Source organism: Coregonus lavaretus (genome assembly GCF_964263955.1).
Source record: "Coregonus lavaretus genome assembly, chromosome: 23".
Classification (NCBI taxonomy): Eukaryota; Metazoa; Chordata; class Actinopteri; order Salmoniformes; family Salmonidae; genus Coregonus; species Coregonus lavaretus.
This window is the reverse complement of record NC_140010.1, coordinates 16,809,144-16,881,232: the sequence shown is the minus strand read 5'-3', so window position 1 is coordinate 16,881,232 and position 72,089 is coordinate 16,809,144. Positions and strand designations below refer to the sequence as shown.

Below are 72,089 nucleotides of genomic sequence, written 5' to 3'. Positions count from 1 at the left end.
GTTGCCCGGGCGGTGTGTTTGGGATCATTGTCATGCTGAAAGACCCAGCCACGTTTCAGCCACGTTTCATCTTCAATGCCCACAGATGATGCAATCTCTATCGCACTCCACACTGCCCTTTCCCACCTGGACAAGAGGAACACCTACGTGAGAATGCTATTCATTGACTACAGCTCAGCATTCAACACCATAGTGCCCTCTAAGCTCATCACTAAGCTAAGGATCCTGGGACTAAACACCTCCCTCTGCAACTGGATCCTGGACTTCCTGACGGGCCGCCCCCAGGTGGTAAGGGTAGGTAACAACACATCTGCCACACTGATCCTCAACACGGGGGCCCCTCAGGGGTGCGTGCTCAGTCCCCTCCTGTACTCTCTGTTCACCCATGACTGCATGGCCAGGCACGACTCCAACACCATCATTAAGTTTGCCGACGACACAACAGTGGTAGGCCTGATCACCGACAACGATGAGACAGCCTATAGGGAGGAGGTCAGAGATCTGGCCGTGTGGTGCCAGGACAACAACCTCTCCCTCAACGTGACCAAGACAAAAGGAGATGATTGTGGACTACAGGAAAAAAAAGAGGACTGAGCACGCCCCCATTCTCATCGACGGGGCTGTAGTGGAACAGGTTGAGAGCTTCAAGTTCCTTGGTGTCCACATCACCAACGAACTATCATGGTCCAAACACACCAAGACAGTCGTGAAGAGGGCACGACAAAGCCTATTCCCCCTCAGGAGACTAAAAAGATTTGGCATGGGTCCTCAGATCCTCAAAAAATTCTACAGCTGCACCATCGAGAGCATCCTGACTGGTTGCATCACCGCCTGGTATGGCAACTGCTTGGCCTCTGACCGCAAGGCACTACAGAGGGTAGTGCGTACGGCCCAGTACATCACTGGGGCAAAGCTCCCTGCCATCCAGGACCTCTATACCAGGCGGTGTCAGAGGAAGGCCCTCAAAATTGTCAAAGACTCCAGCCACCCTAGTCATAGACTGTTCTCTCTGCTACCGCACGGCAAGCGGTACCGGAGTGCCAAGTCTAGGTCCAAAAGACTTCTCAACAGCTTCTACCCCCAAGCCATAAGACTCCTGAACAGCTAATCATGGCTACCCGGACTATTTGCACTGCCCCCCCACCCCATCCTTTTTACGCTGCTGCTGCTCTGTTAAGTATTTATGCATAGTCACTTTAACTCTACCCACATGTACATATTACCTCAACTACCTCAACTAGCCGGTGCCCCCGCACATTGACTCTGCAACGGTACCCCCCTGTATATATAGCCTCCCTACTGTCACTTTATTTTACTGTATATATAGCCTCCCTACTGTCACTTTATTTTACTTCTGCTCTTTTTTTCTCAACACTTTTTTGTTGTTGTTGTTTTATTCTTACTTTTTTTGTTTAAAATAAATGCACTGTTGGTTAAGGGCTGTAAGTAAGCATTTCACTGCAATGTCTGCACCTGTTGTATTCGGCGCATGTGACCAATACAATTTGATTTGATTTTATTTGATTTGATGGAAGGAGGTTTTAACTCCAAATCTCACGATACATGGCCCCATTCATTCTTTCCTTTACACGGATCAGTCGTCCTGGTCCCTTTGCAGAAAAACAGCCCCAAAGCATGATGTTTCCACCCCATGCTTCACAGTAGGTATGGTGTTCTTTGGATGCAACTCAGCATTCTTTGTCCTCCAAACACGACGAGTTGAGTTTTTACCAAAAAGTTATATTTTGGTTTCATCTGACCATATGACATTCTCCCAATCCTCTTCTGGATCATCCAAATGCACTCTAGCAAACTTCAGACGGGCCTGGACATGTACTGGCTTAAGCAGGGGGACACGTCTGGCACTGCAGGATTTCACTCCCTGGCGGCATAGTGTGTTACTGATGGTAGGCTTTGTTACTTTGGTCCCAGCTCTCTGCAGGTCATTCACTAGGTCCCCCCGTGTGGTTCTGGGATTTTTGCTCACCATTCTTGTGATCATTTTGACCCCACGGGGTGAGATCTTGCGTGGAGCCCCAGATCGAGGGAGATTATCAGTGGTCTTGTATGTCTTCCATTTCCTAATAATTGCTCCCACAGTTGATTTCTTCAAACCAAGCTGCTAACCTATTGCAGATTCAGTCATCCCAGCCTGGTGCAGGTCTACAATTTTGTTTCTGGTGTCCTTTAACAGCTCTTTGGTCTTGGCCATAGTGGAGTTTGGAGTGTGACTGTTTGAGGTTGTGGACAGGTGTCTTTTATACTGATAACAAGTTCAAACAGGTGCCATTAATACAGGTAACGAGTGGAGGACAGAGGAGCCTCTTAAAGAAGAAGTTACAGGTCTGTGAGAGCCAGAAATCTTGTTTGTTTGTAGGTGACCAAATACTTATTTTCCACCATAATTTGCAAATAAATTCATAAAAAATCCTACAATGTGATTTTCTGGATATTTTTTTCTCAATTTGTCTGTCATAGTTGACGTGTACATATGATGAAAATTACAGGCCTCTCTCATCTTTTTAAGTGGGAGAACTTGCACAATTGGTGGCTGACTAAATACTTTTTTCCCCCACTGTATGTCACGATGTCCACCGAGGCTGCCCCTCCTCCAGGTTCGGGCAGGCTTCGGCGTTCGTCGTCACCGGAGTACTAGCTACTGCCGATCTCATTCTCATCACTCCACTTGTTATGTCTTGTCAATCACACACACCTGGTGCTCATTCCCCTAATTAGTATGTGTATAAGTGTTCCCTCTGTTCCCCTTGTCTTTGTGAGTGATTGTTTATTGTGAGAGCATGTTCGCTCGGTTGAGCTACTCTATATTGTATTTATACCAAGGTGGATGTTTTCCCTTGAGCTTGTTCCTTTTGACGCTTGGGGCGTTTGATATATGTGAACGCATTAAACTCTGGACTTCGGTATTTTACCTCCTGCGCCTGACTCCTTCATTTCACCTCGTCACAGAATCACTCACCTCATATGGAGCCAGCAGGAGAAGACCGCATGCCTGGAGTTGTAGCAAGGGTTCAGGAGCATTCATCGATGCTAGCCAGCTTGGGAGAAGCGATGGATCGGGTCCTTCAGGCAGTTCAACGCCTGGAGAATGGAGGACCTGATCTCTCGAGACCAGCTGGTCAACCGGATCCAGCTACCTACACCCCAGCCCCTGAACGGATCCAGATATCCCGGCCACCGGCGTTTGATGGGACGACGACGCTATATAAGGGATTTTTCTCCAGCTGGAGTTATACTTCTCCAGCATCAGACCGGCACCCCTGGAGCGGGAGAAGGTATCTGTCCTCGTTTCCTGCCTTTGTGGGAAATCCCTGGAGTGGGCCAACGCGGTGTGGAACGAGGGAGGTTCCGCGCTGGAGGACTACGGGGAATTTGCTCGCCTCTTTCAGGCAGTTTTTGATCAGAGGCGGGTGAACGACTGGTCCATTTAAGGCAGGGGACAAGGACCGCACAGGATTACGCACTGGAGTTCCGGACGCTGGCAACGGGGTCTGGGTGGAACGAGCGGGCCCTAATCTACCATTTCCGGTGCCACTTAAGAGAGGACGTCCGACGGGAGCTAGCCTGCCGGGATGCCATGCTATCATTCTCCCAACTGGTAGACATGGCCATCCGGCTGGACAATCTGCTGGCAGCCAGAGGACGTCCTTGTAGGGGTCTGCCCGTTCTCACTCCGGACGATTCTGACCCCGAGTAGATGGAGCTAAGAGGAGCCACCAGTCGAGAGAGCACAGGAAGACAGCGACAGTGCCACTCTGGTGGCACGAAGGGACAATCCACTTCACGTCGCCGTCAACATTCTTTTGGGTCTGGAGGCGGTAGGCAGGGTACTCACGCATCACCCCAGGTAACGAACACCCAAACGTGTTCAAAGCCCTTTGCGGCGCATTGTACTTTACCTATCTCCTTCCCCGATCACTTGGTAGGTTCCCAGAGTAAGGCGCTAGTCGATTCAGGCGCAGCTGGGAACTTCATGGACAGGGCATTTGCATGTCGTCACAGCATTTCACTGGTTCCCCTATCCATTCCACTCCCCAACAGAGCACTTGATAGTTTACCATTAGGGTCCGGGTTGGTTAAGGAGGTTACGGGTTCAGTCACCAGGATTACGCAGGAGACGCATGTTGAGCAGATCAACTTTATGATTATTGAGTCTCTTGCTTACCCTTTAGTCTTGGGTATCCTGTGGTTAGCCCTTCACAACCCCAAGTTCTCATGGCCGCAGAGGGTTCTTACAGGGTGGTCGCGTGAGTGCCAGGGTAGGTGTTTAGGTGTTTCCGTTGGTGCAACTACGGTGGAAAGTCCAGACGGTATCCCCACCATGCGCATTCCCCCCGAATACCATGATCTGGCACGTGCGTTTTCCAAGACGCAAGCAACTAAATTACCACCTCATCGGGAGGGGGATTGCGCGATAAACCTTCGGGTAGACGCTGTACCTTCCAGGAGTCATGTGTATCCCCTGTCGCAGGCTGAAACGGAGTCTATGGAAACATACGTCACCGAGTCCCTGCGCCAGGGATATATACGTCCCTCCACTTCACCTGCCTCCTCAAGCTTCTTCTTTGTGAAAAAGAAAGATGGCGGTTTACGCCCGTGCATTGATATCGACCACTGAATAAGGTGACGGTACGATTCAGTTATCCTCTTCCCCTCATTCCTTCAGTGATTGAATCAATGCATGGGGCCCGTTTTTTCACAAAATTAGACCTCAGGAGTGCCTACAACCTGGTGCGTATTCGGGAAGGGGATGAGTGGAAAACAGCATTCAGCACAACCTCGGGGCATTATGAATACCTGGTGATGCCCTACGGTTTGATGAATGCTCCATCCGTTTTCCAGTCCTTTGTGAACGAGGTGTTTCAGGACATGCTTGGTCGAGGTGTGGTGGTCTACATCGATGACATCTTGGTGTATTCCGCTACTTGCGCCGAGCATGTGTCCCTGGTTCGCAAGGTACTGGTCCGACTGCTGCAGATTGATCTTTATGCCAAGGCAGAAAAGTGTGAGTTTTTCCAGCAGTCAATCTCCTTCCTCGGATAAAGCATTACTACCACAGGTTTGGAGATGGAGGGAGACCGCATTTCAGCCGTGCGTAATTGGCCGACTCCAACCACGGTAAAGGAGGTGCAGCGCTTCCTTGGCTTTGCCAACTACTATTGAGGGTTTATTTGAGGCTTTGGCAAGGTCGCAGCTCCCATTACCTCCTTGTTGAAGGGTGGGCCGTCCTGGCTCCGCTGGTCTGCTGAGGCAGATTTGGCCTTCAATAGATTGCGGGATCTGTTCACCTCAGCCCCGGTACTGTCTCACCCCGATCCATCACTACCGTTCGTAGTGGAGGTGGATGCGTCCGAGGTAGGGATAGACGCTGTACTATCCCAACGTTTGGGCACGCCACCCAAGCTCCGCCCCTGTGCCTTCTTTTCTAAGAAGCTCAGCTCAGCAGAGCAGAACTACGGCGTTGGTAATCGGGAGCTGCTGGCTGTTGTCCGAGCTTTGACGGTATGGAGACATTGGCTCGAAGGGGCGAAACACCCTTTCCTCATCTGGGCAGACCACTGTAACCTGGAGTACATTCGGGCAGCGAGGAGGCTGAATCCTCGCCAGGCCAGGTGGGCCCTCTTCTTCACCCGGTTTGATTTCACACTCTCATACATTCCGGGTACAAAGAACGTGAAGGCTGACGCACTGTCTCGGCTGTATGATACAGAGGAGAGGCCCAGAGACAACACCCCCATACTCCCGGCCTCATGCATTGTGGCGCCTGTAGTATGGGCGATGGACGCGGATATAGCGCAGGCATTACGCACAGATCCATCTCCACCGCAGTGTCCAGCTGGGCTGCAGTAAGTGCCTGCGCTTATCCGTGATCGTTTGATCTACTGGGCACACACGCCACCCTCCTCTGGTCATCCAGGTATCGGTCGTACAATGCGCTGCTTGACCGAGAAGTACTTGTCCTACCTTGGCTAAGGACGTGAGGGTATTTGTGTCCTCCTGCACAGTGTGCGCCCAGAGTAAGGCACCTAGGCATCTCCCAGCGGGTAAGCTACAACCTTTACCAGTTCCACAACGGCCATGGTCTCACTTAAGTATTGATTTCCTCACTGATCTTCCTCCCTCACAAGGTAAAACCACTATCCTGGTCGTTGTGGATCGCTTTTTGAAGTCCTGCCGCCTCCTTCCTCTGCCCGGTCTCCCCACGGCCCTGCAGACTGCGGAGGCTCTGTTTACTCACGTCTTCCGGCACTACGGGGTACCAGAGGATATAGTGTCTGACCGGGGTCCCCAGTTCACGTCTAGAGTCTGGAAGGTGTTCATGGAACGTCTGGGGGTCTCGGTCAGCCTGATCTCTGGATTTCACCCCGAGAGTAATGGGCAGGTGGAAAGGGTGAATCAGGATGTGGGTAGGTTCCTGCGGACCTATTGTCAGGACCGGCCGGTGGAGTGGTCGGTGTTCCTGCCATGGGCAGAATATGCTCAGAACTCTCTCCGCCACTCCTCCACTAACCTAACACCCTTCCAATGTGTTTTAGGTTACCAACCGGTTCTGGCACCGTGGCACCAGAGCCAGACTGAGGCTCCTGCGGTGGATGAGTGGTTTCTGCGCGCGGAGGAGACTTGGGACGCTGCCCACGTTCGCCTCCAGCGCGCCGTGCGTCGTCAGAAGGCCAACGCTGACGGCCACCGCAGGGAGGCCCCGGTGTTCGTACCAGGGGATCGGGTCTGGCTCTCGACCCGGAATCTGCCCCTCCGCCTGCCCTGCCAGAAGCTGAGCCTGCGGTTTGTGGGGCCGTTTAAAGTCCTGAGGAGAATTCATGAGGTGACATACAGGTTGTTACTCCCTCCTGATTACCGTATTAACCCCTCATTTCATGTGTCTCTCCTCAGGCCGGTGGTAGCTGGTCCGCTCCAGGAGTCTGAGGTGCGGTAGGTGCCTCCACATGTCCATTGAGGGGGCCCCGGCGTACTCGGTCCGTTCCATTCTGGATTCGAGGCGTCGGGTGGGGGGCCTTCAGTATCTCGTGGAGTGGGAGGGGTACAGTCCGGAGGAACGGTGCTGGGTCCCAAGGCGGGACATCCTCGATCTCTCCCTGTTGAGGGATTTCCACCGTCGCCATCCGACTCGCCCTGCTCCGCGTCCTCCTGGCCGTCCCCGAGACCGGGGTCGGTGCACTGCTGGAGCCGCACGTCAAGAGGGGGGTACTGTCACGATGTCCACCGAGGCTGCCCCTCCTCCTTGTTCGGGCAGGCTTCGGCGTTCGTCATCACCGGAGTACTAGCTACTGCCGATCTCATTCTCATCACTCCACTTGTCATGTCTTGTCAATCACACACACCTGGTGCTCATTCCCCTAATTAGTATGTGTAGAAGTGTTCCCTCTGTTCCCTTTGTCTTTGTGAGTGATTGTTTATTGTGAGAGCATGTTAGCTCGGTTGAGCTACTCTACATTGTATTTATGCTAAGGTAGATGTTTTCCCTTGAGCTTGTTCCTTTTGACGCTTGGGGCGTTTGATATATGTGAACGCATTAAACTCTGGACTTCGGTATTTTACCTCTGTCACGATCGTCGACAGATGAAGCGGACCAAGGCGCAGGGTGATAAGCGTACATTCTTTATTTGTGTACACAACGAACAAAAACAATAAACCAAACGATACGTGAAGTCCTAGGTTATACACAAAACCCTACGGAACAAGATCCCACCAAAACTAACATGCCAAAAGGCTGCCTAAGTATGGTCCCCAATCAGAGACAACGAGCTACAGCTGTCTCTGATTGGGAACCACCCTGGCCAACATAGATATAAACGATCTAGAACGAAAAACATAGAAAACTAAACAATGAAAATCCACACCCTGGCTCAACATTTAAGAGTCCCCAGAGCCAGGGCGTGACAACCTCCTGCGCCTGACTCCTTCATTTCACCTTGTCACAATATAGAATAGCTTTAAAATGGTTAATTCTAATTCTGTACTTTAGTTCTAATTCTGCATTTACATTTTGTTCTCGTCATCTCACGTTTATTGAATCACTTGTCTGACAAAAAAAAGCCTCACTTCAATCGTACTGTATTGAATATTGGATTGCAATTAAAATATGTGAACTGTAACACTGTTCCGATGGCACTTAAAATGTTTGTTATATTGTATTAGTGTTATCACAGATACTGTAGATATCACTGTTTAGCAGTCACACACCATTAATTAATGACAGGATATTACACGTTTGGAGCATCTGAAATGTAAATTCATAATGGTTTGGCAACACATTTGACTGATGTTTTAATTTTTGATTTCATTTGATTTGAGATATTACGGAAATGTAATATTTTAGAATAAAGTTGCCTAGGCTCCTGGCTATTTTGATACCTGTCTGTCTTTTAGAGCTCTTTGTCGTGTCTGGCTGAATCATGTTGCTTTTCCTCTGCCTTTGTGAAATATTGTGCTCTCTCTTTGTTTGTACGGGCCATTCACTGTCACTGAGATGACAGATATAATTTGCACTAACGCCTGGACAATGGGCAATGGGACTTGCATGCAACTCTACTATAATCACTGATGATCACTTGTTGACAGCTAGCATGAACACAGATTTAGCCTAGGGTAAAATGGGCAAGAGTCTGGTCGTTGGTTTTTGCTTGGTATTCTATTCCCTTATTTATTCCCACCTGTACGGTGTGTGTGTGTGTGTGTATGAGAGAGAGCGAGAGAGAGAGAGAGAGAGAGAGAGAGAGAGAGAGAGAGAGAGAGAGAGAGAGATAGAGAGAGACCAGCCGCAGCCTCCCCTGCACAGTTGTGAGGCTGATTGATAGTTACTATAAATAGAAAGTACCTACATCAACTTCTGCTTGTCTGTTAGGATATTTCACAGCAACATTGAAATGTTGTTTTTTTACACAAAGTGGCACCTTGTCTTGTAGGTGATTCAAATCATATCTATCTTCACTAAGCTACCATGCTCTTTGAATGGGTCATATTTACGGGGTGTTTTTGCTGACCTGGATAGCTCTGACAGTCCTGTCAGTCTGCATATAGAGAAACATGAGTGTTACCCACACTTACGCACACGCACACACACACACCCTGTCTCCTGGTCCATTCACTTTTTCATTCAAATAGACACAAAGATATTTGCAGAACTGATACCAATGATGATGGCTCTGTTAACCTGCAGCCTCCTGGGTCAGACAGGGACCTCTACACATCTACAATCTCATCCATCTCTCATCCCTCCCTCAGTCCTCCCTCATCCCACTCTCCTGCATCCAGTCACTGCCAATATAACCACTCACACTCCAGCAGACTTGCTCAATTGAGGCTTTAAAACCGCTATATCACACTATATCAAACAAGGAGAATCTTATCCTCTATGTAATGGCTTATTTTTAGGATGTAAAAAACCATAAACCATTTTTCCCTCACCTCTACCTGACATTAGACATACTGTTTATAGAAGATAAAGAATATTTAAAAACAAATGGAAAGAAAGGGAAAGGAAAGGGGGATACCTTCAATTGAAATAAAGAGGTAAGAAGAGTAGGAGAAAGGTTCTGATGATAGTCATCATCATCAATGATAATCAACATTACAGTAGAAGATTCAATATGGCGGACATAAGGAGGATGTAATTTGCCCCTTAATTGTTGGTAAAGAAATGAAGCAGAGAGAAGCCATGAAGAAAAGGGAATTACTTCTTAATGAATGGGAAATGGGATGGGGTATTTTCGGACTAGATGAGTCTAGACAGGGTTGTGATGCATGTCTTTGTGTTTTGCTCCCTCGGTTTTCTGTGTGTGTGTGTGTGTGTGTGTGTGTGTGTGTGTGTGTGTGTGTGTGTGTGTGTGTGTGTGTGTGTGTGTGTGTGTGTGTGTGTGTGTGTGTGTGGGACACTAATTTGATAAGATTGCTGGGAGCAGGGTGGGCATGATATGAACTGGGCCTGTGCGACTCCCCTGGGTCGCCAATGATGAATCACCTTGCCTACACACGCACACACACAAAATACACTGGGTGTACAAAACATTAAGAGCACCTTCCTAATACTGAGTTGGGCACCCCAGCCTCAAATCATCGGGGCATGGACTCTCCAAGGTGTCAAAAGTGTTCCACAGGGATGCTGGCCCATGTTGACTCCAATGCTTCCCACAGTTGTGTGAAGTTGGCTGGATGTCCTTTGGGTGGTGGACCATTCTTGATACACACGGGAAACTGTTGAGTGTGAAAAACCCAGCAGCGTTTCAGTTCTTGACACAAACCAGATTATTTTGTGCCCAATAGAAATGAATGGTAAATAATGTATTGTGTCATTTTGGAGGCACTTTTATTGTAAATAAGAATATAATATGTTTCTAAACACTTCTACATTAATGTGGATGCTACCATGACTACAGATAATCCTGAATTAATCGTGAATAATGATGAGTAAGAAAGTTAGAGGCTTAAATATCATACCCTCCCAAAAAATGCTAACCTCCCCTGTTATTGTAATGGTGAGAGGTTAGCATGTCTTGGGGGTATGATATTTGTGCGTCTGTGTTTAGAAACATATTCTATTCTTATTTACAATAGAGTGACTCCAAAATGACAGAATACATTATTTACCATTAATTTCTATAGGGCACAGAATAATCTGAAACACAACCAAAACAAACAGCAAATGCTTCCAACAAGTTTGTAGTGTCACAAGCTTGATGTAATAATTGCATGCTAGGAATATGGGACCAAATACTAAACTTTTGACTATTTTAATACACATAAGTTAATTTATCCCAATACTTTTGGTCCCCTAAAATGGGGGACTGTGTACAAAAAGTGCTGTAATTTCTAAACTTATCACCCCATATCAATTTAAATATCATGGTCCTCTGTAGCTCAATTGGTAGAGCATGCTGGTAGAGCAGCATGGTGCTTGTAACGCCAGGGTAGTGGGTTCGATCCCCGGGACCACCCATACGTAAAAATGTATGCGCACATGACTGTAAGTCACTTTGGATAAAAGCGTCTGCTAAATGGCATATTATTAACATAAGATTAAAGCTGACAGTCTGCACTTCAACTTTATAGTCATTGTATCATTTCAAATCCTAAGTGCTGGAATACAGAGCCAAAACAACAAAACATTTTTCACTATCCCAAAACTTTTGGAGCTCACTGTATGTGGACACAATGCTTAAATCATTTGTTTTATTTGTATGCGCTCCAGAAAACAACATACAGTGTATCCGGAAGTATTCAGACCCCTTCCCTTTTTCCACATTTTGTTATGTTACAGCCTAATTCTAAAATTGATTAAATAAATACAAATCCTCATCAATCTACACATAACACCCCATAATGACAAAGCAAAAACAGGTTTGTAGAAATGTTTGCAAATGTATTAAAAATAAAAAACTGAAATACGTTATTTACATAGGTATTCAGACCCTTTGCTATGAGACTCGAAACTGAGCTCAGGTGCATCCTGTTATCATTGATCATCCTTGAGATGTTTCTACAACTTGATTGGAGTCCACCTGTGGTAAATTCAATTGATTGGACATGATTTGGAAAGACACACACCTGTCTATATACGGTCCCACAGCTGACAGTGCATGTCAGAGCAAAAACCAAGCCATGAGGTCGAAGGAATTGTCCGTAGAGCTCCGAGACAGGATTGTGTCGAGGCACAGATCTGGGGAAGGGTACCAAAAAATTTATGTAGCATTGAAGGTCCCCATTCTTAAATAGAAGAAGGTTGGAACCACCAAGACTCTTCCTAGAGCTGGCCGCCTGGCCAAACTGAGCAATCGGGGGAGAAGGGCCTTGGTCAAGGAGGTGACCAAGAACCCAATGGTCACTCTGACAGAGCTCCAGAGTTCCTCTGTGGAGATGGGATAATCTTCCAGAAGGACAACGATCACTGCAGCAATCCATGAATCAGGCCTTTATGGTAGAGGCCAGACGGAAGCCACTCCTCAGTAAAAGGCACATGACAGGCACCTAAAGGACTCTCAGACCATGAGAAACAAGATTCACTGGTCTGATGAAACCTAGATTAAACCCTTTGGCCTGAATGCCAAGCGTCACATCTGGAGGAAACCTGGCACCATCCCTACGGTGAAGTATGGTGGTGGCAGCATCATGCTGTGAGGGTGTTTTTCAGAGGCAGGTACTCTCCTCTCGTAAACCAGGCCTATAAGAACAGAAACAGGCACTGAAACAGATGGAGACTCAGCTGGATGGGAACTACTGTCTCACACAATATGAACTAACCTCAGCCATCAACAACCAATTAACAGTAAGGAGACAGGCAATCCCACCTGTGATGAGTGAACGTGCCTGTATTATTTTACTGTGGTCTCTCTTTTCCTGTATTTGTAGATTGTTTTCTATAAGACATTCTAACTGATGTCATGCCCTCTGTATGACCTTTCACCTTTGACCTTGTGAAAGGTCATACAGGCCCCCCGTGTAGCTCAGTTGGTAGAGCATGGCGCTTGCAATGCCAGGGTTGTGGGTTTGATTCCCACGGGGGGCCAGTATGAAAATGTATGCACTCACTAACTGTATGTCGCTCTGGATAAGAGCATCTGCGAAATGACTAAAATGTAAGTTGTAAGAGAGGTCTGTCCTGCTTAGACCTTCACAGCCAAATCCTCTCCCCATAGCCATGCCTCCAAATCATGCTCTCTCTGGTTTCATAAGGTTTCTCACTCACTCAATAGATCAATAGAAATGTAGAGTAGTTTGACAATACATATGGGAACAGACAAATAGCTAAATGGGGTCAATGTTTTGGAGAACCCAACTCTGTATTTCCTCTCACTCATGTGGCTAGTAGTTCACACCTAAATTCTATTTTTATTTTACAACATGATGATGGTTTGAATGAGCTACTGCATTACTGCTAGTGTTAGCTCCACCTTGAGCAGAGCAAAACATTGTCGCAGGAGAACCCAACTCTGTATTTCCTCTCACTCATGCATACTAAGTGAGAGACAGCCTGACTGACTGCAGACCCTCCTGACTATTCTGTCTGTCTGGTCAGAGGAGTTTGTTATTGAATCTACAGTCTGAGGAGGTTGAAGCAACACTGAACAAAAATATAAACGCAATGTAAAGTTTTGGCCCCATGTTTCATGAGCTGAAATACTGTAAAAGATCCCAGAAATGTTCCATATGCACAAAAAGCTTATTTCTTTAAATTTGTGCACAAATTTGTTTACATCCCTGTTAGTAAGTATTTATCCTTTGCCAAGATAATCCATCCACCTGACAGGTGTGGCATATCAAGAAGCTGATTAAACAGCATGATCATTACACAGGTGCACGTGCTGGGGACAATAAAAGGTCACTCTAAAATGTGCAGTTTTGTCACACAACACAATGCCACAGATGTCTCAAGTTTTGAGGGAGTGCGCAATTGGCATGCTGACTGCAGGAATGTCCACCAGAGCTGTTGCCAGAGAATTGAATGTTAATTTCTCTACTATAAGCCGCCTCCAATGTCGTTTTAGAGAATTTGGCAGTATGTCCAACCGAGTTGCTGAAGAGTATTTCTGTCTGTAATGAAGCCATTTTGTGGGGAAAAATTCATTCTGATTGGCTGGGCCTGGCTCCTCTCCAAGGACCACTCATGGCTGCACCCCTGCCCAGTCATGTGAAATCCATAGATTAGGGCCTAATTTATTTATTTTAATTGACTGATTTCCTTATATGAACTGTAACTCAGTAAGATCTTTGAAATTGTTGTGTTTATGTTTTTGTTCAGTATACATACTGGCATCTACTGTTAGCTTTGGGAACACACACTCCCCCAATGACTCATATCTTATTATGAAGAGACTGCAGTAATTATAACATTGTGTGAGACGAAAAAAAGGACAAACGTCATGAAAATGTATTCATAATGTTGTTGACAGTATTATATTTTGAAGCATTGCATATGAGATCTCAAGTTGAATAGAAGCAAAACACCTACAGTAGCTTGCAGTAGTTGTACAAAAGTACAAATACAATCATGATATCGAAGTGCATACTTAGTTCAGCATACAACATTTCCAGCAACAACGTTATTGTGAGTAATTAGGCAAAACAATCTATTTAAAGAGTAATAGACATGATACTGTTAACAAATTCTCATGTCATATAACAACAGTATAACTACTCTATGATAGATATCAATATGGTAAATATGGTTCAGGGACGGGAATACAATAATGCAGGTTCAAATGATAAAACAAAAGTCCAAACTCTCCAGTCTCTCTCTATCCACCTCCTCTTTCCCTTAGCAATACCCAGCTCAGTGAACTTGGCTGAATCTCTCTCTGTGACATTGCCATGTACTTGATGTATTTGGTCATGGTTGTATGTATTTGGTCATGGTTGTGTGTATTTGGTCATGATTGTGTGTATTTGTCCATGGTTGTGTAAACAGTTGGCCAGGCACATGGATTAGGTATTGTACTGGGTTGTAGTTTATACAATTCACAAGGAAAATGGTGTAAAAATTTCCTCCATAGAGAATAAGAAACACTTTCAGGTATATAATGACATTACTGTGTGATCCTATAGTATGCTATACAAAAATATATATATAATCTGATCTCACGAGCTACACCAGCATGTTATGATATATAAAACAATGATACCCACAAAACTCAGAGGAGTAAAAAGACATTTGCCCATCCTATAACAAGAAATACCTCCTTTAGAATCCCTTTCCTTATTTCAGCTGAATATTCACTTAGTCCCTTTTCTGCCTTTCAAGAACTGACAATAACACACATAACATCTCAGTTCCAGTTTAGTTAACCTAACAAGTATCAAGTATCCAGTCAGACTACTCAGAAATTGTACCTGTACAGCAGCAGCACGCCGCGACACACACACGAGACAAACACCCGACAAAGCAGGTATAAAAGGAGAAATGTGACAAATCGGTCTACCGGTCTCCCCAGTGTCTCCCTAAGGAATAGTGTCCCAAAGGACTTCAAGATATTTGGTTCTTAATTTCGCTGTTGTACAAATCAGTGACACATCTGATCATATCAGATATAAGACCAATAAGCCAATAACGCTGACTGATTTTAAACCTGAACTGTGTGGTGCAGTAGAAGTATGAATAAAACATTTTATCTGGCTCTATTTTGATGAAGTATCCCTGGTTGATGAAATATCTCATTTTTTACTTCAAAAATGTACTATTTGACTTGACAAAATGTATTTGTATGGTTTTTACATAAAAAAAATACACTGAAAATCCCAAAATAAACTTTTATTAAAACAAAAACATTTAAAACAAAAACATTGCATCTTATAATAGTGTTGGGATGTAACTTATGTGAAGCGTGTGGTCTCAATGTTAAACTCTGCCATGGGGATGCCCCTGGATGCCACCTGGGGGGAAAACATTGCTGCCGGGTACACTATATAGGAGGTGCCAACCTGGGGGCATTGGCATCAGCAGAGCCATAGCTAGGGACATGTACTGTTACACTGTATATGGTTCTGGGCACCATTTTCTTCTTGAGGTGTGTGCTAAATAGCATATCTTAAATCTTTATATGTTTTTTTGTTTTTTATTTTATCCCTTTTTCTCCCCAGTTGTTACAGTCTTGTCCCATTGCTGCAACTCCCCTATGGACTCGGGAGAGGCGAAGGTCGAGAGCCATGCGTCCTCTGAAACACGACCCTGCCAAGCCGCACTGCTTCTTGACACGCTGCTTGCTTAACCCGGAAACCAGCCGCACCAATGTGTCGGAGGAAACACCGTCCAACTGGCGACCGAAGTCAGCTTGCAGGCACCCGGCCCGCCAGAAGGAGTTACTAGAGCGTGATGGGACAAGGAAATCCCGGCCTGCCAAACCCTCCCCTAACCCGGACGATGCTGAGCTAATTGTGCGCTGCCTCATGAGTCTCCCGGTCACGGCAGGCTGTGACAGCCTGGGATTGAACCCGGGGCTGTAATGATGCCTCAAGCACTGCAGTGCCTTAGACCGGTGTGCCACTTGGGAGGCCCTTGCGTTCTGTCTTTTCAATCATCTTCAAACCAATGTGATGGACAAGTTTGTGCTTTTCTAATAACCAATTTATGTGTTCTATTCATGTGCTTTTCTAATAATCAATTTCTGTGTTCATGCAAGTGACTGATTGAACAGTACGCCCAGAACCTTGTTTTGAGAAAGGGATATCTCAGTTTCAAGGTCTCAGCTTAGAGAGAAGAATCCTCGTGAGGTATTGGTCTGTCACATGCATGACCCAGTATTGGTCGGTCACATGAAGGAAGCAAACGTTAATGATGAATTAATGATGAATGATGAATAAGCTAAATCATGCAAATATAACTTGTCTGTATATAAGAGAACTAACGGGACTGCCCCGGGTAGAGCTCCTGATCGAGATGTTTACTTGGTGCATTGAGTTGGTTGGGACCTCTTCAGCACGCTGCTAATAAACAATTATTCATTTAAGATTGACTTCGAGTGTCCCTGTGTAGAATTTCCACGACACCAGCTACATGCAGCCTGTTCCAGGACAATTGATGAAAGCTTCTGAATAAGTAACGAGTGATCCACAGTGTAGAAGGCTTTAGACAGGTCAATAAAAAGGTCGCACAGTGTTTCTTCTTATCCAAACATATAAGAACAGAATTTAAAACCAAAGAAGTAGCAGAGATAGTGCTATGACCTGGTCTGAAACCTGACTGGTGTATATTTAGAATACATTTCGTAGTTAAAAATAATCTAAGTTGAGTATTTACCAAGGATTCTAGAATATTTGCTAGGTAAGAGTGTTTGGAAATAGAGCGATAATTATTTAGGTCACACGGGTCACCACCTTGGTGATGGGGGAATATACACGCCGCCTTCCAGACCCTGGGGATTGTACCAGAAATGATTATAAGGTTAAAAAATGTATTAAAGATTCTGCAATCAGAGGAGCAGAAAGCTGCAACAAGAAAGGATCAAGTAAATCAGCCCCAGTGGATTTGTTTTACATTAATCTTGCGCAAGTGATCTAGCACATCACAAGCAGAAAGCTGTTGAAATGGAAACAAAGACTCACTAGAAGTTGACGGAACTTCCATCGAGCCAACTAGAGGCTGGTAGAGGGGCAGGCAGTCGACTGGCTGACCAGGGTGAATTAAATCAACATTTCTTTCAAATAAAACATCTGCCGAGATAAGGGATGCTTTAAATCAGCATTTTATCAACATTTTCTCAGTAATTATGCCAGTCTGACAGAACTTGCTTAGGCATTAACGGTTTTCCAAAATTTTGACAGATCACCAGCATAGTCTGAGATCCACAGCTAGATTTAGCTTCTTGATTGAGGAAGTGCATCTACATGTACAGTGGGGGAAAAAAGTATTTAGTCAGCCACCAATTGTGCAAGTTCTCACATTGTAGGATTTTTAATGAATTTATTTGCAAATTATGGTGGAAAATAAGTATTTGGTCAATAACAAAAGTTTCTCAATACTTTGTTATATACCCTTTGTTGGCAATGACACAGGTCAAACGTTTTCTGTAAGTCTTCACAAGGTTTTCACACACTGTTGCTGGTATTTTGGCCCATTCCTCCATGCAGATCTCCTCTAGAGCAGTGATGTTTTGGGGCTGTCGCTGGGCAACACATACTTTCAACTCCCTCCAAAGATTTTCTATGGGGTTGAGATCTGGAGACTGGTTAGGCCACTCCAGGACCTTGAAATGCTTCTTACGAAGCCACTCCTTCGTTGCCCGGGCGGTGTGTTTGGGATCATTGTCATGCTGAAAGACCCAGCCACGTTTCATCTTCAATGCCCTTGCTGATGGAAGGAGGTTTTCACTCAAAATCTCACGATACATGGCCCCATTCATTCTTTCCTTTACACGGATCAGTCGTCCTGGTCCCTTTGCAGAAAAACTGCCCCAAAGCATGATGTTTCCACCCCCATGCTTCACAGTAGGTATGGTGTTCTTTGGATGCAACTCAGCATTCTTTGTCCTCCAAACACTACGAGTTGAGTTTTTACCAAAAATTTATATTTTGGTTTCATCTGACCATATGACATTATCCCAATCCTCTTCTGGATCATCCAAATGCACTCTAGCAAACTTCAGACGGGCATGGACATGTACTGACTTAAGCAGGGGGACACGTCTGGCACTGCATGATTTGAGTCCCTGGCGGTGTAGTGTGTTACTGATGGTAGGCTTTGTTACTTTGGTCCCAGCTCTCTGCAGGTCATTCACTAGGTCCCCCCTTGTGGTTCTGGAATTTTTGCTCACCGTTCTTGTGATCATTTTGACCCCACGGGGTGAGATCTTGCGTGGAGCCCCAGATCGAGGGAGATTATCAGTGGTCTTGTATGTCTTCAATTTCCTAATAATTGCTCCCACAGTTGATTTCTTCAAACCATGCTGCTTACCTATTGCAGATTCTGTCTTCCCAGCCTGGTGCAGGTCTACAATTTTGTTTCTGGTGTCCTTTGACAGCTCTTTGGTCTTGGCCATAGTAGAGTTTGGAGTGTGACTGTTTGAGGTTGTGGACAGGTGTCTTTTATACTGATAACAAGTTCAAACAGGTGCCATTAATACAGGTAACGAGTGGAGGACAGCGGAACCTCTTAAAGAAGAAGTTACAGGTCTGTGAGAGCCAGAAATCTTGCTTGTTTGTAGGTGACCAAATACTTATTTTCCACCATAATTTGCAAATAAATTCATAAAAAATCCTACAATGTGATTTTCTGTATTTTTTTTTCTCAATTTGTCTGTCATAGTTGACGTGTACCTATGATGAAAATTACAGGCCTCTCTCATCTTTTTAAGTGGGAGAACTTGCACAATTGGTGGCTGACTAAATACATTTTTCCCCACTGTATTTCTCAATTGCTTGAAAACCTGCCAATCAGCTACAGAGTCCATTTTTCTAGCCTAGGCCCAGGGCTGATTTCTCATCATAACATGATCTGAAAGTTCTATAGAGAACCAAAGTTTGTTATATTTTTTACTCAAAGGCATTTAAAGGGAGCGTGGTTGTCTGCCAGAGAGATAAAAATAGATAGAACAATTCTAGAGCTACTAGAGCTAATTCAGGGTCAGGCATGCAGCTGATAGAGGAAAAGTCAGAATAATACATATCATGATGAAAAGCATGTGGTGATAAAAAAAAAAAGATAAATGTGTATTTGGGCTCATGGTCACATCTATAACCAAAAGCAAAATTCTGGGGGATAGTGATATTTAGAGAACATAATGCCACAAGAGTTAATTTCACATATAGCCACCCATCCCCCCTTTTAACTGCCATAAATGTTATTAATGTCATTATTAATGTTATTCATGTCATTATTAATAGGTTTTACATAATATCATTATTATTTGTACAACTTGTATTTTGAATATTGATTTTGCTTGTATTTATGTGATAGGAACTATCTGTACATTCTATGTTGTGTTGGGACGCTTTTAGTGGTGACAAGTTCCAGACATCGCGGTAAAGTAGCGGCGGTAAAGTTTAGTACTCTGAAAGATAAGTTAAATTAACGACGTGTTTATTTACAAGTATTCTTGTTTCTAAGTGGACCCATTTCCCTCTCAGTTGTGTGCAGCCAGCGAGGTATGTTCATTATGTTAATTATTTGTCGCGCATATTTACGTGCAAGGTTTCTGTAACGTGAACGCCAACTTGTTTTTTGTGCATGTGTTGAAATGTATTTAAACAGTTCGACGGTGGATTGATGACGGTGGAGAATTTAGTAGAAGAATAAATCCATCAGTAACCAGAACAGCGGCGTTGTGTATTTCCTGGAGGGAGTGATAGTCGAACTCGAAGTCTGCGTGATCGTTTCCTGACCTGCTCTGCAAGACCGCTCGTCAAGACGGACTCACAGATAAGCCACTGTTCAGTGTTAAAGGACTCACACAAGTTCCTCCGTTTAGTTTTTCATGAAGACGTCCGTAAGTCAGACACTTAAGTTTGTGTTCTGAAAAGGTGACACAAGGATTGGAAAATATAAAGGACTTCAAAGGGCTGTGTGTAGCCAAGTAACATAATAGTGTGTAACAAGATATTAAGAGACATTAATGTAAGTGATTTAGCGATATTGATAATTCTTTATTTCATTGAATATAAGTCATTGATTTACTTAAGAAGAGGATTTATGTTTGTGCATTTAAGAAAGCTGTTATTTTGAGTGATTCTGCAACATTTCAAAATCTTTATAATGCCTGCCTTTATTCTGAAGGGTTAATTTCAAAGACAATAACTTAACTTGGCATATTCTATTCCCTTGAGTATTTCTTTTTGTAAAATGTTTGTTGTAAACTCTACTGTTTATTTAAGACAACTGTCTTGTGTACAGGTTACTTTCAAATAAGTTAATATGTCACATAGAAGTAAAGAGAGTCAGCGTAAAGGATCACTCGTAGAGCCAGTAGAAGAGACAGAGCAGACAGATGAGTCTAGCGTTGTACAAGAAGCAGTACAGTCTGAAGAGCCTCGACAGAATGGAAGAGCCCGTACATTAACGGAAAAGGGAAAAGAATTTCAGAAAGAAAAAACAAAATAACTACTAATTCGCTTTGACAGCATTTATGAACGCTGGAAAGTTTTAACTAAGGTGGCTAAGAAATCAGTTACAAAACAAGATCCAAGCAACATCCTACACGAACACAGCAGCACTATTCAAAGAGAGTTATCTGAACTGAATAATGTTTATGAAGAATATCGCAGGATTGACAGCCCAGCTCACGAGATGCGCCGCAAGCTGGATAAATGTATATCAGTCACCAAGATTGTTGTACACAACGCGCAATCTCAAATTCAAGGAACAAAGGAGGAACTGATTTGGCCGGATGCAAGCTCCGTATTCGCATCTACGATTTCCAGTGTGTCATCTCCAGACTTTAAGTCTTCTAAGGCCACTTCCATTCGCTCTAATGTATCCTCAGTTAAACGACAAGAAGCCGCTGCTGAGTATGCAGCCACAAAAGGCTGTGTTGAAGATTATGGCTGAGCAAGAGTGCCACCAAGAGAAACTCCAAAGACTTGAAGTTGAGGACAAGAAGATAGTTGCAGAGCAAGAAGTAGCTGCAGTAACTCGTCGTCTTCAAGGCGAAAGAGAAGAGACTGAACGTAAGATAGGAAAGGAGAGACAAGAAGCTTTGCTCTTAAAGAAACAGCAAGAAGAGAATGCTGCAAGGAAAAGATCTGTAGAAGACTTAAAAAGAGAGCTTGGACGTTTAGAGGAGATAAAAAGACTGAACGCGGCCAGAGCAAGGCTTCAAGTCTATGACGAAAATGAGTTGTATCCAGACCAAAGGCTTACTCCACATAAGTCTGAGCTGCCTACATTTGAGCAACCAATTGATCAGGTGAATCCTGTGTATCAGCACCCACAACCACTAAGGGATGTGGCTCCAAGAAGTGTGCTTCAAAACGACACAAGAGAGCTTGTGAAAGTCCTGGCTGAGGCTATATCAGCAAATAGGCTTCCCATTCCAGAGCCTACAATTTTTAGTGGGGATCCACTCAAGTTTAACCATTGGAAGTCTTCCTTTCAGACACTGATTGAGAGAAAAAATATTCCAGCTGCAGAGAAAATCTTCTTCCTTCAGAAATATGTGGGAGGAGCAGCTAAAGAAGCAGTAGAAGGTTATTTTCTGATCGATTCATATCATGCAGCATGGGACCTGCTCAAGGAACGTTATGGTGAGCCGTTTGTGATTGCCAAGGCCTTCCGAGACAAATTACATGCTTGGCCAAAATAGCTCCTAAGGAGAGTGCAGACTTAAGAAAATTTGTAGACTTTCTACGTAGTTGTGAATTCGCTATTGCTCACAATGAGAGTCTAAAGGTTCTTAATGATGATATTGAGAATCAAAAACTAGCTGCCAAACTACCCGACTGGTTAAGTAGCAGATGGAACCGAAGGGCCACACAATACCAACTGGAACACAGAAGGTTCCCAAGCTTTAACTATTTTGTGACATTCCTGTCGATGGAAGCTAGTATTGCGTGCAACCCTATAACATCCTACAACGCATTACGACAAAGTGAACCTGATAAAGCAAAGATCAAGAACCAAACTGTAGGTGCCAAGATCTTCACAACTAACATCAGTGAGAGAAACATAGTCACATGTGTGTTATGTAAGAAATTAGGACACAGTTTACACAAGTGCTTCAAATTCATTGAAAGGACAGTCGCCGAACGAGTCAAGTTCATTCAGAATGAAAGACTGTGCTTCGGATGTTTAAGTCCTGGCCATCAATCCAAGAGCTGCAGTAGCCGGATGGTCTGTGACACCTGCTCAAAACGTCATCCCACATGCCTACACGAAGATCGCTCAAAACAAGAACCAAAAGGGGAAACATCTAAAGACATACGTTATGGCAAGGAAAGAAAGCTACTGTCAACACAAGAGGTTATCAAGGAAACCACATCCAACAGAGTTGTGCAAGATGGCAATACTACACAGACTTCAGCGATAGTACCTGTCTATGTGTCAACGCAAAGTGATTCAAGTAAGGAAGTTCTTGTCTATGCTCTGCTAGATTCACAAAGTGATTCTTCCTTCATTCTTGAGGAAGTAGCAAACATTCTAGATACGAACACGGAACAAGTGAAGCTGAAACTATCTACAATGTCGTCAAAAAGGACAATTGTACCCTGTAAAAGACTCAAATACCTACAAATAAGAGGTCTATTCTCCTCTAAGAAGATCACAGTGCCAACAACGTACACTCGTGAATTTATCCCTGCCAATCGGACACACATTCCAACTTCAGAGACCGCTAAAGCATGGCCTCATTTGGAGCATCTTGCAGAACACATTGCACCGCCAAAGGAATGTGAAATTGGTCTGCTAATCGGATACAATTGCCCACAAGCGCTAATGCCTAGAGAAGTCGTATGTGGAGAAGAAAACGAACCCTTTGCTCAGAGAACTGATCTAGGTTGGAGCATAGTGAGTTATGGTGACCCACAAGAGCACTACAGTGATGCAATTGGAGTAAGTCACCGCATCATTGTAAGGAAAGTGACACCCGAACCCAAACCAACAATCAAGCTCAAAGGTGAAGTTCACTATGTTTGCAAGACTCAGATCAAGGAAATGATCAGTCCAAATGATGTAATTAAGGTACTAGAATCTGATTTCAGTGAAAGAGTTGAAGAAGATGCAACCGTCTCTCAGGAAGATCTCCACTTCTTGACTAAGCTGAGAGATGAAATCAAACACAAACAAGATGGTCATTATGAAATGCCCTTACCTTTCAAACAAGACAGACCAAATCTACCCAATAATAAGTCATGTTCTGTTCAGCGTCTAAGAGGCTTGGAACGAAGGCTCAAGGGAGACCAGAAATACTGCTCAGACTACATGAACTTCATGAAAGATATCATTGCTCGTGGTGATGCTGAGAAGGTTCCCGAAAAGGAACTCAACAATCATCCAGCCTGGTATATTCCCCACCACGGGGTATACCACCCTCAAAAGCCTGGGAAGATACGCGTCGTCTTCGATTGCTCAGCAAGATTCCAAGACACGTCATTGAATGACCACCTTCTTACTGGGCCAGAGCTCACAAATACCTTGGTGGGAGTTCTCTGCAGGTTTCGCAAGGGCCCAATTGCTATTATGTGTGATGTGGAGCGAATGTTCCATCAGTTCCATGTAAGACCGGAAGACCAAGACTACCTGAGGTTCTTATGGTGGGAGAATGGTGACCTGATGTCTCCGCCATCAACTTTCCGGATGAAAGTCCATCTGTTTGGGGCAGCCTCCTCACCCGGCTGTGCCAATTTTGGTCTCAAACATCTAGCCGCTAAAGGTCAGGATCAATTTAACCAAAACGCTGTTAAATTCATCCAAAGGAATTTTTATGTTGACGATGGACTGGTGAGTGTAACGTCTGATGCTGAGGCAATTCAACTCATCAAGGAAGCAAGAGGTCTTTGCAGCACAGGCAAGCTAAGACTACATAAGTTCGTCTCCAACAGCAAGCATGTATTGAAATCAATACCAAAGGAAGAGTGCGCTGAAAGTGTCAAAAACCTTGATATGGCTTTGGGAGAGCCACTCATGGAAAGAGCTCTCGGAGTGCAATGGTGCGTGTCCTCTGATGACTTTCAGCTCAGAGTTACAGTCAAGGAACACCCGTTGACCAGAAGAGGAGTCCTATCAACAGTAGCTTCCATCTACGACCCATTGGGGTTCGTAGCCCCATTCATTCTCCTAGGAAAGCAGATATTGCAACAACTGTGTCGAGACAAGGCCGGTTGGGATGAACCACTCTCAGAGGAGCTCAAGACACAGTGGGAATCTTGGCTACAAGATCTACAAAACTTGTCTAATGTAAGGATCAGAAGGTGCTATATTCCAGCAAACTTCATAGATGTCAAACAGTACGAGCTTCACCACTTCTCATATGCCAGCGTCACAGGCTATGGGGAGTGTACTTATCTCAGAACAATCAACACCAATGGGGATGTCCATTGTTCGTTAGTCATGGGGAAAGCACGTGTTGCCCCCACCAAAGTGACCACAATACCACGCCTTGAGTTATCTGCAGCAGTGGTAGCAGCAAGGACAAGTGTTGTGCTCAGAAAGGAGCTCGAAATAGATGGTCTTCAAGAACATTTTTGGACAGACTCAAAGGTTGTCCTTGGATATATAAACAATGATGCAAGACGATTCCACGTCTTTGTGGCTAACAGAATCCAAAGAATCAAGTCCACTACAGATTCAAAGCAATGGCGATTTGTACGTTCTGAAGATAATCCTGCGGATCATGCTTCAAGAGGCCTAAAGGCAGATCAGCTTGTAGCTTCAACTTGGTTTAATGGGCCAGATTTTCTGTGGAAAAGAGAGCTGCCCATAGAAGACGTCAAAGTAAGTGAGGTCATTGACAATGATCCAGAACTTCGATAGGCCCAGGTGCTCAACACAAAAGCAAAAGAGGACAGGACATTGTTAGACCGCCTGACAAGGTTTTCTGACTGGAAAAGAGCCGTCAAAGCTATTGCTCGTCTTAAGCGCCATGCTAAGCAAATCAAGGGTCTCAAACTTAAAACAAATGAAGCCACAAGTGTTGAGAAAAGACAGGAAGCAGAGCTTTTCATCATCAAATTGGTTCAAACGGAAGTATTCAGCACTGAAATCAATGGAGATTAGCAAGAGTAGCACAGGTGTACCCTAGCACTGATGGAAGAGTCAGAAAGGTAAAACTGTTAATTAGTGACTCAACCTTAGATAACCAGGGAAAACGCACTACAAAGCCAGTCTATCTTGACAGGCCTGTATACAAGACAGTTTTACTGCTTGAAGCAGAATGAATGTTATGGTTATTTTGTGAGGTGAAATCCCAAAGGATGTGATTTGGTGGGAGTTTAACTGCCATAAATGTTATTCATGTCATTATTAATGTTATTCATGTCATTATTAATAGGTTTTACATAATATCATTATTATTTGTACAACTTGTATTTTGAATATTGATTTTGCTTGTATTTATGTGATAGGAACTATCTGTACATTCTATGTTGTGTTGGGATGCTTTTAGTGGTGACAAGTTCCAGACATCGCGGTAAAGTAGTGGCGGTAAAGTTTAGTACTCTGAAAGATAAGTTAAATTAACGACGTGTTTATTTACAAGTATTCTTGTTTCTAAGTGGACCCATTTCCCTCTCAGTTGTGTGCAGCCAGCGAGGTATGTTCATTATGTTAATTATTTGTTGCGCATATTTACGTGCAAGGTTTCTGTAACGTGAACGCCAACTTGTTTTTTGTGCATGTGTTGAAATGTATTTAAACAGTTCGACGGTGGATTGATGACGGTGGAGAATTTAGTAGAAGAATAAATCCATCAGTAACCAGAACAGCGGCGTCGTGTATTTCCTGGAGGGAGTGAAACCCCTTTTTCAATCTGTTACACCTTAAGATGTTGTAATCAGCAATGTCAATGTCCTTATTCGGGATCGAGCCATTTAGCCAAGTCTCTGCGAAAACCAAAATATCCAGACTTGTGTCATGCACCCAGATATCAAGAAGGTCCATCTTTGACATCAAACTTCACACGTTAATATGTAACAGCCCAAGCCCTCTAGGCGATTTGAAAACAGTGGGGATATCCATATTTGTGGTATTTAAAATAATAGCACAGTGGGCTTCCCAATGTACAGTAAGAGAGCTAAGAGTTGAATTCAACTTTATGGTCACAAGATTATTACTGACAATACCCCTGGGAATATGTTTACCTCTAGCAGTACGATAACGCTGTGACATAGTTGTCACGACTTCCGCCGAAGTTGGTGCCTCTCCTTGTGCGGGCGGCTATCGGCGGTCGTCGTCACCGGCTTTCTAGCTGCCACCGATCTACGTTACTGTTTTCCATTTGTTTTGTCTTGTTTGTACACTCCTGGTTCCCATTGTATGATGATTATTTCCCTATTTAACCCTCTGGTTCCCACATGGTTTTGTGCGTGTTTGTTCGTTGTGTTGTGTCATACGCTTTTGTGAGCTGGTGTGTTTTCCCTGCGTGGAAACTAGTGTTTGTTTTTCAGAGTAAAGTACGTTGTGTACTCAGTTCTGTGTCCTGCGCCTGACTCCATCCTACCGCTGCACATTTGACACCCTGACAGAAACACGCACCTAATATGGAGTCAGCAGGTGCAGCCAGTCCTCCGGTACCCGTGGAGGAGCGCGTCCAGCAGCACGCAACGATGCTCCAGAATCTGGACACTGCGATGGATCGCGTGTTGCAGACCATGGAGCGATGGGAGAGAGGGGATTTTCCCACAACCCCAGCAACTTCAGGTCAACCCACACCGATGTCCACCCCTCCGTCACCTGGACCCAGTGGGATTCGGCTCTCGCTCCCGAGGGCATATGATGGGACGGCTGCCGGGTGCCAGGGGTTCCTGCTCCAGGTGGAGCTCTACATGGCGACCATCCACCCGGCTCCCTCGGGATACGAGAGCGTGTCCGCCCTCATCTCCTGTCTGTCTGGGAGAGCGCTTGAGTGGGCCAACGCCGAATGGGGAGGAATAGACGCAGCGTTGGTTTGCTATGAGGATTTCACCCGCCGCTTCCGGGTGGTTTTCGATCATCCACCGGAGGGGAGAGTGGCGGGAGAACGCTTGTTCCACCTCAGACAGGGGAAGAGGAGTGCACAGGACTTCGCACTGGACTTCCGGACCTTGGCGGCCAGCGCGGGATGGAATGAGAGGGCCCTGATCGACCATTACCGGTGTAGTCTACGTGAGGACTTTCGTTGGGAGCTGGCATGCAGGGACACCACCCTTACCCTCGACCAGCTGGTGGATCTATCTATACGGCTGGATAACCTGTTGGCCACCCGCAGACGTCCGGATCAGGGTCCGTCCCTTCCATCGCCCAGCACCTCCGACCCTACCCCTATGGAGCTCAGAGGTGCTGCTCCTAGGGTGACCGGAGGGGGGGCCGGTTCCTGCACCAAGTGTGGCCGCAGAGGGCACACTGCTGGTCGGTGCTGGAGAGGTTCCCCAGGGAGTCGAGGCAGCAGGCAGGGCACTGGTGGATCATCCCAGGTGAGTAGGCACCTGACTTACCCAGAGCTCCCTGTTGCGCACATGTATGTTTGTATAGAATTTCCTGAGTTTTCCCCGCATTCCCAGCATAAGGCGCTAGTCGATTCAGGCGCAGCTGGGAACTTTATTGACAGTTCATTTGCACGTAGATTAGGGATCCCTATTGTTCCTGTTGATGTGCCCTTCCCTGTACATGCCTTAGATAGTCATCCTTTAGGGTCGGGCCTGATTAGGGAGGTCACAGCTCCACTATGGATGAAAACGCAGAAGGGTCATGAGGAGAGAATTAGTCTCTTCCTGATCGATTCTCCTGTGTTTCCTGTGGTGTTGGGGCTTCCGTGGTTGGCCTCTCATGACCCCACTATTTCGTGGCAACAGAGGGCTCTCAAGGGACGGTCACATCAGTGCTCAGGGAGGTGTGTAGGTGTTTCCATAGGTGCAACTACGGTGGAGAGTCCAAACCAGGTCTCCACTACGCACATTCCCCCCGAATATGCCGATTTGGCTCTCGCCTTCTGTAAAAAGAAGGCGACTCAACTACCACTCCATCGACAGGGCGATTGTGCAATAAATCTCCAGGAAGGCGCAGCACTTCCCAGGAGTCACGTGTATCCTCTGTCTCCGAATCTCTGGGACAGGGATACATTCGGCCTTCACTTCACTGCCTCCTCGAGTTTATTTTTTGTGAAGAAGAAGGATGGAGGTTTACGCCGGTGCATTGACTATCGTGGGCTAAATCAGATCACTGTGAAGTACAGTTACCCACTGCCTCTCATAGCCAGTGTGACAGAGTCATTGCACGGGACGCGCTTCTTCACCAAATTGGATCTCAGGAGCGCTTACAACCTGGTGCGTATCCAGGAGGGGGATGAGTGGAAGACGGCATTTAGTTCCACCTCTGGGCACTATGAGTACCTCATCATGCCGTACGGGTTGATGAATGCTCCATCAGTCTTCCAATCCTTCGTAGACGAGATTTTCAGGGACCTGCACGGGCAGGGTGTAGTGGTGTATATAGATGACATTCTAATATACTCCGCTACATGCACCGAGCATGTGTCCCTGGTGCGCAAGATGCTTGGTCGACTGTTGGAGCATGACCTGTACGTCAAGGCGGAGAAATGTCTGTTCTTCCAACAGTCCGTCTCCTTCCTAGGGTACCGCCTGTCCGCGTCAGGGGTGGAGATGGAGAATGACCGCATTTCAGCCGTGCGTAATTGGCCGACTCCAACCACGGTAAAGGAGGTGCAGCGGTTCTTAGGGTTTTCCAACTACTACCGGAGGTTTATCCGGGGCTTTGGTCAGGTAGTGGCTCCCATTACCTTCTTGCTGAAGGGGGGACTGGTGTGACTGCAGTGGTCAGCTGGGGTGGACAGGGCTTTTGGTCACCTGAAGGCTCTGTTTACCTCGGCTCTCGTGCTGGCTCATCCTGATCCCTCCTTGGCATTCATAGTAGAGGTGGACACGTCCGAGGCTGGGATAGGAGCTGTGCTGCCTGAGCGCTCGGGTACGCCACCAAAGCTCCGCCCCTGTGCTTTCTTTCCGAAGAAGCTCAGCCCGGCGGAGCGAAACTATGATGTGGGGACCGGGAGCTGTTAGCTGTTGTCAGGGCTCTGAAGGCGTGGAGGCATTGGATTGAGGGGGCTAAACACCCTTTCCTCATTTGGACTGACCACCGCAATCTGGAGTACATCCGGGCGGCGAGGAGACTGAACCCTCGCCAGGCAAGGTGGACCATATTTTTCACCCGTTTTGTTTTCACCCTATCCTACAGACCAGGTTCCCAGAATGCTAAGGCAGACGCACTGTCCCGGATGTATGACACAGAGGAGCGGTCCACGGATCCCACTCCCATACTTCCGGCTTCTTGCTTGGTGGCACCGGTGGTATGGGAGGTTGACACGGACATCGAGCGGGCGCTACGTACGGAGCCCACTCCCACCCAGTGTCCAGTTGGGCGTCTGTAAATTCCGGTTGATGTCCGCGATCGATTGATCTGTTGGGCCCACACGTCACCCCCCTCTGGTCATCCTGGCATCGGTCGGACAGTGCGCTGTCTTAGTGGGAAGTACTGGTGACCCACTTTAGCTAAGGACGTGAGGATATATGTTTCCTCCTGCTCGGTGTGCGCCCAGTGCAAGGCACCTAGACACCTGCCCAGAGGGAAATTACAACTCCTACCCGTTCCACAACGGCCGTGGTCACACCTATCGGTGGACTTCATGACGGATCTTCCTCCGTCACAAGGTAACACCACGTTCCTGGTCGTTGTGGATCAGTTTTCTAAGTCCTGCCGTCTCCTTCCTTTGCCCGGTCTCCCTACGGCCCTACAGACTGCGGAGGCTCTGTTTACCCACGTCTTCCGGCACTACGGGGTGCCTGAGGATATAGTGTCTGATCGGGGTCCCCAGTTCACATCGAGGGTCTGGAGGGCGTTCATGGAACGTCTGGGGGTCTCGGTCAGTTTTCACCCCGAGAGTAATGGGCAGGTGGAGAGAGTTAACCAGGATGTGGGTAGGTTTCTGCGGTCCTATTGCCAGGATCGGCCGGGTGAGTGGGCGGCTTTCATCCCCTGGGCAGAGATGGCCCAAAACCCCCTCCGGTTCTGGCACCGTGGCATCAGAGCCAGATCGAGGCACCTGCGGTGGATGAATGGTTTAGGCGCTCGGAGGAGACCTGGGACGCTGCCCATGTGCGCCTGCAACGGGCCATCAGGCGACAGAAGGCGAGCGCCGACCGCCACCGCAGTGAGGCCCCGGTGTCCGCACCGGGGGACCGGGACTGGCTCTCGACCCGAAACCTGCCCCTCCGCCTGCCCTGCCAGAAGCTGGGTCCGCGGTTTGTGGGGCCATTTAAAGTCCTGGTGAGACTGAACGAGGTATGTTATAGGTTACAGCTCCCCCCTGATTACCGTATTAACCCCTCGTTCCATGTGTCTCTCCTCAGGCCGATGGTAGCAGGTCCGCTCCAGCAGTCTGAGGTGCGGGAGGTGGGCCCCGGCGTACACTGTACGAGCCATCATGGACTCAAGACGTCGGGCGAGGGGCCTTCAGTACCTCGTGGAGTGGGAGGGGTACGGTCCGGAGGAAAGTTGCTGGGTGCCGGTGGAGGACATCGTGGGGTCTTCCTTACTGCAGGAATTTCACCGTCTCCACCGAGGCCGGCGTCGGCACGCTGCTGGAGCCGTGTGTCAAGGGGGGGTACTGTCACGACTTCCGCCGAAGTTGGTGCCTCTCCTTGTGCGGGCGGCTATCGGTGGTCGTCGTCACCGGCTTTCTAGCTGTCACCGATCTACGTTTCTGTTTTCCATTTGTTTTGTCTTGTTTGTACACACCTGGATCCCATTGTATGATGATTATTTCCCTATTTAACCCTCTGGTTCCCACATGGTTTTGTGCGTGTTTGTTCGTTGTGTTGTATCATACGCTTTTGTGAGCTGGTGTGTTTTCCCTGCATGGAAATTAGTGTTTGTTTTTCAGAGTAAAGTACGTTGTCTACTCAGTTCTGTGTCCTGCGCCTGACTCCGTCCTACCGCTGCACATTTGACACCCTGACAATAGGGGGAATGGGATGAGTTACCCGAGCAGGGGTTGGGCTGTTTTTGAGTCAATGTTTTGTGTTGGCCGAGAGAACTTATGCCCCTTTCATAATTGGACGCAAGCCATCCTTCTTGTAAAACTGGGGCCTCTCCCAAAAGTGCTCAAAATGGTCAATGTACTCCAAATCTATCGGGGAACAGTAGTATTTAAGACAGTGGTGTGGCCAGAGGAGACAACTAAAGCATTCCATTCCGTGACCCATTGTTGGTAGAGGCCCGGAAATGAGAACCTGCTCGCCTGTCTCCTTTAGCCTGCCTATGAGCCCTCTGAAGTAATCTTTTAATTGCTCCGATTTATGAAGATTGATGTCGTTTGTACTAACATGAATGACTACTGTGTGAACATTCGGGTGCTTCTCCATCACAGCATGGTCCTGGTGATCTATGTCACAAACATGGGCTCCAGGGAAGCAGTGGGTCCTTGCTTCCGCGACCACCACATCCCTAACTGTGGAGCTCCCTTTAACAACCACCACTGGCCCCCATAGCCTTGCCTAGCTCACTCACAGCCCTGCCCAGTCCAGCACAACCCAGCCCAGCCCTCTCACCAGCCCGACTAGCCCTCTCCCAGCCCTCTCACCGGCCCGCCTAGCCCTCTCCCAGGCCAGCCCTCTACAGGCCCACCTAGCCCTCTCTTAGCCCAGCCCAGCCTAGTACAGGAAAACCCAGCCCAGCCCTCTCACAGTGGATCTTGAGGACATGTCTGGAACCGGCCTGGCAGTGCAGATCGTCTATGACCTAGGCGATGACTACCCCAGACCGGCCCTGCTTCCTTAGCCGGGCCTCACACTCTGCAATGGCCAGGTGGGCTGGGTTGGGCCCCTTACTCAGCATGTGTTCTCGTCGGTAGAGGTAGAACTTCCACACCTGGGATGGGCTCCGAAAGAAGGCCTCAGGGGTGGCTAGGTCCTGGGGACAGAGATAAACAGGGACATGGATGGGGGAGGTTAAGGTTAGAGGTCAGAGTTCACAGGGCAAGGAGGTAGAAGTCGCATTCCCCTGCTCAAACTTTGCATGTATCAACCAATGGTTGCATGCCATGTCATCGACTGTGCCTTGATTGCTATAACATACAGTGGGGAGAACATACAGTATTTGATACACTGCGGATTTTGCAGGTTTTCCTACTTACAAAGCATGTAGAGGTCTGTAATTTTTATCATAGGTACACTTCAACTGTGAGATACGGAATCTAAAAAACAAAAATCCAGAAAATCACATTGTATGATTTTTAAGTAATGAATTTGCATTTTATTGCATGACATAAGTATTTGATACATCAGAAAAGCAGAACTTAATATTTGGTACAGAAACCTTTGTTTGCAATTACAGAGATCATACGTTTCCTGTAGGTCTTGACCAGGTTTGCACACACTGCAGCAGGGATTTTGGCCCACTCCTCCATACAGACCTTCTCCAGATCCTTCAGGTTTCGGGGCTGTCGCTGGACAATACGGACTTTCAGCTCCCTCCAAAGATTTTCTATTAGGTTCAGGTCTGGAGACTGGCTAGGCCACTCCAGGACCTTGAGATGCTTCTTACGGAGCCACTCCTTAGTTGCCCTGGCTGTGTGTTTCGGGTCGTTGTCATGCTGGAAGACCCAGCCACGACCATCTTCAATGCTCTTACTGAGGGAAGGAGGTTGTTGGCCAAGATCTCGCAATACATGGCCCCATCCATCCTCCCCTCAATACGGTGCCGTCGTCCTGTCCCCTTTGCAGAAAAGCATCCCCAAAGAATGATGTTTCCACCTCCATTCTTCACGGTTGGGATGGTGTTCTTGGGGTTGTACTCATCCTTCTTCTTCCTCCAAACACGGCGAGTGGAGTTTAGACCAAAAAGCTCTATTGTTGTCTCATCAGACCACATGACCTTCTCCCATTCCTCCTCTGGATCATCCAGATGGTCATTGGCAAACTTCAGACGGGCCTGGACATGCGCTGGCTTGAGCAGGGGGACCTTGCGTGCGCTGCAGGATTTTAATCCATGATGGCGTAGTGTGTTACTAATGGTTTTCTTTGAGACTGTGGTCCCAGATCCCTTCAGGCCATTGACCAGGTCCTGCCGTGTAGTTCTGGGCTGATCCCTCACCTTCCTCATGATCATTGATGCCCCACGAGGTGAGATCTTGCATGGAGCCCCAGACTGAGGGTGATTGACCGTCATCTTGAACTTCTTCCATTTTCTAATAATTGCGCCAACAGTTGTTGCCTTCTCACCAAGCTGCTTGCCTTTTGTCCTGTAGCCCATCCCAGCCTTGTGCAGGTCTACAATTTTATCCCTGATGTCCTTACACAGCTCTCTGGTCTTGGCCATTGTGGAGAGGTTGGAGTCTGTTTGATTGAGTGTGTGGACAGGTGTCTTTTATACAGGTAACGAGTTCAAACAGGTGCAGTTACTACAGGTAATGAGTGGAGAACAGGAGGGCTTCTTAAAGAAAAACTAACAGGTCTGTGAGAGCCGGAATTCTTACTGGTTGGTAGGTGATCAAATACTTATGTCATGCAATAAAATGCAAATTAATTACTTAAAAATCATACAATGTGATTTTCTGGATTTTTGTTTTAGATTCTGGCTCTCACAGTTGAAGTGTACCTATGATAAAAATTACAGACCTCTACATGCTTTGTAAGTAGGAAAACCTGCAAAATTGGCAGTGTATCAAATACTTGTTCTCCCCACTGTATGATGTGATTAGCTGATACTTAAAATAACTATCCAGACATTGTAAGATCTGGCAGGCGTCAGCAATGCCTGGGCAGAGGAACGCGCCCAGAGTCTAAGGGGTCAGGATGGAGAGGGATGGGTTAAGTCCACAGTGTTAGGGGCAGGCTGGGTGAGACTAAGTAGGTAGGTAAAGAGCAGGTGGGAGGACTGGGTTACAGTTAGACCGGCAGGGCACGTTGAGTTGTAGCTTTAAGGAGGAGATCGCAGAAAAAAAGGGGGAAAATAAACATGACATTTTTTCATATTTAACAGAGTGTGAACAAACTCCCGTAAATAAACACTTGGGGGCACTCAATCAAGCAGGATGGAACAATCACAACCCGAAGGTTTGCGTTTTGTTTTGATTCTCTCTCTCTCCCTCAAAGTAAATCTCTACTGAGACTGTCCGACTTAGATTAACTGATACTGGCTCCAGCTCCTTGGCACTGCACACAGTAACCGTGGTTACGCAAGTAACACCCCACCCTCCTCCCCCTTCTCACTCTTGTTGTCAAGATAAATCTGTTGATAGGGCACAGAGACATATTATGTGAAGAAACAGACAGACCCCTCTTACCACAATGACCCTGGATCCACCCTGACACTGAGATCAAAGACTCAACTTTGACACAACAACAAGATGGAAAATATTACCTATTTAGCGACACATTCACACACACACACCCGTGCAGTGTGTTAATTCTACAATTTCATACAGTACATGTCATACAGTGTATGGAGGTTTATGTAGATATGAGAGAGAGAGAGAGAGAGAGAGAGAGAGAGAGAGAGAGAGAGAGAGAGAGAGAGAGAGAGAGAGAGAGAGAGAGAGAGAGAGAGAGAGAGAGAGAGTGAAAGAGGGAGAGAGGAAGATAGAGAAAGTATATCTGTAGCATTGTGTAATCATCTGTGTGTACATTAGCATAAAAAGCATGACTGTGAAATGAATGCCTGTAGGTCTATGTATGTGTGTTTTACATTACCTGAGATTGCCATTTCCTCCAGTAGCCCGCAGCACCCCTGAAGGTAGGAACTCCACTCTCTGCACTCACACCTGCTCCAGTAATGATGCTATGTGCCTGGCTTTAAAGAAGACCTTTCGAAATTCAGACATATCTACAGAAGAGAAAAAATAATAAATCAAGAGACATTATATTATTACAGTAGTCCCATCTAGCTCAGTTGGTAGAGCATGGCACTTGCAACAACAGGGTTGTGGGTTCGATTCCAACGGGGGACAAGTATGAAAATATATGCACTCACTACTGTAAGTCGCTCTGGATAAGAGCGTCTGCTAAATGACTGAAATGTAAAATTATGGCTCTTTCAGCACCAACCTATTATTCAACAATAGAAAGTCAAGCCAAGGTCTGGAAAGGCACATGCAGGTATGAGAGGAGGACATTGTGTTGCATGTGGCAGTACCTAACCTGAACTGGCCAACTCTACCAAAGGTCAATGAATCACTGGAGAAGTCACGCTGCGAGGACCAAGTCCAATGTCGAACAATCATTGTCGCTTCACCTTTCAGTGTGGAAACAACGTTGATTCAACCAATGTGCGCCTGCCCAGTGGGAGTCTACCCAAAATGTTTTAAAAGTTCTGAATCTGAATGAGCAAATTCGTTCAAATCAGCTGTGGCTCTAAAATTTAAAATGTGTATAAAACATTTCAACACAGCTTTTAATAAAAATTAAAATAATTTCCTCAACGATACATTTCTAAAACTCTGAAAACAGTGATGTGATGAGCCATCAAGTCAGGATAAAATTGACATGGAGGTAAAGAAGTTGTGCATTACATTTTAGTAGACGCTCTTATCCAGAGCGATCAAGGTTAAGTGCCTTGCTCAAAGGAATATCGACAGATTTTTCACCTAGTCGGTTGGGGGATTAGAACCAACGACCTTTCGGTTAATGGCACAACGCTCTTAACCACTAAGCTACCGATCATTACATTGAATAGCCTATGTTCAGAATATTTTGAGTTCATACATAACATTTATAACACGTCCATACTGAACCAGTAGAGTTAACAGATGGCGAAGCAGAGTTTGTTTACTTTTCTTACAGTAATTAGTTTGAAAAACCGTAAAGACTCCCTTGCTGTCGCAAAGCATTGACGTTTGCTCCAAAATCTGGTCATGGCTAGAAGGGATCCAGATTTTGTCAAATTAACTTCAAAGGTTGTTGTTTTTTGTATTTTAGCTCACCCTAAACCTTTTCCTAACCTTAACCTGCTACGTTAATTTTCCTATGCTGCTGCATAAATTATCCTATAAGAAATGTCAAATCTGACGTTAATTTGACAAAAACTGGAACCTTTCTAGCCAAACCCCAAAATCCACTGGGGTAAAATATGTAATCTAGTTTATACTGCACTCTGGTGGTGTTAAAACATTGCATTTCCTCTCTCCTGACCTCACACTTGTGATGCTTTCTTTCTTTCTTTTTTTCTTTCCACTTTGCTGATACGTCCATAAAGGACCCTATATTTCTAATTTCATTCCACAAGATGGCGTTGGATAGGCTATTTTGAAAATGTATCACCGAATGTATCACACAATTTACAGTTGTGTCTTTTGGTTTGTCATAGCTTACATAAATGAAGGAAAATAATGTTAATGTTCTCATAATGTTAGCTTTTATAGGCAGTCATATGTAAGTTCAATAACCTCGAATAAATCCACTGACTGGTCTGATGTTTCCATTTATTCGATTTTTCCCCCCCTCTGATATTCCATTCTCATTCTGCTGTAGGGGTATTAAGGAGCTCTGTAATAGCAGCTCCTTCTCCTGTTCTACCCTTTCTATTTATTTCTCTCCCCATCAATACCTCCCGGTGATCGGCCGTGGCTCTGTGTCTGTCCCAACCAGCCAGTCGTCACTGGACGCTGCTCAAATTGATGGCGGCTTCTCCGGAAGACCATATAGACCGCCGGCCGATCAGGAGAGTCCGGTCCAAGAGCGATACCCCATACCTCGCGGAGGCCAGAGTCTCCTTCAACCTGCACACAGGTAGGTTTCTTCTCACGTGTGGCCATTGATTCTCAGAGCGTTAGCTGCAATGTAGGCTATAATGCAACTGCACCAAACCTAACTATTGTAAACGAACGGTTTTGTAACATAGAATTATATGTTATAGTTATTTTTACTGAGACTACTCGATCTGCACTATTGCCAGTGAGCATGTAGGTTCTAGTTCATGTATAATGGTGACATTTGGTTTTGCCTAATTTGCCATTTTGGTGGCATTTTGGACAAGTTTATCATATTGAATTGTCTGATTGGTGAATTGATACTTTGTTATTAGGCTATGTAAGAATAAGAACAAAATTAATGGTCATTGTTCAACGTGTGATTTGATTTCGTTAGAGAACGGCATTAGGTCATTTAATTCAATTCAGTTACATAATAGAGGGAGCATTCGACTGACAATCTGAGCCCCAACGTGATCGTGTAGTCATCAGCAAGGTGTTCGGGATTACACCGGAGATCCCTGACAGAGAACAGATTGGTGTTGGCTGTTAAAGCACCCGTGTATGTTAGATACATCCAAGTTATTATGTACAGTGCAATATTATTGGTATATTAGATGTTGATTAGATTTTGTTTCAGGCTTGTGGGAAACGTACACAAATTGCTCTCCTCTGCCCGCCTAGGTATTGCATCCATTGTTACCATGGTGACTTGGCATAATTTTCGGCTTGAGTCAGTTGGTAGCCCACGAGAGGCATTCATTATGTTTTGCATTGTAATAGCATACAACTTTATGCAGCCAAATGTAGCCAAATGTAGCCTAGGCATCCGATCACATATCGCAGTTATTCTTATTTCGTTATCATGCAAAATATAGTCTGTGTAATTGCATGATTGCCATGATGAATTTGTTCAGAAATAAATAGCCTTGGAGCCTTTTGCATGGTTTTAGTTGGCATATAGTCCATCCATCAGTTCAATAGTCTTGCAGTGCTTCTGTCACGCAGCCGGAGCTGTCCACAGTGCTATGGTGCTGAAACGGCTAGATAGCCCAAATTGCGTTGCGTACATGGACAAACTTAGAATAACTTAATGTAAAGTCTTTAAATGTTTTTTTTTCTTTCTGATCTTCTTTTCTGTATTAATCTGCTACATTTTGTTTAACAAAACCATATTGCCTCATTTCTGTAATGGTCATCCATTTCTCCGTCCAGCCGAATTGCAGTTGTTTCCCGAGTCACACCCACACTATGAGTGATCTTCTGTGACTAAACTGCAGCATCAGTCCCTATGGTGTTTAGATGGACTTTACTGTGTTATTGATTAACAGTCAATATTGCACCGACTTGTAGTCCTTTGCATAGTTACAGGAATAAATACTTTGCAGACTACTGATGCATTCTGGAAATGTCTACTATCTTGTGTTTTGATTTGTCCAAACCATATTTTGTTTTACTATCAACTGCAAGGAATTTAAAGAGGACAGTTGGAGCAGGGTACTTTACCCCAACCTTTCTAAAACAGTGCCCCCAATCCTATCAGGTAGGCTAAATGCTGTCCGCGATTTTGTGTGTTGTATGGGTGTGCCTTGAGGGAGGGTGGGAGGGAGAGAGGGAGCGAGGGAGAGGGAGGGAGGGAGCGCTAGAGAGAATGAGAAGAATAGAGCGAGAGGGGGAATGATGGAGGAAGGGAGAAAGAGATGAAGAGAGAGATGTGAGGGGTGATGAAGGGAGAGAGATGAAGGGAGAGAGAGAAACAGAGCAACAGAGACAGAGGATTTCCATGTGGTTTGAGGCCAGCAGGAGGCCACGCAGAGCTGCCATGTGGAAACAAGGTCACCAAGTAATTGAGTCCAGATGAGCCCTGAGGTAACCTGGACCCAGTTCACACTGTCTGTTCTAATGAGCCCGTCACTCCGTGGTAGGTAGCATGCTGTGAGGGTTATGACTTAGCATGTCTGTCCTCCGTTTGCCACCTTTTTGGGAGGTGGCCTTAGAGGAAAGGGGACAGAAGAATGGGGACCAGCACTTACAGGATTCATGGAATAGACCTGAAGCATGCTGCTACTGAGTCGGAGTATGTGTGAGAGTGAGTGTGTGTGACTATGAGTGTGTGTGAGATCTGACACCGTATTGTGATCTGTGGTGTCTGCCACAGACAGATTGTCATACAGTATACAGTAGCAGCATGCTTCAGGTCTATTCCGTGAATCCTGTAAGTGCTGGTCCCCATTATTCTGTCACCTTTCCACTAAGGCCACCTCCCAAAAAAAGGTGGCAAACGAAGGACGGGCATGCAATCTGTCTGTGGCAGACACCACAGATCACAATACGGTGTCAGATATCACCTACACTCACAGTTGCACACACTCACACACACACTCAGATATCTGAGGACAAAACATTCAGAGGGGACAACAGTTTAATTATCTGAGGACACAGTTCAAAAGGCAGAATATTGTCTGATTGGTTGATGGTGTTGTGGAAAATCACTATACTTTATTAACAATCAAAGTTCTTACAGAGTTTTTGTTGCATCAAGATATTACTTTATTAGAGTTTCAACAAAGCCGATGCCAGTCTGCAGAGTGGCACCCCCTCTTCTTCTTTCCCTCCATCTTATATAGTCGCCTCCACACACCCTAGCTTTAAATTCCTCCCTCCTCAGTTTCCCGCTCTTTTATTCCTCCGCCCACTCCCTTTGTCTATGGTGGCGGCTACATTCGACTTTCATTCAGTTCAGAATCCTACACTCAATCAATCCTAATCTTGCAAAAACACTCATGTTTAGTTTAAACTCTGTTCAACCCCGGCTCTTTTCACTGTGTTTGAAGATAGAAACAAAAGGCCCAAGCCAGTTTCAGTCTCTGATATGATAAGACAACCATGGATCTAAGTAAGAGAAAGCAATTTGACCCTGGGTCAGCTTCCCTCTTTTACCCACACACACAGTGAAATGACCCAATTCAGTTAGCCACAAATAATGTTAACTATATGTTTATGATTAACTCAGTTTCACCTAATAGTCTATTAAAAATACACATCAATGGACATGTTGATCCAGGGTCAACATAATAAAGAGGATTCAGGATCATCGACCGCTTGGAGAAATCAGTACGTGCAGTGCTATTTGTACTCTGAACTGTTCACCATTTGTGGTGCTGAAACTGCTGAAACATTTGGATCCCTGTTCTCCCAGTATCACATACAGTAGGCACCGACAGACATGGTCTTTGCAGTATATATATATTTTTGTGTTACATTTTACATTATTTGCTCAGAACGTTTCTTGCATTATTACATGCAGACGTAAATAACTTTTGGAAATTAGATCGGTGGTCACTTACCAGCATTTCGACCAGAAATGTGACTTTCCTGAATTGGATCCTTTGTTTGTACCCCCCAAGGCAATTCCACTCATCCCAGGGGCTGCTCCAAGACACCGTCGATGGAGAAGAGGAATATGGAGTGGGATTTTTGTCCAACTCAGGAGGCGTGCATACCATCCACCACTTTCGAGTATATTACTCGCTAATGTTCAGTCCCTAGACAATAAAGTAGACGAGCTCAGGGCAAGGATGTCCTTCCAGAGAGACATTAGTGACTGTAACATACTCTGTTTCACGGAATCATGGCTCTCTCCGGATATACTGTCCCTGTCCATACAGCCAGTGGGGTTCTCCGTACATTGCGCGGACAGGAAGAAATAACTCTCCAGGAAAAAGAAAGGTGGAGGAAGGTGTATGTTTCATGATTAACTAATCATGGTGTGATTGTGGTAACATACAGGAACTCAAGTAATTTTGTTCTCCAGATCTGGAATACCTCACAATCAAATGCCGACCGCATTACCTCCCAAGAGAATTCTCTTCGGTCATCGTCACGGCCGTGTATATAATCCTTCAAGCCGACACAACGAAAGCTCTCAAGGAACTACACTGGACTTTGTGGAAACTGGAAACCACATATCCTGAGGCCGCATTTATTGTAGCTGGGGACTTTAATAAAGCAAATATGAGGAAAACACTTACGAACTTTTATCAACACATCTCCTGCGCTACTCGCACATCAAGAACTCTTGACCATTGCTACTCCCCCTTCTGGGATGGCTACAAGGCCCTCCCCAGCACTCCCTTCGGCAAATCAGATCACGCCTCCATTCTGCTCCTCCCCTCCTATAGGCAGAAACTTAAACAGGAAGTACCCGTGGTAAGGACTGTTCAACTTTGGTCTGACCAATCAGAATCCAGGGCTTCAAGATTGTTTTGATCATGCAGACTGGGAAATGTTCCGGGTTGCCTCTGAGAATGGCATTGACATACACTTTATATACATAAGTATGTGGACACCCCTTCAAATTAGTGGATTTGGCTATTTCAGCCACACCCATGCAATCTCCATAGACAAACATTGGCAGTAGAATGGCCTTACTGAAGAGCTCAGTGACTTTCAAAGTGGCAGTTCTTTAAATTTCTGCCCTGCTAGAGCTGCCCCGGTCAACTGTAAGTACTGTTATTGTGAATTGGAAATGTCTAGGAGCAACAAAGGCTCAGCCGCGAAGTGGTAGGCCACACAAGCTCACAGAACGGGACCGCTGAGTGCTGATGCCTCTGGAAGCAACATCAGCACAAGAACTGTTCGTCGGGAGCTTCATGAAATGGGTTTCCATGGCAGAGCAGTTGCACACAAGCTTAAGATCACCAAGCGCAATGCCAAGAGTCGGCTGGAGTGGTGTAAAGCTTGCCGCCATTGGACTCTGGAGCAGTGGAAACGCGTTCTCTGGAGTGATGAATCACGCTTCACCATCTGGCAGTCTGACGGACGAATCTGGGTTTGGCAGATGCCAGGAGAAAGTTTGGTGGAGTAGGAATAATGGTCTGGGGCTGTTTTTCATGGTTCATGCTAGGCCCCTTAGTTCCAGTATTTGCTACAGCATACAATTACATTCTACACGATTTTGTGCTTTCAACTTTGTGGCAACAGTTTGGGGAAGGTCCTTTACTGTTTCAGCATGATAATGGCCCCGTGCACAAAGCGAGATCCATACAGAAATGGTTTGTCAAGATCGGTGTGGAAGAACTTGACTGGCCTGCACAGAGCCCTGTCAAGAGACCTCAACCCCATCGAACACCTTTGGGATGAATTGGAACGCCGACTGCGAGCCAGGCCTAATCACCCAACATCAGTGGCCGACATCCCTAATGCTCTTGTGCCTGAATGGAAGCAAGTCCCTGCAGCAATGTTCCAACATCTAGTGGAAGGCCTTCCCAGAAGAGTGGAGGCTGTTATAGCGGCAAAAGGGGGACCAACTCCATATTAATGCCCATGATTTTGGAATGAGATGTTCGACAAGCAGGTGTCCACATACTTTTGGTCATGTAGTGTGTACACTGACTCAGTGACCGAGTTTATCAGGAAGTGCACAGAGTTGTTCCCACTGTGACGATTAGAACTATCCAAACCAAAAATCTGGGATAGATGGCAGCATTCGCACAAAACTGAAAACGCGAACCACCGCATTTAACCACGGCAACGTGACTGGGAACATGGACGAGTACAAATAGTCCAGCTATGGCCTCCGTAAGGTAATCAAACAGGCAAAACGTCAGTACAGGGACAAAGTGTAGTCGCAATTCAACGGCTCAGACACGAGACGTTTGTGGCAGGGACTCCAGACAATCCCGGATTGTAAAGGGAAAACCAGCCACGTCGCGGACACCGATGCCCTGCTCCCGGAAAAGCTAAACACTTTCTTCACCGGCTTCGAGGAAAACACAGTGCCGTCGACACGGGCCACCGCCGCTCACCAGGACTGTGAGCGCTCGTTCTCCATGGCCGACATGAGTAAGACATTTAAATGTGTTAAACCTTGCAAGGCTGCCAGCCCAGACAGCATCCCTAGCCTCGTCCTCAGAGCATATGCAGAATAGCTGGCGGTAGTGTGAACAGACATATGAAATCTCTCCATATCCCAGTCTGTTGTCCCCAATTGCTTCAAGATGTCCACCATTGTTCTTTTACCCAAGAAAGCGAAGGTAACTGAACTAAATGACTATCACCCCGTAGCACTCACTTCTGTCATCATGAAGTGATTTGAGAGGTTAGTTAAGGAGCATATCACCTCTACCTTACCCAACACCCTAGACCCACTACAATTTGCATACCGCCCCAACAGATCCACGGATGACGCAATCGCCATCGCACTGCACACTGGCCTATCCCATCTGGACAAGAGGAATACCTATGTAAGAATGTTGTTCATCGACTACAGCTCAGCCTTCACCACCATAGTGCCCTCCAAGCTCATCAATAAGCTCAGGGCACTGGGTCTGAACCCCGCCCTGTGCAACTGGGTCCTGGACTTCCTGACGGGCCAACCCCAACACCTCCGCTATGTTGATCCTCAACGCGTGGGCCTCACAAGTGTGCGTACTCAGTCCCCTCCTGTACTCCCTGTTCATCCATGACCACGTGGCCACGCTTGTCCCCAACTCAATCATCAAGTTTGTAGACGACACTACAGTGGTATACCTGATTACCCACAATCACGAAACAGCCTACAGGGAGGAGGGGAGGGCCCTGGCGGAGTGGTGCCAGGAAAATAACCTCTCCCTCAACAAAATGAAGCAGCTGATCGTGGACTTCAGGAGACAGCAGAGAGAGCACACCCCCATCCACATCAACTGGGCTGCAGTGGAGAGGGTGAAAAGCTTTAAGTTCCTCTGCGTGCATATCACTGACAACCTGAAATGGTCCATCCACACAACCTCAGGAGGCTGAAGAAATTCGGCTAGGCCCCTAGACCTCATGAACTTCTACAGATGCACCATTGAGAACATCCTGTTGGGCTGTATTACTGCCTGGTACGGCAATTGCACCGTCCGCAACTGGTCACTTTAATAATGTTTACATACTGTTTTACCCACTTCATACATTTGAAGTCGGAAGTTTACATACACTTAGGTTGGAGTCATTAAAACTCGTTTTTCAACCACTCCACAAATGTCTTGTTAACAAACTGTAATGATGAGTTTCTAGGGTATCAAGTACTTAAGAATGTAATGATATACTTAGACACTTTTGATGGGGAGTTCATATACGATATTTAATATGGTACCATGGTTCGTTATAACAGAAGAAGGACATAGACCTGCCTCTGCCATCTTCCGAACTGATTTGAACAAAGAGCCACTCTCCCTTATATACCCTCTTTTTACAAGTTTCTTCACGAACATCTGCTAACCCTCAATGGGCATTCCCTTCTTTGATGTTATTACTCTTTACCCCCAAGTCATATATCCTGTCCATCAATCATTCTAATATCAACATCAGTAATCTCCTTTGACATAAGGAATGCAGACTCTGTGGCACAAAGCCACTTATCTACCAACTCTCCCCTAGGTCACACAACACTATGAAATGACATCATTACAGTCCACTTTTTTTTTTTGTGGTAAGTAACATTACTCAGATATAACATTACCTAATCCAACAATTCACCTATTACGTCATATAAAATACAATATTCTCCAATCAGTAGTATATACAGTGAGGGAAAAAATTATTTGATCACCTGCTGATTTTGTACGTTTGCCCACTGACAAAGACATGATCAGTCTATAATTTTAATGGTAGGTTTATTTGAACAGCGAGAGACAGACTAACAACAAAAAAATCCAGAAAAATGCATGTCAGAAATGTTATAAATTGATTTGCATTTTAATGAGGGAAATAAGTATTTGACCCCTCTGCAAAACATGACTTAATACTTGGTGGCAAAACCCTTGTTGGCAATCACAGAGGTCAGACGTTTCTTGTAATTGGCCACCAGGTTTGCACACATTTTGTCCAACTCCTCTTTGCAGAACTTCTCCAAGTCATTAAGGTTTCGAGGCTGACGTTTGGCAACTCGAACCTTCAGCTCCCTCCACAGATTTTCTACGGTATTAAGGTCTGGAGACTGGCTAGGCCACTCCAGGACCTTAATGTGCTTCTTCTTGAGCCACTCCTTTGTTGCCTTGGCCGTGTGTTTTGGGTCATTGTCATGCTGAAATACCCATCCACAACCCATTTTCAATGCCCTGGCTGAGGGAAGGAGGTTCTCACCCAAGATTTGACGGTACATGGCCCCGTCCATCGTCCCTTTGATGCTGTGAAGTTGTCCTGTCCCCTTAGCAGAAAAATACCCCCAAAGCATAATGTTTCCACCTCCATGTTTGACGGTGGGAATGGTGTTCTTGGGGTCATAGGCAGCATTCCTCCTCCTCCAAACCCGGCGAGTTGAGTTGATGGCAAAGAGCTCGATTTTGGTCTCATCTGACCACAACACTTTCACCCAGTTCTCCTCTGAATCATTCAGATGTTCATTGGCAAACTTCAGACGGCCCTATATATGTGCTTTCTTGAGCAGGGGGACCTTGCTGGCGCTGCAGGATTTCAGTCCTTCACGGCGTAGTGTGTTACCAATTGTTTTCTTGGTGACTATGGTCCCAGCTGCCTTGAGATCATTGACAAGATCCTCCCGTGTAGTTCTGGGCTGATTCCTCACCGTACTCATGATCATTGCAACTCCACAAGGTGAGATCTTGCATGGAGCCCCAGGCCGAGGGAGATTGACAGTTATTTTGTGTTTCTTCTCCTCCTTGTGTAGGTCTACAATCTTGTCCCTGACATCCTTGGAGAGCTCTTTGGTCTTGGCCATGGTGGAGAGTTTGGAATCTGATTGATTGATTGCTTCTGTGGACAGGTGTATTTTATACAGGGAACAAACTGAGATTAAGAGCACTCCCTTTAAGAGTGTGCTCCTAATCTCAGCTCGTTACCTGTATAAAAGACACCTGGGGGTCAGAAATCTTTCTGATTGAGAGGGGGTCAAATACTTATTTCCCTCATTAAAATGCAAATCCATTTATAACATTTTTGACATGCGTTTTTCTGGATTTTGTTGTTATTCTGTCTCTCACTGTTCAAATAAACCTACCATTAAAATTATAGACTGATCATGTCTTTGTCAGTGGGCAAACGTACAAAATCAGCAGGGGATCAAATAATTTTTTCCCTCACTGTATATATGACTAGATCCTAAACTATGCTAGATAACTGACCCATCATCTTAGACACGCTACCAAGAAAAACATACATATAAATAAATTGTGACCATCATGACATCATCCCCACAAATACAATGATCCATGACAATTCCTAAGTTACATGGATATTACAATATATTCAAATAAATAAATAAAAAATAAAAATAACTTCAGTCTTCTTCATCCATGTTCAGTCAGAGGAACCTCAAGCTTTTCACTGGTCACTTGGGGCGCTATCTGATCGACTGACATAGTCTTCTTTCCACATCTTCAATCATGTAAACCTTAAAATCCACTTTACACATCTCCAGCTTAACATTCCCCATTCCTCAATCAACATTATCAATGGACTCTAAACTGGAATAACATGATATATATTAAGAATTATTACTCTTAATGCCTTCCTGCATGTCTCTAATATTTCCCATAGCTTTAGTTAAATTCCCAATACCTTCCTAATCCTTATGTCCAACATGTATCCCCTATATAATCAGATACATTCCCACATTATCTACTATAATAGCATCCAATGCTATGTGATTATTAATTTCATAGTCTAATGAGTGACATCTCAGACCCAATTGCTTGAAAACCCATGTCACGATCGTTGACAGATGAAGCGGACCAAGGCGCAGCGTGATAAGCGTACATTCTTTATTTGTAGTACACCACACAAACCAAAACAAACGATACGTGAAGTCCTAGGTTACAACACAAACCTTTCGGAACAAGATCCCACAAATGACTAGTGAAAACAGGCTGCCAAAGTATGGTCCCCAATCAGAGACAACGAGCTACAGCTGCCTTTGATTGGGAACCACCCTGGCCAACATAGAAATAAACGATCTAGAACAAAAAACACAGAAAACTAAACATAGAAAATCCACACCCTGGCTCAACAATTAAGAGTCCCCAGAGCCAGGGCGTGACAGTACCCCCCCCCCCCCCCCCAAAGGCGCGGACTGCGACCGCGCCACCCCAACACAACAGGGTAGGGGCCAGGTGGGCATTCCGCCTCGGAGGCGGATCCGGCTCCGGGCGTGACCACCACTCTCTCTCTACCCCCCCGTTGCGCCCCTGGTCTGGTCCCGCTGGCCGGAGCTGGACTGGACAACGGTGGAGCGGATTGCTCTGGCTCCGGTGTGGAGCAGCTGACCGGTGCCGGACGAGGCACCGGTGGAACAGGCACGGACCGTGCCGGACTGACGACGCGCACCACTGGCTTGGTGCGGGGAGCAGGAACGGGCCGGACCGGGCTGGCGACGCGCACCACTGGCTTGGTGCAGGGAGCAGGAACGGGCCGGACCGGGCTGACGACGCGCACCACTGGCTTGGTGCGGGGAGCAGGAACGGGCCGGACCGGGCTGACGACGCTCACCACTGGCTTGGTGCGGGGAGCAGGAATGTGCCGGACCGGGCTCGCGACGCGCACCACTGGCTTGGTGCGGGGTGCAGGAACGGGCCGGACCGGGCTGGCGACGCGCACCACTGGCTTGGTGCGGGGAGCAGGAACGGGCCGGACCGGGCTGACGACGCGCACCACTGGCTTGGTGCGGGGAGCAGGAACGGGCCGGACCGGGCTCGCGACACGCACCACAGGCTTGGTGCGAGGGGCAGGAACAGGCCGGATCGGGCTGGCGACGCGCACCACTGGCTTGGTGCGAGGGACAGGAACAGGCCGGACCGGGCTGGCGACGCGCACCACTGGCTTGGTGCGGGGAGCAGGAACAGGCCGGACCGGGCTGGCGACGTGCACCACTGGCTTGGTGCGAGGGGCAGGAACAGGCCGGATCGGGCTGGCGACGCGCACCACTGGCTTGGTGCGAGGGACAGGAACAGGCCGGGCTGAACTGGGAACACGCACCACTGGCTTGGTGCGGGGAGCAGGAACAGGCCGGGCTGGACTGGGAACACGCACCACTGGCTTGGTGTGGGGAGCAGGAACAGGCCGGGCTGGACTGGGAACACGCACCACTGACTTGGTGCGGGGAGCCGGAACGGGCCGGGCCGGACTGTGGAGGCAGACTGGAGGTCTGGAGCGAAGAGCTGACACAACCCGTCCTGGCTGAATGCCTACTTCCACACAATATGTGTGAGGCATCAGCACAGGACGTACGGGGCTGTGCACTCGTACTGGCGCTACAGCACGTGGTACTGGCGCAGGATATACGGGACGAGGAGGCGTACTGGAGACCACAAGCGTTGAGCCGGCACACCCCGTCCTGGCTGAATGCCCATCTTTGCACGACACGTGCGTGGTGCTAGCACAGGACGTACAGGACTGTGCCGGAACACTCGCGTCACAGTACGTGGCTCCGCATAACACGGAGCCTGCCCAGTCACACGCTTCCTAGCCTGAGTACGGGGAGTTGGCTCTGTTCTAACCCTAGGCTCCGCCAACCCCCCTTTTAGCCCCCCCAAAAAATGTATTGGGGCTGTCTCTCGGCCTTCCTCCTCGGCCGGTACCCTCTGCGTTGCCGCTGCTCCTCTCTATAGCGCGCCTCCACAGTCTCCTCCCAAGGACGGCGATCCATTCCGGCCTGAATCTCCTCCCAAGTCCAGGATCCCTTCCCGTCCAGGATCTCCTCCCAGGTCCAGGCTGTCTGTTCCTGGACACGCTGCTTGGTCCTCTTTTGGTGGGATCTTCTGTCACGATCGTTGACAGATGAAGCGGACCAAGGCGCAGCGTGATAAGCGTACATTCTTTATCTGTAGTACACCACACGAACCAAAACAATAAACAAACGATACGTGAAGTCCTAGGTTACAACACAAACCTTTCGGAACAAGATCCCACAAATGACTAGTGAAAACAGGCTGCCAAAGTATGGTCCCCAATCAGAGACAACGAGCTACAGCTGCCTCTGATTGGGAACCACCCTGGCCAACATAGAAATAAACGATCTAGAACAAAAAACACAGAAAACTAAACATAGAAAATCCACACCCTGGCTCAACAATTAAGAGTCCCCAGAGCCAGGGAGTGACAACCCATGATTGTTAAAAGATACAATGTTCAACTCCGACTTTGTTCTCCTATTATTCCTGAGATAGATACACATTATAACACTCTATTTTCACTCCCTGTTAAATCAGTACATCCCTGAACTATTGATGATTGAGAAATTCAACCACAATCAGATCATATGAAAATAGCATAACCCCATGATAGGAACCAATTAAGTACTTACCTATCAACATAGATATGTACCACTCTAAACATCCATATCAATATCACCCAATACTTCAAATATATATAATGACTAATATGTTAATACGTTAACCCAATTAATCAACATATTCATAATTTCATTCAGAATCCTCACATTAACTTCCATGTTTCAAAACATTATGATTCAACAATGTCTACTCAAAATAAATCATATACAGTGGGGAAAAAAAGTATTTAGTCAGCCACCAATTGTGCAAGTTCTCCCACTTAAAAAGATGAGAGAGGCCTGTAATTTTCATCATAGGTACACGTCAACTATGACAGACAAAATGAGGGAAGAAAATCCAGAAAATCACATTGTAGAATTTTTTATGAATTTATTTGCAAATTATGGTGGAAAATAAGTATTTGGTCAATAACAAAAGTTTCTCAATACTTTGTTATATACCCTTTGTTGGCAATGACACAGGTCAAACGTTTTCTGTAAGTCTAAGGTTTTCACACACTGTTGCTGGTATTTTGGCCCATTCCTCCATGCAGATCTCCTCTAGAGCAGTGATGTTTTGGGGCTGTCGCTGGGCAACACAGACTTTCAACTCCCTCCAAAGATTTTCTATGGGGTTGAGATCTGGAGACTGGCTAGGCCACTCCAGGACCTTGAAATGCTTCTTACGAAGCCACTCCTTCGTTGCCCGGGCGGTGTGTTTGGGATCATTGTCATGCTGAAAGACCCAGCCACGTTTCATCTTCAATGCCCTTGCTGATGGAAGGAGGTTTTCACTCAAAATCTCACGATACATGGCCCCATTCATTCTTTCCTTTACACGGATCAGTCGTCCTGGTCCCTTTGCAGAAAAACAGCCCCAAAGCATGATGTTTCCACCCCCATGCTTCACAGTAGGTATGGTGTTCTTTGGATGCAACTCAGCATTCTTTGTCCTCCAAACACGACGAGTTGAGTTTTTACCAAAAGTTCTATTTTGGTTTCATCTGACCATATGACATTCTCCCAATCCTCTTCTGGATCATCCAAATGCACTCTAGCAAACTTCAGACGGGCCTGGACATGTACTGGCTTAAGCAGGGGGACACGTCTGGCACTGCAGGATTTGAGTCCCTGGCGGCGTAGTGTGTTACTGATTGTAGGCTTTGTTACTTTGGTCCCAGCTCTCTGCAGGTCATTGACTAGGTCCCCCCATGTGGTTCTGGGATTTTTGCTCACCGTTCTTGTGATCATTTTGATCCCACGGGGTGAGATCTTGCGTGGAGCCCCAGATAGAGGGAGATTATCAGTGGTCTTGTATGTCTTCCATTTCCTAATAATTGCTCCCACAGTTGATTTCTTCAAACCAAGCTGCTTACCTATTGCAGATTCAGTCTTCCCAGCCTGGTGCAGGTCTACAATTTTGTTTCTGGTGTCCTTTGACAGCTCTTTGGTCTTGGCCATAGTAGAGTTTGGAGTGTGACTGTTTGAAGTTGTGGACAGGTGTCTTTTATACTGATAACAAGTTCAAACAGGTGCCATTAATACAGGTAACGAGTGGAGGACAGAGGAGCCTCTTAAAGAAGAAGTTACAGGTCTGTGAGAGCCAGAAATCTTGCTTGTTTGTAGGTGACCAAATACTTATTTTCCACCATAATTTGCAAATAAATTCATAAAAAATCCTAAAATGTGATTTTCTGGAAAAAAAATGCTCAATTTGTCTGTTATAGTTGACGTGTACCTATGATGAAAATTACAGGCCTCTCTCATCTTTTTAAGTGGGAGAACTTGCACAATTGGTGGCTGACTAAATACTTTTTTCCCCACTGTACCTACTACCCAAATTAGCTAATTTAGATCAACCCAATTTTATTATCAATACTTCTAAGCAACCCCTTTTTCTCCCGGCACTTAAATCTTCTGGCGTCTCTTTATTATGTTCTTCAGACAGCTTCATAGTTCAAATTTTTTGCCCATGACAATGTCACAACTACAATGTCTCATCCGAGTCACCACCAACTCCACAACCTCATTGTCTTGTCCATTTGCCAACCATTTGCCCACAACATTAGATATGTTGTATCTGAACATATATCTCTCCATTCTCACTTAATGGTGGACTCCTTTCCCACTCCTTCGAGATAAAAACATGAGAAAATCCGTTGATAGCTTCGATTGGCTGTTGTACACCAGTTGCATGTAGAAGTAGTGCTTTACAAAATATCTTCAACGCCTCCGATATTCATCTTCAGCCGGTTCATAGGTTGTAACTTTTATTTAGGTTCACACCATTCTAGGCCAAATTATCCCTGCTATGCATCAAGACACCATCTGTATTTACCTCACTAGAACATTTTAATTGATTTCATTTCTAATCCAATAAATCCATACAATCATTGACTATATGACAAATTATTATGTTTTAACAATTATTAACTTAATACCAATTTCTAATATACATCCCAATTTCTGTTCACATCGCTCTGTGTAGTGTGTCCTTCTTGCATCGCACCAATATGGAATTCAAGATTCACTGCTGCAACGACACACAGACATTTCTCCCCAGTGGCAGTTCCATCTTCCTCCTATTATTTTTTATTACCTCTTACAGTGGGACAAATAGATGCAGGTATCTCTCTCTGCTACTGTCACCTCCATTGAGGTAGCCAGCAACACCTAGTACTAACCTCTCCACCTAGATTCTTTCCAGCTCTTACTTCTGTAATCCTTTACTGACACACAGTCTCCTATGCCCAGAAAATGCCCAGATTCTCCTCTTAGTTCTGGCAGAGCATCCTTACCCTTTTGAAAGAAAATCTTCAAAACATTGTTAGTTGATACACAATATGCTACTTTACACTGTCTTCTTATCAGTCAGGAAAAGCCTCGATTAGGAAGTGCACAATCTTGCAGCTTGTTATAGTCCATTCTTTCCATCTAACATGCCTCCTCTACATTCTACCTTATACCACAAATACTTTTTCACCTAAAACATGTAATCTAACCCATAACACATTAATTACTACTGCTCATATTCTTACTACAATATGAAAATGTACCAATAAATCCTAATAACATCAGTACTACCCCCTTTTCTGAACACATGAGTCACAACGTGATTCATGCTTTCAAAAACAAAACACCAACATTGCCTATTAAACCAAAATTATAAATTAAATTAAAATGACAACATTTGATAATACCTTAACTTACTTCTATCCCGTAAAGTAATTCAAGATTAGTAAAATTGACTATCAACAGTTATCCCTCATTCAGGGAAAGCTGTCACGACCGTTATTAGAAGACACAGACCAAGGCGCAGCGTGATAAGCGTACATTCTTTATTCAGTGTACACACATGAACCAAAACAATAAACCAAACGATACGTGAAGTCCTAGGTTATACACAAAACCCTACGGAACAAGATCCCACAATAAACTAGTGAAAACAGGCTGCCTAAGTATGATCCCCAATCAGAGACAACGAGCTACAGCTGCCTCTGATTGGGAACCACCCTGGCCAACATAGATCTAAACGATCTAGAACGAAAACATAGAAAATGTAACAGAAATTCCACACCCTGGCTCAACATTTAAGAGTCCCCCGAGCCAGGGCGTGACAGTACACCCCCCCCAAAGGCGCGGACAGCGACCGTGCCTCACCAACACAACGGGGTAGGGGCCGGGTGGGCATTCCGCCTCGGAGGCGGATCCGGCTCCGGGCGTGACCACCACTCTCTGTCTACCCCTCCGTAGCGCCCCTGGTCTGGTCCCGCTGGCCGGAGCTGGACTGGACACCGGTGGAGCGGATTGCTCTGGCTCCGGTGTGGAGCAGCTGACCGGTGCCGGACCACTGGCCTGGTGCGGGGAGCAGGAACGGGCCGGACTGGGCTGACGACGCGCACCACTGGCTTGGTGCGGGGAGCAGGAACGGGCCGGACTGGGCTGACGACGCGTACCACTGGCTTGGTGCGGGGAGCTGGAACGGGCCGGACCGTACTGGGAACACACACCACTGGCCTTGTGCGGGAATCAGGAATGGGCCGGACCGGACTGGTGACACACACCACTTGCTTGGTGCGAGGAGCGGGACTGGGTTTCCTTCTAAACCTCCGCTCCCTCTGCTGCCTAACCAGTTCCTCTCGCCGTGCCTCTACACTCTCCTTCTGCTCCCTCTGCACCAATGACCCCCTTAATCTGGCGGCCTCCTCTGCTAATCGTCCACGGCGTGAGCCCCCCCCTAAAAAATTATTGGGCTTGTCTCTCCCCCGTGATCATAGCCTCCATCCCTCTCGCCAGACTCTCTCTCCTCTCCTCCCAAGTCCATCCTCTCTCCTCGTCACGCAGCTTGATCCAGTTGAGGTGGGATCTTCTGTCACAACCGTTATTAGAAGACACGGACCAAGGCGCAGCGTGATAAGCGTACATTCTTTATTCAGTGTAAACACATGAACCAAAACAATAAACCAAACGATACGTGAAGTCCTAGGTTATACACAAAACCCTACGGAACAAGATCCCACAATAAACTAGTGAAAACAGGCTGCCTAAGTATGATCCCCAATCAGAGACAACGAGCTACAGCTGCCTCTGATTGGGAACCACCCTGGCCAACATAGATCTAAACGATCTAGAACGAAAACATAGAAAATGTAACAGAAATTCCACACCCTGGCTCAACATTTAAGAGTCCCCCGAGCCAGGGCGTGACAAAAGCTCTCTCTCTCTTTTGTTATTTTATGGTTCGAATCATATATATTATTACCAAATTATAAACTTCTTCACAATTATCCTTATTATAACTAACCCCCAATTTGGTATAATAAATTACCTTAAATTCCTCATCCCATGCCTCTGGCATTTCTAGTGTGGGTGATCAATTCACACTAGAAAGTCAGGACAGAGTGCAGAGGTCAAACTAATCATTCCCAACATTCAAAACATTTCATAAATGTTGTGTATCCCAAGTGTACATTAAGTCCTCATGACATTTATTCTCATAAGAAATCATGTGTATACCCAAACCTCACTCAAAAAGAAAAGAAAAAACTTCATAAAATTCACTGTGTGTGCTCCTTTAAGACGTATCACCTTTGACCTGTTAAAAAACCCCTAAAATCAAAATAACAACCCTTTATAAACATCATACTAGGTGTGTTGTGTGTTTATTTGGAAAAAAAACAATTGAAAACAACAAACAAAAATAGCCAGGCCTTACTTAATTTGTTAGCTCCCTTTTACGACCTAAGACTGCCTAAATTTACTAAACTGCTCCCCCTAGCCCTGGGCAACATTCCAATGCGATAAGGAAATCCCCTTGCTCCTGGAAGAGAAATTATACATTTCATTAACATTAAATTACAATCAATAATCCAAAGATAGTAAGTACACATAAAACATGATACAGATATACACAGTCCTATCTCATCAATAATCGTTTGTATCAATCTAATTCCTCATATAAAATCTCTCAAAAGATGAAAACCACTCAAAGTTCTTTGAGTTGATAATGAGTATTTTTAATTGATTACCTTTCAGACCATATCCTCTTTAAATCTCACAATGATTATTGAACCCCTAAATCTGCTCCCTGTGATCCCATATCAAACTATCCATTATTGTTTACTTTATCAACAACATAGGAAAATCTGATTCACCTTTAAATGTCATATTTCATTCATTTGTCAATACAATCACTTACTCCGCGTAAGTAAGACGTGATATTTTATCCCAGGCATCTATTTAAAAAATTGTTTGATACGTTGTCTCCTACTTTCCCTTAACATATACTGTAGGAGACTTCCATCAATCCTGGAAAAAACTCCCACTCAGAAGACACTAGATAATACCACACTTCATTAAGTTCACTACACCTTCTAATATAAACCTATAAACCTTTTCTAATAATTTAATCATCGCAACCTGTTGCATAGATGTTTTAAAATATAAACCTATTGTTTAATAACTTCATAATTTACAAAAAATGTTTACTTAAACCATCAGCCTAATACTAACAACTATCTCCCATTGTTCAACATACCATAAACAGATTATCATTTTTAGAATTAATGAACTGTCTGCATAACTCCTTGTTGTTTAAACAAACTATAGAATTTAATAATAATAATAAAAATTGTCAAAGAACGTTCCATATTCAACTATCTAGATATGTGCTTCACATTATCCCAATGCATCCTACATATGTCAAAATAGCCCAACTATCACTACTTCCTTTCACCCTCTTACGAAATCATGTCATTAGTAAATTGTCTCCACAAAGCAATACTACCTAATAACAAATATAAATAATTATTTTAATACCAGTCTATTAAACAATCCAAGTCAACCTTTCACATCTCCCAATAAACCTACTTAACCTTCTTCAAACAATTAAATTCTACATTTTACATCTTTCAATGATCCTACTTAACTTTCTTCAAATAATCAAATTCAACATTTCACATCTCTCAATGATCCTACTTAACTTTCTTCAAACAATCCAAGTCAACATTTCTCATCACCCAATTAACCTTCTAACACAGAAAACCCTCTACAATATCTATCATACTCTACCGCTGACTTTCCATCTAACGGTACATCAACATATTACAAATTATTTTTAATTTATGGTCAAAACTAACAAAACCTCTATTCACAGCGATGCAACTTTAATTACTATGTTATACTATCCACTATGGGTTGGTAAGACAATCTCTTTCCTATAATGTTATCAATTAAACCAGTAATCTAGGTCAATAGCATCAATGTAAAAGTTTTGCTTTCTGTCCCTACCTGGGCTTGAACCAGGAACCTTCTACATACATCGACAACATTCACAATCGAAACACCATTACCCGTCACTCCACAAAATCCACGATCCTTGCAAAGCAAGGTAAACAACTACTTCCATGTTGCATAGCAAGTTACGTCACCACTCTAAACGTCACTAGTTCTCACCACTAACTAGCTAGCCCTTTCACACCAAACATTCAACCCCCTATAACTTCCTTCTCCTCAGCAACCATTGATCCTTGTACACCTAACGTAAGCCATAATGTCCCTCACAGCGATCACACATTTCAGCGAGCCCCGATGGTTAACACCCGCAGACAAAAACATGGAAACTCTTCAATTTTTTTACTAGTAGACAAAATAACACATTCTCAAACAGCGTTCTGCATTTACCTCTATCGTAGGGTTTAAAAACTAACGTAACAACATTAACCATTCTAAATTGCTGTAGAAACGTCATGTTTGGTTCAGTTTATCACCAATCCGCCATTATTAGAATACATCAGATCTAGGTAAATGTCCTTTCTAAGTAGGCTACAAGTAACACCAAACACTTGCTGTAGTTTACCAGCATAAATTGAATTTATATCCAGAGTATCAATATTCAATTTATTTATAGACATTACGCCACCATTCTCAATCATTTAATTTAGCAAACCCTTAGTCAACTCAAAAAAAATGACTAGCACGAAATCGTCTCCCATCCTGTTAAATAAGTGAGTCTTACCATTACAACCACGCATGCTTCAAATCTTCCATTCAACATCACCAAACCAAATACTTTGTAGTATCCGTTCAAGCAACACATACCATCAGTTGAATTACACTCATAAATACAGATTTTACTCTATGCCATTGAAATGACAAATAAATCCCACAAATAGCGCAATTACAATGGTTTGTCATCTTACCCGCTGATACAAAATGAAGTTCCACCACTTCACCACTTTAGCTCTACCCTGATAATTAGTTCAATGGAAACCCTATATTGGCTTTGTACTATATTATACATTACGTCTATAACCACATTACTTATGGTCAGTTTATTCCTTAAACCTTATCTCTATCACATGATCCCACAACAGTACAAACTTAGAAAACACTTATTCATTATTTCTCCCCCCATAACGTACGTCTACGTATGGGTGAGCAAATTAATACATATATAACGTTATAAACTTCTAGGTACTCACATCAAATAATCCCTTCGTGGTGTTTTTAACCAATTCTCAATACACACAAATCTCTTCAAACATTTCCCCAGCAGACCAAAAAATAGACTGTAATTTCAGGACACTGCCCTGCCTGTCCAGAAAATACAGACCTTTCCACTACTCTCTAAAATAACCTCACAATCTCCATACCACTCCTTGATATTCTATGAATTAATTATGTTATATATTGTAACTTCTTATCCAAACTTATATCAAATGATTATACCCATTTTTAGAGCTTATTATGCACCCTTCAGATTCAAATATTCTAAATGCGGATTTGTCTGTAATAATTTCATCATTTCCTGTCTCTCTCTTCGAGTTAAATGAAGCTCTGCTTTACTCTTAATGGTGACTGTTTTTCCAGATATCGGTCTACTAAGCGGGCCATTCATTACTACTATTAGTTCATGCAATATTAGTAATTGAACACTTAAATAAAATCCCCATCCTGATCTGTGTTAAAATTGTGTTCCTATTTGTCATTTTGGTGCTATGATTCAATATGTTACAGTGCATTGGATACATCTCCTGGCCGTTTTGAGTAATTCACAAAAGACTAATCTCTCAGAGGATTGAACCTCCTTAATTTGTACACATCAAAAGTTAAACATCACAATAAAGGACTCAAACCTTTATTCCTACTCTGTTGGGGACTCGAAACTCACAACTGTTCACCTTTTTAGTATCGTCTTTCTACTAAGGACTGTAGGCCTCAACCGTAGGCCTCGAACCTACACCAAAATACCTTATAGGGCCTTTATAACCTTCTACCAAGGATTTTTAACCTTCAACCATAGGCCTCGAACCTACTACCAAGGACTTGAACCTCTGATTCTATTTTATAATGTCGTACACTCCATAATCTCGTCATGTTGAGGACTCGAACCTCTGACCTATGTTATCGTACTACACATTAAAAGACCCTACTCCTAATCTTGTTACACCCATTCTCCTTCTCTGTTTTTTTTTGTCATTACTCTGACCAAACCCTTCTAAGGATCATAGCACCATTTTATTGTCTAATTTGATAATTATCCTTACATAACTCAATACCACTCATCGTCCCCCTTTTAAAATATATAATTTTAAAAGTCCGTTACAGCTAAGCCTTACCACAGATAAGCAGAATTTGACATAATCAAAAAAATGAAAGTCTGCTTACCTGTTAGTTTGGCTGTGAACGGCATCCTGTTCGTTTAGACGCCAATCTGTTATGATGAGTTTCTAGGGTATCAAGTACTTAATAATGTAATAATATACTTAGACACTTTTGATGGGGAGTTCATATAAGATATTTAATAAGTTACCATGGTTCGTTATAACAGAAGAAGGACATAGCCCTGCCTCTGCCATCTTCCGAACTGATTTGAACAAAGAGCCACTCTCCCTTATATACCCTCTGTTTACAAGTTTCTTCACGAACATCTGCTAACCCTCAATGGGCATTCCCTTCTTTGATGTTATTACTCTTTACCCCCAAGTCATATATCCTGTCCATCAATCATTCTAATATCAACATCAGTAATCTCCTTTGACATAAGGAATGCAGACTCTGTGGCACCAAGCCACGTATCTACCAACTCTCCCCTGGGTCACACAACACTATGAAATGACATCATTACACAAACTATACTTTTGCCAAGTCGGTTAGGACATCTACTTTGTGCATGACACAAGTAATTTATCCAACAATTGTTTACAGACAGATTATTTCACTTATAATTCACTGTGGGTCAGAAGTTTACATACACTAAGTTGACTGTGACTTTAAACAGCTTGGGAAATTCCAGAAAATTATGTCATGGCGTTAGAAGGTTCTGATAGGCTAATTGACATCATTTGAGTCAATTGGAGGTGTACCTGTGGATGTATTTCAAGGCCTACCTTCAAACTCAGTGCCTCTTTGCTTGACATCATGGGAAAATCAAAAGAAATCAGCCAAGACCTCAGAAAGAAATTGTAGACCTCCACAAGTCTGGTTCATCCTTGGGAGCAATTTCCAAATGCCTGAAGGTACCACGTTCATCTGTACAAACAATAGTATGCAAGTATAAATACCATGGGACCATGCACCCGCTCAGGAAGGAGATGCGTTCTGTCTCCTAGAGTTGAACGTACTTTGGTCCGAAAAGTGCAAATCAATCCCAGAACAACAGCAAAGGACCTTGTGAAGATGCTGGAGGAAACAGGTACAAAAGTATCTATATCCATAGTAAAACTAGTCCTATATCGACATAACCTGAAAGGCTGCTCAGCAAGGAAGAAGCCACTGCTCCAAAACCGCCAGACTACGGTTTGCAACTGCACATAGGGACAAAGATCGTACTTTTAGGAGAAATGTCCTCTGGTCTGATGAAACAAAAATAGAACTGTTTGGCCATAATGACTATCGTTATGTTTGGAGGAAAAAGGGGGTTGCTTGCAAGCCGAAGAACACCATCCCAATCGTGAAGCACGGGGGTGGCAGCATCATGCTGTGGGGGTGCTTTGCTGCAGGAGGGACTGGTGCACTTCACAAAATAGATGGCATCATGAGGAAGGAACATTATGTGGATATATTGAAGCAACATCTCAAGACATCAGTCAGGAAGTTAAAGCTTGGTCGCAAATGGGTCTTCCAAATGGACAATGACCCCAAGCATACTTCCAAAGTTGTGGCAAATTGGCTTAAGGACAACAAAGTCAATGTATTGGAGTGGCCATCACAAAGCTCTGACCTCAATCCTATAGAAAATGTGTGGGCAGAACTGAAAAAGTGTGTGCGAGCAAGAAGGCCTACAAACCTGACTCAGTTACACCAGCTCTGTCAGGAGGAATGGGCCAAAATTCACCCAACTTATTGTGGGAAGCTTGTGGAAGGCTTACCGAAACGTTTGACCCTAGTTAAACAATTTAAAGGCAATGCTACCAAATACTGTGTATGTAAACTTCTGACCCACTGGGAATGTGATTAAATAAATAAAAGCTTAAATAAATCATTCTCTCTACTATTATTCTGACATTTCACATTCTTAAAATAAAGTGGTGATCCTAACTGACCTAAAACAGGGAATTTTTACTAGGATTAAATGTCAGGAATTGTGAAAAACTGAGTTTAAATGTATTTGGCTAAGGTGTATGTAAACTTCCGACTTCAACTGTATATACTTTAACTACTGCTGTACACACCTTTTCTATTCATATAATGTCCATACTGTATATACACACCATCATATACATATATATTCATTTTCCGGACTCTGACATTGCTCGTTCTGATATTTCTTAATTCCTTTCTTAAAATTTTTGGAATTTGTGTGTATTGTTTTGTATTGTTAGGTATTACTGCACTGTTGGAAACATAAGCATTTCACATCTGCAAGATATGTGTACACGACCAATAGAATTTGGGGATACAGTCTCTGCTGCGGGGCTAGCTCAGCCCTGCAAGCCTATAGTACCCAGCCAGGTCACCCATGATACAAGTCAGTATTTGACGTCCATCCATGTCTGAGGACGTCAGGAGATGACGTGGAAACCGGCCACTAGGGGCAACTGTGAGCGTTGTTACCTACAAGTATTTTTTTGTTTTTTGTTTGCCAATCCCAAACCTTAACCCTTACCTTAACTATTCGGAGTTAAAGCCTAACCTTAACCATTCGGAGTTAATGCCTAATCTTAAGAATTTGGAGTTAATGCCTAAACTTAATCTTAGACACTTCGAATTGTTACGTTTGGAACAACTTCGAAATGGGATGTTTGAGAAACCTGGATGAACGACTAATTCTGACGTGAGACTGTGAGAGCTTGTAGATAGTACCATAGCATCCAATGACTGTATGATAGGAATCCCCATAATGGAATCAGAGGTGAGTACAGTAACGGGTGAGAATGACAAGATGTAGGTATATTGAATTGGCCTGTTTAGTACCGTGTGGCTATTTTGATTAGTCTCTTTGATTAGATTAACCTGAGCTGCGTCATACCGCTGGCTGTTCATCCTTAATCGAGGTGTTTGTTGTTGTTGGAAACAGCAGTTAAAATAAGCCTTAGCTGTCGTCTCTCACCTCATGTTATGAAGCACCCAGTGAGCACCCAGTGATACTGTACAATCCCACAATGCCACCCTCTTGGAGGTTTTCTCAGAGCAGCTGGGGGACCAGTCCAAAGGATGTATGTGTTTGCAAGAATGCATGTGTGCCTATGTGTGTGTGTGGGGGGGGGTTTGCGTGTGTGTGTTTGTATGTATCCATCACTAATCTTTATATGGCTCTGCTTTGAGCTATTGGAACTACATCTGGCAGACTTGTTCACTCTAGGCACTAGTGCAGTCAGGATTTCTATCAACAACCCCAACAGGAAATGACTACTAACCAAAGAAGCTGGTTGACACTTCCATAATACAGTACACTGTGCAGACAAACACAGGATGAATAGAATCCAGTCCCATCTGTACAGGCAAATCAAGGATTAGATTGTGTATGGTAGACAGGAGTCAAAATCATTCAGTGAATGTTTGAGTGAAAGCTGTGTGTGTGTATGTGTGTGTGTGTCTGCATGTGTATGTGCGTGCGTGCCTGCGTGCACATGTGGTGTACTTGCCTGCAGTCATGTGTGTGCAATGGTGTGTGTGTGTGTGTGTGTGTGTGTGTGTACGTGTGTGCGTGCGTGCGCGACGGTGTGTGTGTGTTGCCTGCTTGCTCGACTGTCTGCTGATACAGCAGCTCTCTCATTAGATGTATTTGTTTGTTTTTGTTTGCTCATCATTCAAGCACAACACAACAACAGTCACATCTGCTATCTCCCTCTCACACACAGACACACACACACACACACACACACTTCCCTTCCCTATACACACTCCCCTCTATTTCTCCTCGTTCATTCTCTGTCACTCTAGTATACTATCCTCTTGTCTCACACATTTTCACTTACTGAAGCCCTCCTCTGCCTCTCTGTCTCACACACAGTCACACAGTGTGTTTTCATTTCAGATGTAGGCCTAATGGTTGACAGTGCTCCCTTCAAATGGCTGTCGCAGTGTTTTGTGGAAGGCATGAACCTTATCTACACTTCAATCCCTTTGTGAATGGTGCTCTTTGGTTCTCTAAAGTTGAGGTCAGATGGAAAGAGATTTATCCTTTCTCTGTCTGTCTGTCTGTCTGTCTGTCTGTCTGTCTGTCTGTCTGTCTGTCTGTCTGTCTGTCTGTCTGTCTGTCTGTCTGTCTGTCTGTCTGTCTGTCTGTCTGTCTGTCTGTCTGTCTGTGTGTGTGTGTACGTGTGTGCGTGCGTGCGCGACGGTGTGTGTGTGTTGCCTGCTTGCTCGACTGTCTGCTGATACAGCAGCTCTCTCATTAGATGTATTTGTTTGTTTTTGTTTGCTCATCATTCAAGCACAACACAACAACAGTCACATCTGCTATCTCCCTCTCACACACAGACACACACACACACACACACACACTTCCCTTCCCTATACACACTCCCCTCTATTTCTCCTCGTTCATTCTCTGTCACTCTAGTATACTATCCTCTTGTCTCACACATTTTCACTTACTGAAGCCCTCCTCTGCCTCTCTGTCTCACACACAGTCACACAGTGTGTTTTCATTTCAGATGTAGGCCTAATGGTTGACAGTGCTCCCTTCAAATGGCTGTCGCAGTGTTTTGTGGAAGGCATGAACCTTATCTACACTTCAATCCCTTTGTGAATGGTGCTCTTTGGTTCTCTAAAGTTGAGGTCAGATGGAAAGAGATTTATCCTTTCTCTGTCTGTCTGTCTGTCTGTCTGTCTGTCTGTCTGTCTGTCTGTCTGTCTGTCTGTCTGTCTGTCTGTCTGTCTGTCTGTCTGTCTGTCTGTCTGTCTGTCTGTCTGTCTGTCTGTCTGTCTGTCTGTCTGTCTGTCTGTCTGTCTGTCTGTCTGTCTGTCTGTCTGTCTGTCTGTGTGTGTGTGTGCGTGTGTGTGTGTGTGTGCGTGCGTATGCATGCATGTGTGAGGGAGACATATAAACACAGATTTGGTATAGCTTTGACCCTTGACCCCTCAAAGCGTCTATATATATATATATACAATAATAGTATTGTAAAAAAATATATAATCTGACACTGGAGCCTTTGATCTGTGTGTGATTACATTTTATCTGTTTTTGGTTTAAATGTAATCACATTTTTTGTACACTGCCTTGAAGATCGCTACACTCATTGTTGATCTGTTTTACACAGTATCTGCATTATCCTGTAATGTAATGTATTAGTCTGTGATACACTGTGCATTTTACAGGGGTGGGCTACATACTGTGCAGTAGTTAGTTATCCTGTCCTGGGCAGCTGAATGCTGTGTGTGCAGACTGAGTCGTGGGACAGGGGATGCTGATGGCTAGATCACCAATACAGGACATGGGCTGAACATAAATAGCCTGTATGGGCTGGAGCCTGGACTGGACTGGGCTGGACTGGGCTGGACTGCATTGCAGGGGATGAAGGGTGTATTTGGTGCTCCCCCTGGCTGTGCTCCAGAAGAGTAACTGACACCCACATGGAGTTGGAGCCAGTTTAATGCACATATAGTCCTATGGATGCAAGTACATAACACGCACAAACACGCACTCACTTACTCACTTACGCATGCACGCACATGCCTGCATGCGATGCATACAAAGACACACCAGTGGAGTCTGGTGAGGGAAACGTGTTTCTATCAATTCTATCAACTCCATTCCAGCCATTACTATGAGCTCACCAGCCTCCACTGACTCACACGTACAGTACACACTCACTCACAAACACATGCACACACATGCTGTGACACAACAATACCCCCTCCAGTATACTAATCAACACACTCCACTTCTCAGCACCAAACATTCTGACAACCTCTTTCCAATGTTACGGGAACATTTTTCCCATCCCCAGCCGCCTGATTCCTAGTGCAGTTGAGGTACTGAGTTCTCCATATTTCCCTCCCTCTCCCTCCTGCTCTCTGTAATCACTCCTGTCCCAGAGAGTACAATCAATATGGCCAGATAGATGGTGGTGGCGGCGGGGCAGAGCCCATCCAATGCCACTCTGTAGCCGCAGGGCTCTATTTGCCTGTCTCGCCTGGGCCTTTCTGGGGGAAATGACAGTGTGTCAAAGGAAGCACCTCACACAGCCACCGGCCAGACCAGACCAGACCAGACCCACTCCCAGCTTAATACAGCCTGTATTTGATCTCTATTTGAGTCCGTCTGTGGTCTGGCCCAGGCGGATCTACTGTATCTTCTCTACTTCATACACTGTGCCTGCATCCCTGATATGGGCATCTACTCCTTAACAGAGATGACAGTTTGAGTATACCACCAAGGATTAAGGAGTTTAATTACTATTTAATTCAGTTACAAAGCCAAATTAAGACTCCTACCACAGCCGGATAAGATTATCCACCTTCTTTTTTCAGCCCCAGTATGAATTCAATGATATATTCTGGAGGTGTTTGCAAGGTCAAGATTGTCAGTTGGCCGTCAGTCCTAACGAGTCGATTCTGTTCCAGTTAAGATGCAGTGCATCTGAGATCGATTGCTTTGGTGTGGTGCCAGGATGGACTCTACTGAACCTGCAGTGTGTTCTTAGCTGTTTGGCAACAATACACAGCTGTTATCAAGCATGTGGAACAAAGTGGAAAGAGATTACACCCTCAAGAGACATATAAACACATGCACACACTTGCAAACATACATAGACCTTTACCATTTTAAAGAGACGTACAGTTACTACACATTGACCTTAAAGGATAAGTTTGCTTTTGTTAACCAAATTCTCTATTTTTGATGTAAATGGCATGTTCTGATAGACGTCCTCAGGCTCGGATAAAACACTTAGTGTGTTGTGAAAATCTGTTATGACTGTATTGTAATGTTTTTAAAATTGTATAACTGCCTTAATTTTGCCGGACCCCAGGAAGAGGCAGCAGCTAATGGGGATCCATAATAAATACAAAATACAATGAACAATGGCTCCAAAAACACCCAAATACCTTCTTTTTAGAAACGGCAACGCTCTCAGTATATTGATGCAGGTCTTAAGATTTTTTGTCTTTACAAACTTTATCCTCAATGTTATTGTAATGAATACTCGGACAGAGTGGTAAGATCCAATCGCAGAATAGTGATGCTTTATTAGAGTACAGACAAGGGTATAGCTTAATCGTGGTCGGGCGGGCTGTGGTCAAAACCGGGCAAGGCATAGACAGGCAGAGGTACCAAAGGAGCGGGCTTAGTCGTAGTCGAGGGCACAGGCACAGGATCAGAGCACGGTAATCACTGGGGTAGACAAGCAGAGGATTAAGCAATTCGGGGAGTCAAACAAGGCACAGGTCGGATACACGGTTAATCAAAACAACAAACTCTCTCTCTCTCTCTCTCGGAACAAAACGCTTAGCAAGTCACAAAGGAACAATACCTCGCACCGACTGAACCTCTGAGCACACTTTATATCCTACCCTAATTACGGACAGGTGTGCTCAGAACTCAGGTGAACCAGATCGAGTCTGATGACTCCCCCTCTCTGTAGATCGGGGAAGTGTCAGACTCTGTCTAGACCCAGCCAACCCCCGATCCCTTACAGTTATATTTCATTTTGTTGGACTCGAGAGATACTTTTTCGTGTGCGAGCAAGCTTGTGCTTTCTCGTTTCTCATGTCACCACAATGGGAATGAGAAATCTCTTTTATAACATGTCATTTACATAAAAAACAGAGATTTGGTTCATAAAAGAGAACTTGTCCTTTAAACTTAAAGCATGACACGTGAGCCTACGGAGTTGCATTTCACAAAGATCTCAAGCAACACACTTATTTATTCTCACAGTGATTCACATTGACCAGCACAGGTTGTACCCTACTGTACCATCACTCTCTGAATAAAACATGAGTATCATATTGAAAATAGCTGTATAGCTGTGCTGCACCGTGGCAACTAATGGTGCTGCGATTCCTTTCAACCCTCAGAACCAACCATCCTATCAGGAAATCTCCCATCATGCTCCACTTCAGATGGAAGAAGGAGACAGGCAGGTGTCAACCATGAAAGGCCTGGAGAGATTGCAAGATTGCTCTTCTCTCTGTCTGTCTCTCTATCTCTCTGTCTCTCTCGCCCTCCTCTCTCTCCTGAAGTCTGGCAATGGCTCTAGCTGTAATGTGCTTTCCATGTGCCCCCCCTTGTGAAAAAATGCTTTCTGCAAAAGCTCTCCAAGCTAGGGAAAGTTGCGTGATGATGCGGTTATTGATCATATTTATAGTCAGTGTGGCAGAACGTTGGAAAGGGGATAGGGGAAGAGGGGTGGGGGGATAGGAGCGGTTGAGGCACTGAATCCAAATGACAGCTCCACCACTGCCAAAAGCCAATATGCTGCCTGGAGGAGGGAGGTGGAGGATGTTTACCGTGGTACAGTGCAGTGTCTCTTTTCCTACACAGCTTGTTTTATTTTATCCAATCTGCAGAAAGCCAGGTGAAGCGCAGTTAATTTATATCTGTTTGAGTTGGTGACAGGCAGGCAGCATTGTTGTGAAACAATGCAGAGGGGATGGCATAAGAGCTTGTTGGTAGTATCGCACTACAGTTCCCACTGCACACCACCAGCAGTAGTTCTTTATGACATTTCTGCTGACTGGCAGTGGAGAGCTCTCAGACAGAGCTCTCAAAATGCAATGCTAGTGTACAGTAGTAACCTTGGGCTCCATTAAGTCAAAGATACACTGCAGTATTTATTTACACAGTATACATATGGATACATTGTTTTTACCATTGTCAAATTGCTTAATTATTTTCTACAGGTACAGTACTCTCACAGGTAGATGCTTCCACATTTTAGAATAAGACATGTGTGCATGAATAATAAGATAGATTATAAGGTATTGCCAGGGCAGGCATAATTTCATTGAATCCAGACCCTGTCTTGTCTGAACCATGACACTGGTACAAGTCTCACATTTAGTACAACTAATTTCCCACAAAAAGTAGATTCCAGATGTGTTTTCATTGGGGCAGAATTAGAGCAGCCAATGAGAACGGGCCAAATTTGACATGGTGGTTTGTGCAGCTCACCCATCCAGACAGATCATTACGGGAAATAATGTACCCACTATTCAGACAGACAGTTATGTAAGTCTACATTAAGCCTAGCCAGTAGGCTATGGAAGGAGGAAAAGGGTGGGTGTAGTAAGAGGAAAGAGAGGTTGGATTAAGTGCCTAATATTATATTCATTTTTGCATATGATGCTCTTCCTGGAGCAATGCATGAATCAGGGGAGGTAGTATACTGATCTGGAATTCCACACACGTACACAACTACTTCACTTCCACGATGCATGGTTAAATTGCTCCATGCATTACATTGTGTTGCTAAAGCTGTGTCAGCATTAAACTGGGAGTGGTTACAACCGTCTGCCTCGCCCCTCCCTTCTCCCTTACCCCCTCCGAGTCTCCCCCCGCTCCCGTTTCCCTGTTCTCCCTGGGACCCTTGGGGACCGGAGTGCTGTGTCATTAGCATTAATGTGGTTGGGACTTGGTGGCGTGCTCTGTCGCCAGTGAACTCCTGGGTGTAAGCACTTACATTTACATTTACATTTTAGTCATTTAGCAGACGCTCTTATCCAGAGTGACTTACAGTTATTGAATATTTTTTATTTATTTTTTATACTGGCCCCCCGTGGGAATCGAACCCACAACCCTGGCGTTGCAAACGCCATGCTCTATCAACTGAGCTACATAAAGCAATGCCACCCGCCCATGAGATCCAGAGCAGAGCTGCATGTATAGTGTATAATCTTCTATTGAGTCATCACAAGCCAGAGGGAATGACTGAGCTCTGATGAGAACCAGCGATCCATTCACAAAAAGAGAGGGAGCGACAGAGGAAAATAAAGAAAGAGAGAGAGGGGGGGAGTATACAACAGACAACCAGCGGTAGCTAGTGTTACAAATGAAAGATTTATAGATACACCGGAGGGAGAGCGATAGAAAGGGGATATGGGAAGAGGGAGATGGAGAGAGAGAGAAAGACAGAAGCTGTGTTCGAATACCCATACTAACATACTGTATACTACATACTTCATGAGTATATACTACATACTATTAGTTCATTTTAGTATACTGTAAACGAACCGCCTGTCTACGGGAAGTTGATGCTGTTGCTATGCAACCTCTTGCTAGCTTGTTAGCATAACAAATGACTAGCTAGACATTTTACGATTTCGTGTGTATTCGTACATTCGCTGTGTCGCTACAGGTGGCACGCAACACACGCCCTAGTCCCATGGTCTGCTGGGGCTGTGGCCAGCCAGGCAATCTACGCCGGGATTGCCCCATGTCCCTCAGAGCTCAGGGAAACGGCTCAGGGTCCTCATAGATGGGGCAGTGCGGACCCCTGGCTCTCTTTCCCAACCACCCCCATCGCCAGGAGGAGCCCACCGGCACGGACGGGGAGCAAGGCTCCACGCCCCCCAGAAGCAGACGAGTGCAAGCGGGTGGAGCCTGTTGTTGTGGTGGGTCGGACCTGTGTTGGGGACTTTTGTCATGTCCCTGTCACTGTGGAGGGGGTGCCCTGCTCTGCCCTGGTGGACACTGGGTCCACAGTAACCCTGGTGAGGCCGGATATTGTGCCAGGTTGGACTCAGTTTGAGCCCACAACGTGCAGCTCCGCACAGTCACAGATGAGCTGGCACCCATGAAAGGGAAGGGAATAATGACTCTGACAGTAGAGGGCAGGACTGTGCGTCATCCTGTGTGGGTGGTGGCTGTGCAGGACCCTTGTATCCTGGGGTTGGACTTTCTTAGGAGCACAGGCAGTTAGACCTAAATGGGGGCACACTGAGCTGTCACCATGCCCCCCCCCATGTCACATTCACACAACCCAACAACCCCCTTACTCCAACAGCTAAAGCAGCAGAGACTCATGGCTGCCCCCCCTCCCCCACATCTTTGTGTGACTTTTCCCCAGCCCCTCTGTCACCTACGGCTGTGTGTTACATTCCCCCAGCTACCTCCACGACACATCCCTCCGTGAGCCCGGCCCAGCTACCCCAGATGGGAGAGGAGAGGACGCTGTCTGCAGTGAGGGAGATATGGGAGAGGAACTGTGTTGGTCTTGACCCCGAGCAGCAGTTGCTGTTTGAATTCAGAGAGTGAGGAAGAGGTGGGTCAGACTCATCTGGTGCAGCATGAGATCGACACAGGTGATGCTCGGCCCATCAAGATGCGTCCCCGCTGTATCCCGCTGGCACGCCAGGATGCAGCGGGCAGACTTCATTGAGCCCTCAGACAGCCCCTGGGCGGCACCAGTCATCATGGTTCCTAAGAAGAGAGGCAAGCTGAGGTTCTGTGCGGACTACAGGCAGCTGAATGAGGTAACCAGGAAGGACTCATACCCCATACCACACATCGATGAGTCGCTGGAGCTGGTTAGGGGGTCCTCCTGGTTCTCCTCACTACTGGCAGGTGCCCCTCTCCCCAGAGGCCAGAGCCAAAACTGTGTTCTCCACTAACAGAGGACACTGGCAGTTCAAGGTCCTGTGCTTCGGCCTGTGCAACGCTCCAGCTACTTTTGAGCGTTTGATGGACAGGGTGCTGGATGGAATCCCCCGACAGGAGTGTCTGGTATACCTCGACGACATCCTGGCCCATGGCAGCTCCTTCCAGTCAGCCCTGGGGGCACTACGGCATGTGCTGGAGAGGGTGGCTGCCGCAGGCCTGAAGCTCCATCCTGAGAAGTGTCACTTCATGAGAAGAGAGGTGTCCTTCTTGGGCCACCAAGTGGGGGAGGAGGGTATCAGCACCATGGAGGACAAAGTGGAGGCTGTCCTAGACTGGCCCACCCCCACCGACCAGCATCGGCTGAAGAGCTTCCTGGGCCTGGCCTCGTACTACAGGAGGTTTGTACGGGGCTTCTCAAGCATCGCTGGTCCCCTGAACCGCCTGCTGCTGAAGGACTTCACTTGGACAGTGGAGTGCGAGGAGCTTCAGCCGTACGACTTCACAGTGGTGCACAGGGCAGGGGCACGTGAGAGAGAGCTGTGTGCGGAGGAGGGGGCCTGTGCCATAGTGTGTCGGGCGGGGGGGCCTGTCTGCTGTGAGCTGCAGACTGTCGACGTGGCTGAATGGTAGCAGCAGCAGGGACGGGACACAGACCTACAGCCATTGCTACAGTGGGTAGAGGCGCAGCTGAGGCCACCGTGGGAAGAGGTGGCAGCGCTCTCACTCGCGACCAAAGGGTTGTGGTCAAAGTTTGAGAGACTGCGGCTGGCTGATGGCGTGCTACAGTGGGCATGGAAGGAGCCAGCTACGGGAGAGGATAGGTGGCAGGTGGTGGTCCCAAAAGCACTGTGGGAGGCTGTGCTCCAGAGCACTCATGGGGGGTGGGGACTGGACACTTTGGGGTCACAAAAACCCTCTGCCGCCTCCGTCAGGGCTTTCACTGGGGGCAGCACAAGAGGGATGTGGAGGACTTTTGCCACCGCTGTGACAACTGCAGAGCGAGAAAGGGCCCTCCAGGCTGTTCTCATGATCAGCTCCAACAGTTCCCAGTTGGGGCTCCCATGGAGAGGGTGGGAGTGGATGTAGTTGGGCCGTTCCCCACCACAGACAGTGGAAACCGCTGGGTGCTCACGGCCATGGACTATTTCACAAAATGGCCCGAGGCCTATGCTCTTCCTGAACAGGAGGCATAGACCATCGTCAACGCCCTGTCAGCAGGGATGTTCAGCAGGTTTGGAGCTGCGGAGTCCATCCACAGCGACCAAGGCAGAAACTTTGAGTCCCGTTTGTTCGCCACCATGTATGAGAGGCTGGGTATGCACAAGACCCCCACTACTCCTCTCCATCCTCAATGTGATGGCCTTGTGGAGCGCTTCAACAAACCGCTTGGACAGCAAGCACCCTGAGAAAGATAGGCAGATGCCCCAAGTTGGACAGCCACTGGGTGAGGCCCTGCAGCGTCCTGGAGAGGGTAGGGGAGGTTGTGTACCGGGTGCAGCTTTCTCCCAGGGGCACTGCACCGGGACAGGTTAGCCCCATACAGAGGGGCCTCTTCTCCTCAAACCCCAGGGACCCACACAATTCCCCTCTCTGGCAATGACATTCCCCAAGCACCCACCCCCAGGCGCCGCAGACAAGGCTCCAGACAGCCCACTCACCCAGTCTCCTCCCTGTGTCACCGCGTGGTTCCCCGGAGCCACGGACTCTATTCCCTGTTCCCTTATCCTTGTCCCCCATGTCCCTGCCTTCATGGCAGGGGGGTGGAGCATCGCAAGTTTAAGACCATGCTTAGCCATTGTTCTCTCTCTTTCATCTGATCTTAACAAGAGGTGGTCATGGTTGTTTTATGAGGTGGTCGTGGTTGTTTTATATGGGTATCCTTGATTTATTTGGCGTGGGCTACGGCCAAACAGTAGCCTGTGTTGAGTTTGGTTAATAAACCGGGAATTCGTAAACTCAAACCTCTGTCTGGACAATTGCTCATTTATGATCTAGCCAGGTCATTACAATACTATGACCAATAAGCATACTATATAATCAATTCATGTCACAAATAGTATGGTTAATGCTGTTAGTATGAGTATTCGAACACAGCTTAGTGTTGACAACAGAGGGAGTAGTAGAGATTTACAAATTACAGATGTATAGATACACAGAGTGAGTGTGTGTGTGTGTGAGAGAGAGAGAGCGAGAGAGAGAGAAAGAGGGAAAGAGAGAGGCCTTGCTACCTCTTATACACCTCCCGGCAGGCCATCATGTGCCAAGCTGCTGCCAGGCTGCCAGCTTACCTGTGAGTGTTGTTGCTGTGCTCAGCTCAGTGGTGTGTTTGCTCTCTCGTCTCAGTGCCCATAGCAACGGTACACTGAGAACAGATGCAGGAAGGAATGGAATTAATGGAACGGTATCAAACAAATACAACATATGGAAACCACGTGTGACTCCGTTCCATTAATGCCATTCCAGCCATTCCAATGAGCCCGTCCTATAGCTCCTCCCACCAGCTTCCGCTGAA

General features: G+C 45.6%; 1 pseudogene across 1 annotated transcript; it reads right to left on the bottom strand.

Annotated features, from left to right (window-relative positions):
• Positions 1-15,339: 15,339 nt before the first annotated feature.
• On the bottom strand, positions 15,340-69,392 carry LOC311098891 (NAD-dependent protein deacylase sirtuin-5, mitochondrial-like; annotated as a pseudogene). The gene is made up of 4 exons: positions 69,251-69,392; positions 34,846-34,978; positions 31,907-32,065; positions 15,340-15,447 (listed from the first exon to the last, which is right to left on the bottom strand). The product of its transcript is annotated as an NAD-dependent protein deacylase sirtuin-5, mitochondrial-like (transcript).
• Positions 69,393-72,089: the final 2,697 nt, after the last annotated feature.